At 44.5% G+C, this 72,089-nt stretch overlaps 1 protein-coding gene across 1 annotated transcript; it reads right to left on the reverse strand.

Annotated features, from left to right (window-relative positions):
* Window positions 1-919: 919 nt before the first annotated feature.
* SPACA1 (sperm acrosome associated 1) lies at window positions 920-25,134 on the reverse strand. The gene is made up of 7 exons (XM_056344725.1): window positions 24,982-25,134; window positions 21,286-21,342; window positions 15,223-15,324; window positions 14,734-14,840; window positions 14,081-14,216; window positions 6,596-6,737; window positions 920-4,791 (listed from the first exon to the last, which is right to left on the reverse strand). Exons 1-7 carry the CDS (start codon window positions 25,121-25,123, stop codon window positions 4,701-4,703), a joined length of 777 nt encoding a protein of 258 aa, XP_056200700.1. The 5' UTR covers window positions 25,124-25,134; the 3' UTR covers window positions 920-4,700.
* Between the last annotated feature and the right edge of the window lie 46,955 nt (window positions 25,135-72,089).

The following is a 72,089-nucleotide window of genomic DNA, read 5'->3' on the forward strand; positions in this document are numbered from 1 at the left end:
ATTTCATACTATTATTTAATTCTTACATAGTGAAAACATGCGATACTCTCAGTAGGGATCAGGACATCATATTATATGACACTGTATGTATACTACAAAACCACCTCTCTGGGAAAAGGCTGATTTAATCGGCTCATCTTCCCATTTTGCCCAGTAGCTTTCTGATTATAAGAACATGAGGATAGAGTACAAAACACATGTAGGTTAAGTAATTTTAAATAGCCAATTATCCATATCCAGCCATGCTGGATTTGGGGTTTAATTGCTTCAGACATCCAAGCTTTTTCTCCAGTTATCTCTTCACAGCCCACAAACACAATTTCATGTTAAAGTAGCACTGTCCTGAAAATTCCCCATAATGAATTTTCCAGTCTCAGCACTCTGTCTCAGTTCTAAGTCAAAAGTTTTTCTACACAGAAAAGTAAAAAACTTAGTAAATCTTAAGTGAACAATATTGACCTAATATAACAAAAAAATCTACCTCTACACATTACAGATAAACAACTGGAAACTGCAGAGAGTTCTATTTCCAAACCCCATATAAAATGCTCTACATTTGACTTAACATTTATCTGTAGCTTTCTGATTCATAAAACCATAAATCGAATTATTTGCTTATTTTCTCCCTGTAATGGCTGCACAATGCTGAAATTTTGCCATCAATCATGGAGCACCGAATCAGTTTTCAACTAGCATTTCTTTATTTTATTTTATAGAGCATCAGGTTAAAAAATGACCCATACTTCTGTGGCAAACTCTCTCTTTTGCATAGCAGCAAAGAAAGAAAAATCATGAGTACTTATTATTTTTTTAAGTGTGTTTGACTAAACGAAGTTATAAAAAAATAATGAAAATCTCTGCAATTCACCATAAAATTTTTATTTCCAAAAAGAGCCAGTAAACCTGTCAAAGAAAAAAAAATTCATTTCTATGGTATATACTATTAGACCATACATAAATGAAACTGCACACACATCAAGACTTAAATAACTATATAAATGCATCCTAAATTTCCTGAGATAGATAGTGGATCATATACAGGCAAGATATGCATTCCAAAAAGATTTTTCTTTAAGAAGAAGAAGAAAGGGAAGATGAAAGAATACTGGGGAAACAATTAAAATACTATTAAATTGAAACCCACAAGATCGTGTTGCAACATTAGACAATGCAAAGCAAATGAAAGCAAGGAATGACACGGTCATTTTGGCCCCGATTCTGGAAATCACTTAAACACATGTACGAGGACATCTTAGTTCAGGAAAGAATGTAAGCACAAGCTTAAATTTAAGCATGATGAGATTTTCACCTTCACTCCGGCCCCTGTATCCCAGATTCAGCAGCTGGAGTAGTGGGAGGAGATAGTGGAAGGCTCTGTACAGCAAAGGCAGGTGAAAAGGTCTCCTGGCAGATGAACTGAGCTTGATGGCCATCCAAGGTGTGGTGTAGGAGGGTATCCGGCTCCCACAGTGCTAGGATTTCTGTACAGATCACACTTGCCAGAGCGGGCTAGAGAGGCTGCCTAACCTGCATTAGCCAAAAGCTCTTGTAGGCTCCCGTGATCATGAAAACATTTTTATGTGACCTTTGTCCCTTCTTATAGTTCTTCCGTGTTTCTCCCCTTAGAAATGCAGCAGATTCTCACTTCAAGAATTTAAATACCACTGGCTTAAACAGGAGTTGGGCACATGCCTAAGGTCTCAGAATAAGAATACTTCTGTACCTTGGGGTGATCAGTAGAGATAATGTTTCCACTGCAGTCAGCAAGCAGAAGGAGATAAAAACATTGTAGTTAAATCTACAGAAAAGGAGAAACTCCTGTTGATTCTTTTAATTAACCCACTACCAGAAAGTAACAATGAAAATTCTTTACATTTCTCAGGCACTGCAGATAAAAGGAGTTACACCAAGTACAGTTATATATTCTAGATGGTGAACACTTCTTGCTAGAAGTGTTCAAGAAGATTGCAACATATTCTTTCTCTCTTTAAAAATACTTAAGCTAACTGAAACACTTATTTCTGGATGCCCTTTACCTGACTGTCATGGCTGTCCACCCTCTTACCAAACTAACAGGTATATTATTCAGATTATGGCATCAAAAGTCAGGGACAGTTGTGCTAAGATAATAATTTTGCACTTCCTATGTGTGTTATACTGCATCTAGTACAAAGAGCAACTCATTCAAGTTTATATTTAGAATGAGAAGATGATAATACAGTGGTTGTGTGATGGCTGCTTGGACAGAGTAACTACCAACTTCAGGAATTTCCTCACTTCTTGGAGTTTCTGATTGCAGCTTCAGCAACAGAACAGCCTGTTTGCCCTATCTGTTGAGCAGTAAGGCACTCTTCTGTGTTTTATGCTACAGTTTTTGCATCAAATTTTCTAGCAATTTTTTTTCCTGTTTTGTACATAGCTTTAAGGAGCTGTAAGAGAACAAAAAAAGCAGCAGATAATCATATTTTGCAAAATATAAGCCAAAAGAACAAAGCCTCCTTGACCTACCCTAAGAACCCCCACACTTACCAGTACGGATTAGTTCAGCTGTTCCTGAATTTCATTTTCTGAACTACTCTGCTTATGTTACCTATCACTTTTTGCTGGGTTTTCCAGCAGACCATGGAAATTTAAAACCTTCAAAATATCAACCCAAACAAGTCTGGAGGTTCTTTGCAAATGTTATTAAAATACAAAATGGTTGTGTATTAGTACACCTTTGCATCATTATGGAAAAGAATATCCTAGTTCCCTCTCTTTCTCTTTCAGTTACACTACACCCTAATCACAACACGAAAGCAGGAGTTCAGAAGTCAATCATAGAGCCGATGGCAGTGCTTCATATTTACCATACTTTCAGTGGAAACATTTTCCTGAGTAATAACAACTGGTTTGGGTCTGTTTTTAAGAGCAGCATTCCAGACCTAATCCCAGACTCACCACAATATGCTGTCTTTGATTGTTGCACAGAATCAAAAACTCACCTTGAATGTGTAAGCTAGTTTTGTGAACTGCAGAATTTATTGTCTGCTTTTTCCTGCTCTATGCATTTTCTTCTTAATGTTGCAAGACTTTTAAGTTTGTCCACCAAATGCTATAAGATGACATAGTTAATGATAGTGTTACCAAAAATATCATTTCCTTTTTTAAAAAAGATATTTTTATAGAATTAAGTGCATGTCATTTTTTAGTATGATGTTTTATTTGCAAAAATGTAAATGATCTTTTCACTAAACAGCAAACAAAATGATGTATCTCTGAAAAATATGATAATGCTTTTTTAAGGATGTGCAGATGGTGCAGTTAGAACATCTGCAGCAACAGAGGATCTGAAGAGAACAGGAATTCTTTGAGAGGATGAGTTACTACCTCCAATCTATTTTTTTGCCATTTTTTCACAATGTTCTTTACTGAGAAGCATTCTCTACCCTGGAGTGCTCAATATTTGGCCTCTTTTCAGAGCTTTTACAATACTCAAGAGAAAATCTTAATTATAAAATCTATTAAACATTTTAATCAGTCCACAGTCCATTTTTCAACATGTCATCCACTCAGGTTTTTTATCTGCATCAAACAATGTTTATGTACACCAACAGAAAGCACCTTCATAAACAAGACTGTCATGTAATGGAGGAGGGTTAGAGAAGCTCAGAAAGGATGATCAGAGGTATGATATGGTTTCACGATGAAGAATCACTATGTACTCTTGCACTTTTCATTCCAAAAAGAATATGATCCCTGAAGGGGAGAGGACAGTGTGGCCTGGCAGCTCACTGCCTTTTCAAGAAGTAAGGTGGACAAATGAAGCTAGAAGGAGGTGGGTTCAAGCTGCACAAAAGATGTGGTTGTGCTATGGATCTCCTTGCCCTAGGATGTTTTATGGGACAGAAGCTTACACAGGTACAAGGGGACATTGAACAAAGCCATGGAAAAGAAATCCATGCAAGATTGCTAACTGCTTAGAAGTTGCATCTGTTTTAGAAAATCTGCAAATGCCTGGAAGCTGGAGGAATACATGTGGAACATCATACAGCCTTGTCTTGTTTTTGTACTCTCCCCTAGACATCCTTTTTTTTCATCCACTGATGTGATTACAGAGGTAGATGAATCCTTGGTCTGACCCTACTCTTCTGTTCACATAGTTTGGTCCCCTTGATGGCAGAAATGGTTACAAGCACAAATGTGCAGGTAAAAAATTAATTAAACTTATGAAGCAACTTTTAATGACCTTCCCTGCCATTATGTATCCCTCCACGTGTCAAGAAGAAACTGGATTATAGTGATTACATAGTAGGTGCTATGCTTGAAGATCACCAGGGAGATGAGGAGCACTTTACAAAAAATGGTCTCTGCCTAAACTATATGTCTGGTTTCATCTAGTCTAGATTAATATCGTCACAAAATTAAGACTTCTTAAATGTCAGACTTACTGGAAATCAAAGACAGTGAATGAACTATAAAACGTACTTCTTAAAACCAGTATATCAAACATATTTTAATCTTCTTTGTATCACATTTCTTTGTAATCCAATTTTTTTTCTATTTATTATGCAAGTCCTGGAAGGACTTTTGCACTTCATACTTGGTGAGTGAGGGCTTTGACACTTCTATTATAGCTAATGCAGATGGTGAGAACACTGTAGCTACAGGTGGAGACTCCAGTTCCTTGAAAGGCCAATGCAGACCCTTAGGGGGGCTGTTTAGTCCATGTTACACAGTGATCTTTTGTGGGCCAACTTCTCTTGGTTGTCTTGTCCAAATTTTGATTTCCAAATATATTTTATAAGACCCCTGAAATGGAAAAAAGAATTAAACAAAAACATACCTTCAAGTAAGTTTCCATAAATTGCTTTGAATCACAGAATCACAGAATGGTCAGGGTTGGAAGGGAGGTCATCTAGCCCAACCCCCTGCTAAAGCAGCTTCACACAGAGCAGGTTGCACAGTCACATCCAGGCAGGTTTTGAATGTCTCCAAAGGAGACTCCACAGCCTCTCTGGGCAGCCTGTCCCAGTGCTCTGTCACCATCAGGGTAAAGAAGTTCTTCCTCATATTCAGGTGGAACCTCTTGTGTTGCCGTTTGTGCCCGTTGCCCCTTGTCCTGTCCTGGGCACCACTGCAAGGAGCCTGGCCCCGTCCTCTGGACACTCGCCCTTAAGGTATCTGTAGACATTGACCAGATCCCCTCCCAGTCTTCTCCAGGATACACAGCCCCAGCTCTCTCAGCCTTCCCTCGTACAGGAGATGCTCCAGTCCCCTCATCACCTTCATATCCCTCTGCTGGGCCCTCTCCAGCAGTTCCCTGTCTTTCTTGAACTGGGGGGCCCAGGACTGGACACAGCACTCCAGGTGTGGCCTCACCAGGGCAGAGCAGAGGGGGGAGGATCAGCTCCCCTGACCTGCTGGCCACGCTGCTCCCAACGCCCCCCAGGGTCCCATGGGCCTTCTTGGCCACCAGGACACACAGCTGGCTCGTGGGCAGCTTGCTGTCCCCCAGAACCCCCAGGCCCTTCTCTGCAGAGCTGCCTTCCAGCAGGTCACCCCTGGGCTGTGCTGGTGCATGGGGTTGTCCCTCCCCAGGTGCAGGACCTTACACTTGCCTTTATTGAACTTCATCAGGTTCCTCTCCACCCAGCTCTCCAGCCTGTGCAGGTTTCTCTGGCAGCCCAACCTCCTGGTGTATCAGCCACTTCTCCCAGCTTTGTACCATCAGCAAACTTGCTGAGGGCACACTTTGTCCCTCCATCCAGGTCATTGATGACTAAGTTGAACAGGACTGGAGTCAGTACTGACCCCTGAGGAACACCACTAGCTACAGGCCTCCAGCTAGACTCTATACCACTGACCACAATCCTCTGAGCTCTGCCCTTCAGCCAGTTCTCTGTCCACCTCACTGCCCACTCATCCAGTCCACGCTTCCTGAGTTTACGTGTGAGGATGTTACCGTAGACAGTGTCAAAAGCCTTGCTGAGGTCAAGGGAGACAACATCCACCGCTCCCCCCTCGTCTACCCAGACAGTCATTCTATCGCAGAAGGCTATCAGGTTGGTCAGGCATGATTTCCCCTTGATGAATCCATGTTGACTACTCCTGATAACCTTATTTTCCAGCATATGCTTAGACATGACCTCCATGATGAGCTGTTCCATCACCTATCCAGGGATGAAGGTGAGGCTGAACAGCCTGTAGTTTTCTGTGTCCTCCTTTTTGCCCCTTTTGAAGACTGGAGTGACATTGGCTTTCCTCCAGTCCTCGGGCGTCTCTCCTGTTCTCCATGACCCTTCAAAAAGTGACAGTGGCTTAGCAATAACATCTGCCAGCTCCCTCAGCACTTAGGGGTGCACCTCATCAGGGCCCATGGATTTGTGGGTGTCTAGTTTGCTTAAGTGATCTCTAACATGAGTCGTTCCCTTCCCACCCACCATCACTGTAACTGCTTTGCAAAGCACTTCTTTCCAGTCTCCAGAAGCTTGTTCCTGTTTTCTTTACTGACAATACAAATATTAAACTACAGAGAAACTTGTCATGTTTGTCATCAGTAATACCATATTTTGATCAAATAAAATGTAAAACATATTGTATACTGTCCACCTACCAGTGAAGAATCATAAAGATCACGGCAAAGATCACACCAACAGTCACAATGGTTCCAGTTACCAGGCAAAAGACCAGAATGGCATCTCTTGTTCTCCTTGATTGCTCTGTTTCTATTGTCCTAGATTTTTTTGCTTGTATCTCTGAAGAAAAGAAATACATGGTCACTGTTATGTTCAAATTGTCAAATGAATCAGGCATTTAATCTGATGGACAGGATGAAAAGGAGCAGGGCTTGATTATTTACTATCTGACATCTTTCACAGCCTTCAGGCTTTTACTGTATCAGCAAAAGTTAGAATAGTGACATTTTATACCTTCTTTGCAAAGGCCTATCTAACCAAGGAAGATGCAAAGAAACAGAGATCAAGGTGTGGAGTGGGGGATACATGTCACTTAACAGCTGTGAAACACAAAGAACTGCAGTTCCTAAAGACAAGGCAAAAATAAAAATGGGAAAGTATCTATTTGGTACATGTTAAGAATGACTAATATAACAATATTTTTGCTTTAAGAAATGCCTTAATGTTAAGATTTCAAGACATGTTCGTGTAAGACACATGAACGATAAAGACAGAAGAAATACCACAGCCTGTCTGCCACTCGAGGCAGGCTGACTTCTTTGTTTTGTGCCTGGTACCAGGTGCTCCATCACCCAGGGGTGAGACATCAAGGTACCACCGTGCTACAGAAGAATTCTAACAATGGTAATTGCTGCAGTCATAATGATAATAATGAAGCCAAAAGAGAGTATGCTAACAAAAGACCAGATTCAAGGACTTAAGTGCCGCTTTTCAGTTCCCTGTCTCTATCTAGGTCTGCAAAGCCTTTATTTAAAGCAAATAACCACTAAGCGTGGAAAGGAGCTGTTCTGCATGGCCCAGAAATATAGAGAGAGGAGCAGCTGCATGAAGCTGAGAAATGAAAATGTAGCAAGGACATCAAGTAAAAATGCATTTTGTAATACTGCAGCCTGTTCAACCATTCACCTAAGGAAACTGAGGGCCTTGCCATTACTCAGGCTGTCTCTCTAAGACCAGACGTGACGGTTAGGAGGTGACTCTAACAACCAACCCAGGAAGAGTGAAAAATGCTGAAGATGGTAACCAACTTCCTCCATCTGTTTTTTGACAGTGGATAAAGAAATGCCTGGAAATCAAACCCAGTCACCTTGTTCTGAAATTTACTTGACCTTATTTGTTCAGCCACATTCAACCAAAATCAATGAACCATTAGGCATCTTGCCAGATCCCTCCAACTTTGGCAATTTTACATGAGCCAACTCTAATTTTTCATTTTCCCTCATGCAGTTTCTAAAACTATAAGGTGCAATCTCATTGCTGACTGGTATGCAAGATTCATGTTCACACTGGTAGGAATTCTGTGTAGCAGAATGACTGCAGGAAACCCATTTCTATTTCTACTTCATTTCTACTTCTATATAAAGACCTGTGCCACTGTCATCACTGTAGTATCTAAGCAACTCTTCCATCACATCATTTGGGTTTCACCCTTCTGCATCACAGAATTTTCATTCTGATATTCTTACACCACAGCTCATCTATATGATTCTCCTGATCTTTCTGCAAGATATAGGACAGGTAAGAATGGTGAACTGGCTGAGAGTATCATACATAATAAGTCTGAATGCTGGGGTTTTTATACAATGTAAAGCCATTCACTTTTAAGCTAACTGACATCACTGGACTGTGTCTTTTTAGAATTACATGAAGGTGTGGGGAAGAGAGGTTAATGAAAATTATAATTGATTTTGTAATTTCATTAATGTAATATATTAGATGTAAACTTAGAACTCTAAGAATATCTCTGTTTACGGGCTGTAACAGGAGCCTGCTGAAGAGAAAAGCAAGTTTTATGTCATCCACAGCTAGTCTACTCAAGTTTTCTTCCTAGGCAAGAAATTCTTCCAGTAGCCAAGAACCAGAACTGCCCAAGAGACAACCTGATAATACAGAGGGTATGCATTCCAAGTAAACACACGTGTTTAAAATGCAAGCAGGAAGCAGACAGGAAAGCAGCTTCCCAGTAAGCTGGTTCACAATAAGCAAAGATTGATTCACATCAGGTGCACTTCTAAGTGCTGACTGCACTCTTAAAGTCCAGGCAACACTCCCAATTAGTAAGTGAAAATTTTGCCACAGTCAGAATGTGCCTTAAAAACATCCTCAGCTTACAGTTAAGGTTACAAAGAGGTATTTAGTAAAAATAGGAAGAACAAATCTTTTCTGAAACATGTGAAGTCTAGTTCAATTGCTTTCAACTTGAAGTCCACAGCCCACTCTGGGTCTGTGGACTACTTCACTACAAAGAATGACCAAAAAAACCACTATCATATATATTCCCAAATTACATTGTAAAACGATCCCTAAAACTGTGCATTCCACTATTAAAAAAAAAAAAAAAAAAAAAAAAAGAGATTGATAACATATCTCACAGTTTCAAGCAGATTGCCTCCAACCCTTACTGAAAGCATGGCATTCTTACCTTACCTGTTAATTATTTATATTCATGTTTATTAAAAAAGGAATGCACTTCAATGAAATGCAAGGCTGGGATACTGCAGATAGATTGTAGGCACTGTTGGATCTAACCTATGAAGATCCATTTACTTATGTAAGTCTGAACAAGACAGGAAGGAAGGAAAAGAAAGAACGCTCAAATTTGAAATTAAAAAAAAAAAATTAACTTCCACCAGGGCTTGCTGATTTGAGGCCAGCCCTGTGGCAGAAACCCCAGAGTTTGTGTGGTCCCAGTGCTGGTCATGACTTATGGAAGCCTTTCCAACAGCTCAAATGGTCCAAGCAGTGCACACTCCTACCCCAGTCTCTATCTGCTATGCCAATGCAGGGACAACAGGCTGGATTAAAGGAAACAAAAGCATCACCTGTATGGCCACTACCTGCTGCTAAGAAGCTTGGCAGCTTTTTAACCTTCTTTGTGCCATCAGAACAACAGGACCTTAGAAAGTTACTGCTTTCTTATTTGGGCTGAAAGAGATACATCACATACCTCCTTCCCACCAAGCACCAGAGCAGGTTAGCAACACATACTTTGCTGTGGTGTGGCCCAGCAACTGTATTTGCATTGTACACCACAGTTCAACAAAGCTGTTTTGATTTCTGTGCAGTGCAGTGCATCTCTGGACTGTCCTCTGCCTTTATGGAACCCTCTCCCCCTTAATTTCTTAAATCCAAATACATTCAGAAGCATCTGTTGCCACTGCTAGCATTTCCCTCCAGAAAATATCAGCAATACAAATTCTGTCTCTGCATTCCATTCAGTAATTTCTTTAATAAGAAACAGATTCATAATAATGTAAATCATGTACATCAAGAAGTGGAACACCTGCTTTTTCAGCACCATTTCTGTCCAAAGGAAACCCAGTTCTTCTGCCAGTAGCACTGTTCCTCTTTATCCTCCTCTACCCCTGGGTTTTTCACTGAGCTGGAGTTCCTCCTAGACCATGATGTTGACTGTACAGCAGTGCTCCATTTACAAGCCAGCGCTCAACCAATTGTTTATATGGTCCAGCAGCCAACAGCAGTTCTTTCCACCACTTTGCAGATCCAGAAAGTATGTATCAGTTTGGCAGAAAGGAATGAGATTTTGCCTCTGCAGACTGTTTTATTTCCCCTTAATATAATGGTGATGCATAGCTTTTTTGTTTTCCTTCTAGATTATCTATAAGCCTTTTTCTGTGTATCAAAAATGGATGGATATATGCTAATGAGACAGTAGGGTTGCAACACATGGAGGAGATCCAGGCTGTTAATCTTGAGTACGGGGGTTCCCCATTTCATTTCTGTGCAAATGCAAGGACAACATGGCCATGCTGATTGCATGTTTGTACAGTAGCCAGTTACAGAGATGTGACTTTTCTGTCTCAGGGAGGCTCTGGCACTGAAGTCATCAGCAGGAAATGAAGAGAGATGTGGGCTAGAATGGCCTCTGAAACACAGAAACGCTATTGCCTCCATCTTCTCCACAGAAGTGCCACTAGACACACACCCCAACTCTCTCTCTCACTCATGAGAAGCGTGGAGCTTGGAGCACAGCTGGGATCTCAGTAGGCTGACACCCTTCAAATAGCATCCTAATGAGGATCGTTCTCTGTTCTTGCATTCCTCCCTTGCAGAGTCCTCCCTCCTCACAGAACTATTATTAGTACATATGAATAAACCACCTTCCAGTTCCAAAGTCTTTACAAAACGCCGAACAACACAACAGGTGGGAGTGCGAAACAAACATTCTTCAGTGTTTCAGGGTAGTGATTTAGTAAAAAGGAAATATAGAAAAGTCAGTTATTAGAAGATGGGATTTTCCTTGCATAGGTTCCAGTAATTTTGGATGAGAATAAAATACTTTTTTCCCCCCTGTTCTCTTGCTATAAAAGACAAAGAGAACCCATAGGTCTGAACAGTTCTGAAAACCAAAGAAAGAGCCAAATTATGAAAAAAAACTCACTTATGCAAAAATACCATTATGACTGCTCGTCAAAAGGTCACTGAGAAGCACAGTGATCACTGGTAAAGGACACATGGAAGTTCTGTGTGCATAGATTTAAAATTAACTCATACGAAGTTTTGCCACATGGCAAATACACACAAAGTCCTGTGAGGTTTTATCTGCCCTTTTGCAACACGTCTTCCCTCCTCCCACCTCGCATGCCTCAAAATCTGAAGCAGAAAGTGTCACACTATGTATTTTCAAGTAGTGTCTTTGGGGCCAGGCTTGTAGGTGGTGTTGCTGAATCTGGTTGCTGCTGTTCACATGGGTGAAACATCAGAGCACTAGAAAAAGAAGGAAGGATGAGACAAAAGCAAACATATTTGCCCTTTGTCAGCTACCTTGATAATTTTTAGCTCTGTTGACAACTTCAAGGCTTTCTCTCTAGGAAAGTGCCAACAAGAAAGGCCAACCATGGAGCAAACACGTTTTCGCTTCCCCTGCCATGTCCTGTAGTCCCGGCATGAAGAAATGTATCTCTGTGGAATAGTGAAAGGAGTGATCTAGGTGATCAGAAAGATGAAATACATAAGCTTATTGACTTGACTGAGGCACAGAGATCGTCTGAATCCCCTCAGTTGGATTAAAAAAAAAAAAAAAAAAGTAATTTAGGAGGCAATAGAAAGGACCTACTCTTTTCCTGACTAAAACCGATTTGTCCATGCATCTGGTTCAAAGACACCTCCCAAAACATACACAAGACCCTCTCCCCACAGACAGTTTGGACTGCAGTACTAGGTGCCAGTGCCCAGGCAGTGAAGGGCTGCAAGGTGGCCTCTGTGAGACTCATCACTTAAGGACGTGGTTTAGTGGTGGACTTGGCAGTGCTAGGTTAAGGGTTGGACCTGATGATCTTAAAGGTCTTCTCCAACCTAAGCAATTTTATGATTCTCTGACCCACCTGTGTGGGGCTGGCAGCCAGCCAGGGTCAGCCCACCACACCTGTCCAGCTTCGGCTGACTAGGAATCTCTGTAGCCAATTTTGGATGCTCAAAAAAAATCTAGTTCAGTCCTGTAGATTACCTGAAAGGGGAAATTTTTGTCCTATTTCTGATACTGATTTTGATTCTGCTCTTTACATTTCAGCTTGGAGACCGGATAGATAAACGGCAAAGAAAAAGATGTTCACTCAAAGGAAAGACTTAGATTTTCTGGAGTAGATAGAGAAGCCATCTTACTTGACGGGGGTGATAAACTTGTCTCAAATTCCCCAACCCTCATTTCAAAATGTCTTTTAATAAGGAACTGGGACAGGCATCGTTGTACCATGGGCAGAAATGTTACCCCTTTCCAGAGTCTGAACAACACAGATGAACAGAGCAGCTCTGCAAAATATAAGGCAGCAGCTAAGAAAATCGACATCCAAACACAAGGAGTCTCGCCGCATCCACTGATGCTGTCAGAAGGATCTTTCTCATTTCCTCCCAATCCTGTTGCAAATCCTGATCTGGCTAGACTTCTGATCATCCACAGTGAGCAAAACTAGATCTGGTACATTCTCAACCAAAACTTAAACTAATTAACTTCTTCTATGTATCTAATTCAGAGTTAGTAATTTCTCAAGTCCAAACAATGCCACTCCTGGGTAAGCAAAACCCAGAAACTCTTTTGGGCATCTGCACACCTCTGTACAAAGCCAAAGGATGCTGATCTGGCACTAAGCAGAACAATCCATTCCTTTTAGGCTACTTAGTAAACCTTACAGCTTGTCTTCCTCAGATTTTTGTACAGTCCTAAATATTTTCTAACTCAATAAATCTCAGTCCTTGTAAGAGGTTCTCTGTGGCTAGGTCTGTTGGACGTGTTTCATCTGACCACTTTTCACCAACACTACTCAGTCACAGCTTAAACACAAGTGTGTGAGTCGTCCTATTGATGACTCACCTACTCAAGTCAATGGAACCACTTGCATGCTTAAACCTAAAACAGATTATGTGCTACGCTAATTCAGGTCTCAAAAAGGAAGTTTGCTCTGTACAAAAAGGCATGTAGAGACTGAATAGTGGGAGAAGGAAAAAAGAAAACAGCTTTCGGTGTTTTGTGACTGCCAGATGGATTTAGAAAGTGAATAAACAAATTCCATGTTAGTGTACAATAGCAGAAAGGACCTCAATAGATATACAGGAAATAGCCTATCTTACTGAAGAGAAAGGAAAAAAAGCAGGATTCCCAGGCCACACAGTTTTACCTGGGTAAACAACATGAAAGGGAGAAACCTGGGGAGGAGTATCTCCAAGGATTTCTTTCTAGTCTGCCATATTTTTGCCTAAGACCTAAATCTACATTATTTCAGGAAAAACTTTACATTTTGATGAGCAAGGCAATTTCACACTTTCTCTGATTGGGAAAGATTGAGCTTCCGTGTGCTGTTCTCATGGTTTGAGAAAATCAGCACACTGCTACCTTTCCTGACGAAGTCAGCAAAAATCCCATTAGCAGAGGGGGTAAGTAGATAGTACTGGGGAAATGGTTTATGATGCATTCTTCTTCATGTTAAAATTTGCTAAATCCATTGTGTATAAGCAAATTCCAGATGACTACTAAAAGACAAACCCAAAAGATTGTTTTCCTGCTTCAGTGTAGAAGTGGAAAGGAAACTTAAGTGCACAGCCCGTGCTGCTGGTGCTATGTGGTTTAGTGAGGCAAAAAGTACCCTATGTTAACCAACCTGGGTGCAGTAAAAAATAAGCAGGTAATAGGAAAACCTAATTTTAGCTTGAAGTTTTACAAAGGATAAAGAAAATACTCATTCCTACCACAAGGAACCTTTTCATTCTCATTCTGTCATTTCCTTTTATATGTCTCTTTTATTGGCCTGCATTTCATGACAGTCATTACCACAGTGCACAAGCTGCTACCTATATACTGCCAGTGACATGCAATCTTACGAAGACTGAGTACTACATAAAAAACACAAGGCCAAATCACTACAAGACTGTAAGCATCTCTGTGAACTTACCAGTTGTTGCGTAGACTGTGTATTTTACAGAGGCAATTATAATTCCATTTTCTTGAGTTTCACACTGGAAAGTAACTGAATGGGTACCTCTGCAAACTTCCATAATAGCTGAATCATTGGGAAGAATGTGTGGTGTCTAGCCAAATATAAAAGAGAAGAAAAAAAAAAAGGGGGGGGGGGGTGTTTGCAATTTTTCACATAGATCTGCAAAGATGACTTGCATTGTGTCAGACGCACAGAAAAGTCTTATTATACTCCAACAGCTTTCAACCTGTCAGGATCTCTTGGCCCCTGGGAAAATTCCACCACCTCTTCAGCATCTCCTACGCAAACAACTGGGAAGGGCAACGTGGTTGTGACTTGCTGAGATATGTATATGCTCACCAGCCACTATGCCCCATTTTCCTGAAGTAACAGTAAACATTACTCTTTAAAATTATTTCCCTCACATGAAGAGGAAAGTGAAGCTGCATAAAGAAGCAAAGCTTTGTGAGTCCTTCTATTACCAACTTTCCAGTCAGAAATCAGGGCTTATTTGCATTATGACAACAAAGGAAATAATCTGCCCAGAAGTCTGAACAATTCAGCTGGAGCATGTGGTAAATGCATGCAGTACGCAATTTTTGTGCACAAAGTGGGATTCAGTTACTCACCTTGCTTGGAATTAACATCTTCCAAACATATGTAAATCGATTTTCAGGAGGTATAGAAATACAAGGCATCTTCACACAGGCAAGGCCCTCAGAAATTGGTATTCCCCCTATAGGAGGAATTTTAAATTAGGTACATCATTACTTAATTAAATACATCTCTGTATAGATCATAAAGTTCATAATTCTGTAAACCACTGAATGTTACTTGGAAATTATGCTTTCCCTTAAAATTGCTTAAAATACTTTTTGCTTGGTCTAATGTCTGGAACCAAGTACACAGCAGAAAAACAGTATTTTACAGGAACTTGAAATCCAGCACACATCAGTACAGAAATGAACCCTGAAACATTACCGGATTTTTTAACAGGGTGATTAGAGGGTGGAATGCAATCATTTTATTCCACTTCCACCATGCTAACAGAGAATAAGGATGTTTCCTTTGAATCAACATATTTACTCTAGATTACCGTATCACAGTGTTCCACTTACATCCACAGTCTACTGGCCCCCGACATTCCTCCACACGGACAAGACATTTTGCTTCAGTCCCAGGGCATCCACGGGTTAACAGAACTTCCCGAATGCCAATACCTATGAGGGGCAAAAAAAAATCTTTCACTCTGAATTTCTTCATTTCCTTCATACTCTGTTTTTCTTTCTCTTTCTTTATCCTGGATGTTAATATGTATCTACCAAATACCAGGCAAAACAGATGTTCTCAGAGTGCCTGCTAAAGCTATCCCATGTTGGTATCTAAGATTTCATGACAACATCTACTTCTGTCAGACACTGCACACCAGGAACTGAGATTCTTAGAGTCATCATGTGTCATCAAAAGAATTGAATATTAATTCAAAACTTTTCTTACAGAAAAAGCATTTGAAAAGAAACTAATCTATGTTCTGAAAAACCATTAATTCACTTTAACTACCAAAGCACTCAGGCTCCTGGCCTTTAAATGCTCGAATCAGATGGCACAGAGAACACTGTACAGACTGCCGACTCAGCCTGCCTCCAGTCTCGTGACTGAGTGTCTTCAACTCCCACCAAGGGCAACAGAAACTGAAGGCACGAAAAACCTCCTGGCACTAGGACTGGGGAGTCTGAAGCTACCTAACAGGGACCAACAGTGAGGGATACAGGAATACCACCAACAGCCTCCGGAATGAAGCCTCTCAGAGAACAGAGGCTGGTGGACGGTAACATGGGGCTTCTCACGACAAACGCGTGAAATCAAGTGTTGTCCACCTGGACTCCACCTGCAACATGGAGGGTCGCACTGAAGACAAAGAACGGGAGGGAACCTATTTCAAACATGTAAAGTTAAGGAGAATTCCTACACAATGTTCAAGGAAGCAAAAAGCTGTTCACTCTCACTATCAGGATTTCAATGGGAACATCCTCGTTTTAACAATTACGAACAAATTCAAAACAAGTGCTATAACTGTTTTTGCCAAACAGTGTGTACACAGTTCATTGGAATGACATAGCTTGTGGGGGAGGCAGGAATAATGTGTTTAGGCCCAGTAAACACTGAAGGTTTTGCCATTTTTCCAGAAGCATTTTGTTTACTAATAGGCATAGAAAGAGAAAGTTAACCCTCCCTTGCAGGAGAATAATAAATAGGAAATTGGTTTGAGCATTGCATTTATGATGCATCTGCCTTCCTTAAATGCGTATTATATAAACCAATGGATTTCAGAATGTCTCAGAGATATCATGTAGCTTGTGAAACAGAACTTCAAGTGACAGAGGGAGACAACACCACTTACTGAAAATGACACAAAACAAGGATTGTTCTCCTCTCCAGAGAATGTCTCATCTCATGATGCAGAGAGACAGAGGTGTAAATGGCAGTGAACTGACATTTTTATTAAAGGCATTCCTCTTTCTTCAGTGACATCTAGTTTTTTTAGCTAACAAAAAAGACAGGAAGCCTATGAAAAGCCAAAAGACTGGGTACTGGGCTAACTGTAGTCACATTCATCAGGAAACATCTCACCATGTCTTATCTATGGGAATAATAAAATGTGAAAAGTATATCGTACTCAAAAGGGTTCATGAAAAAAACCCTTTTAATTACACCTACAAGTTCTTTTGGTACTCCTCTGCCTCTTCCTTTTGGACAGCTTTTCCTTTCATTCCCATGTTTCCTTTCCCCACCTCTTCTTAGTAGCTGCCAAAGCTGATGAAATTAATCTCCTGAGATGCTTAACAAATGAAGTCTTAACTTCAACAAGTCATACAAGTTAACCTAACAGAAAACTGGCCACAATGCAGTAAAATAAATTACCTAAATTAAATTCACCATAGAGAAATGTAAATTAATAGACTGGGGCAGAAGTGGTAAAGAAAGATGATCCACAAAGAACTGGATACTTAGCAATACAAGAGAAATCGAGAGGTAAGAGTGGCCAAAACAATTAGACCACAAAGAGAGTATGGCAAAACTGAGGCAAGTATGACAAGGTATCATTAAATATGTTTTAATTACGCTTTAATGCCTCTGTAAACGTGGACTATGACTACAGGAGCAATGGATCTGAGCCACAGCATTACTGGGAAAAAATTAAGAAAACTGAGTCATTTCAGAAAGCAAGAAATAATAAAAGACTTGATAGATGGATCTAGAGGATAAGGACTGTGAAGGAGACAAAGAGCTTACAGCTTTACCGGAACAACAAATGTAAAATCACAGAATCATAGAATGGTTTGGGTTGGAAGGGATCTTAAAGATCACCCAGTTCCAACTCCCTTGCCACGCGCAGGGACACCTTCCACCAGACCAGGTTGCTCCAAGCCCCGTCCAGCCTGGCCCTGAGCACTCCCAGGGATGGGGCAGCCACAGCTGCTCTGGGCAGCCTGTGCCAGTGCCTCACCACCATCACAGTAAAGAATTTCTTCCTAGTATCTAATCTAAATCTACCCTCTTTCAGTTTAAAACCATTACTCCTTGTCCTATCACTACATGCCCTTGTAAAAAGTCCCCCCCAAGCTTTCCTGTAGGCCCCCTTTAGGTACTGGAAGGTTGCTACAAAGCTTCCCTGAAGCCTTCTTTTCTCCAGGCTGAGCAACCTCACCTCTCTCGGCCTGTCTTCATAGGCATTCCAGCCCTATGATCACCTTCATGGCCCTCCTCTGGACTGAGTCCAAGAGGTCTATGTCCTTCTCCTGGGGACCCCAGAGCTGGATGCAGGACTCCAGGTGGGGTCTCATGAGAGCGGCGCAGAGGGGGATAATCAGCTCCCTCGACCTGGTGGTCACACTTCTTTTGATGCAGCCCAGGACACAGTTGGCTTTCTGGGCTGCAAACACACATTTTCAGGCCGTGTTGAGCTCCTTGTTAACCAACAACCCCAAATCCTTCTTCTCAGGGCTGCTCCAAATCCATTCTCCACCCAGCCTGTATTTGTGCTTGGGATTGGCCCAATCAATGTGTAGGCCTTTGCATTTGGCCTTGTTGAACTTCATGAGGTTCACACAGGCCTCCCTCTCAAGCCTGTCAAGGTCCCTCTGGATGGCATCCCTTCCTTCTAGCATGTTGACTGCTCCACACAGCTTGGTGTCACTGGCAAACTTGCTGAGGGTGTACTCAATCCCAGTGTCCATGTCACTGACAAAAATGTTAAACAACACTGCTCACAATCCCAACCCCTGAGGAATGCCACTCATCACCAGTCTCCACTTGGACATCAAGCCATTGACCGCAGCTTTTTGAGTGTGATCATACAGCCGATTCCTTATCTACCATGTTGTCCATCCATCAAATCCATGTCTCTCCAATTTAGAGACAAGGATGTTGTGCAGGACAGTGTCAAAAGCTTTGCACAAGTCCAGTAGATGATGTCAGTGGCTCTTCACTTATCCGCTGTAACCCCATCATAGGCGGCCACCAAACTGTCAGGCATGATTTGCCCTTAGTGAAGCCATGCTGGCTGTCACTAATGGCATCCTTATTTTCCATGTGCCTTAGCATAGTTTCCAGGAAGATCTGCTCCATGATCTTGCTGGGTACAGAGGTGAGACTCACTAGCCTGTAGTTCCCCAGGTCTTTCTTTTCTCCCTTTTTAAAAATGGGGATTATGATTCCCCTTTTCCAGTCAGTGGGAACTTCACTGGACTGCCATGACTTCTCAATTCGATGGATAGTGGCTTAGCCACTTCATCTGCCAGTTCCCTCAGGACCCACAGATGCATCTCATCAGGTTCCATGGACTTGTGCACCTTGAGGTTCCTTAGATGGTCTTGAACCTGACCTTCTACAGTGGGGAGTTCATTCTCCCAGTCCCTGCCTTTGCCTTCTGTGACTTGGGTGGTGTGGCCAGAGCACTTGCCAGTGAAGACTGAGGCAAAAAAGTGACTGAGTACCTCAGCCTTCTCCATGTCCTGGGTAACCATGTCTCCCGTTTCCTCCCAGAAAGGGCCCACTCTTTCCCTAGTCTTCCTTTCATCACCAAGGTATCTATAGAAGTTTTTCTTGTCACCCTTCATGTCCCTGGTAAGATTTAATTCTATCAGGACTTCAGCTTTTCTAACCTGATCCCTGGCTACTCAATTTCTCTGTATTCCTCCCAGGCTACCTGTCCTTGCTTCCACCCCCTGTAAGCTTCCTTTTTTGTGTTGAGTTTGTCCAGGAGCTCCTTCTTCATCCATGCAGGCCTCCTGGTGCTTTTGCCTGACTTCTTGCTGGGATGCACCGCTCCTGAGATGGAGGAGATGATCCTTGAACATTAACCAGCTTCCTTGGGCCCCTCTTCCCTCCAGGGCTTAACCCCATGGTACTCTACTAAGTAGATCCCTGAAGAGGCAAAAGTCTGCTCTCCTGAAGTCTAGGGTAAACATGCCATGCACTGAATAGCTCAGACTAGAATGAAGGCTATGAACATGATCTGAACTCCAGATATGAGATGATGCCTTTGTCTTTTTTGTTAGAGCTTTCCTTTCCTGATTCTTCAGCAAGATCATATAATTTTCAGAATTAAAGTGGTTAAACATATTGTATTGGGTCTGGCTGGGATGGAATTAATGTTCCCTATAGCATCTCTTATAGTGCTGTGCTTTGTATTTGTAGCTGGAATAGCGTTGATAACACACTGATGTTTTGGCTACTGCCGAACAGTGTTCCCACAGCATCGAGGCTGTCTCTTCGCACCCCCTCCAAAGACCAGTAGGCTGGGAGTGGGCAAGAGGCTGGAAGGGGACACAGCCAAGACATCCGACCCAAACTGATGAACGTGATATTCCATACCATACGATATCTTGGTCTTCATATTAGCCACTACAAATACTGAGGCCCTACGTCATAGCAAGTGGCTGGACATCACCTGCTGATGGGAAGCAGAGAATAATTTTGTTTGTTTGTTTCCTTTGCTTCTGTGCACAGGCTTTGCTTTTCTTTATTAAAATGCCTTTATCTCGACCCACAACTTTTTCATCTTATTTTTCCCCATGTCCCACTGAGGAGGGGAGTGATCGAGTGGCTTGGTAGACACCTGGCATCCAGCCATAGTTAACCCACCAGAACATTAACTCTGAGGGACCAAAGATAAAACCAAGACAAAATTTAGTGAAACTCCCTGGAAATACAGAACATTTAAGACATCTGCTAGAGGGATGGGACATCAAGAGCAGTTTCTTATATCCAAAAGATGTGTGCATCAGAGCAAGTGAGGTTACTAAGAGTATGGGGATACATATACAGTATCAATATACAGAACATATAAGCAGATTTGACATTATGAAGTGAAGAAAGAGAAATATTAAAGTATGTAGAAGGAAAAAATCTTTTAGACCCATATTGTCCTAAGATGTGAAACAGGAGGGGATTAAGGAAGTTCTAGCATATGAAAAAGTGACTGAGGGAAAAAAAGGCATACTCTAGAAAACATCAGATTGATGGGGGCAAAACCTCACTTTTCTCTGTGGTCTTATGAGAAGCTGAATTTGTTCAGAAAAAAATTAATAGCATTTCTGATTCAAGGCTGCTTCCTAAGCAATAAAATTACCACCTCAGAGCAGTTTCTATCATCACCCCAAACACAGAGATGTCTTCTTAAAGCTCATCTCATCTTTCCTCTCTCCCTTCCTACTCCAAAATGATACCTCTTCTTGCCATCACACAATTTATAAATTGTATAAATGTGGAATACAGAACAGGCTACTGCAGGCAAGCAATTTTTTGGCAATATTGTATGTGGGAAGACATCTGTGAGAAGCATCAGAAGATCTTTCATCTTCTGAACATCTCACAGATGTTCACAAATAGCGAAAATTGTTACTTTGGGGAAGGCAGCTCATGTGCCAATAAACGTAGGGAACTGGTTTAAAATAGGAGCTTGCAGGCTGTGAAATTAATAAAACAACAGATCTGACCTAAACTCCTAATGACAATCAGCCTGATTGTTTTTGTTAATTATAGTTATTGGCAATTGAAACCAATGAGAGGTGAACAAGGGCAAGCAAATTACAACTGCTAAATTGCTACAGTTAGCACTTTTTTTTTCCCCAAAAAACAAATGACAATATGTTTTATTCATCTGCTTTGCTACTTACCACATGTAACTGTGCATGCTCCATATTCTACTTCTGCGGACACAGTGGCATCCAGACCTGAACACAAAGTCTAAAGTTACATCTCTAATACAATGACAGGGGTGGAAATTCCCAATTAATGGGAAACCCACTCCTTGAAATCTCTGCTACTTTTTAGTTGAAATGTGAAATTTGCCAACATTTTTTCTTTCACTAACCAGATGAGAAAAACAAGACATTTATGAAAAATTTATCATAAAATCCAGTCTGAATAGCATTCATGTTTAAACCTTAAGATGATTCTTTAAAAGGAAAAAAGCCGTAATTTTCTTCTAAAGCAGACTATGATGCTAAATTAGCCTACTGAATGCTCTGGGAAGTGCAGTGTCTAGGTTCTACACAAATAATAGGTCCTCCCTGAAAAGAGTTAAGAAAAATTTTCATGAAACAATATTCAGTTAACTCATTTCCTTGTTCTTTCTGGCTAATGTATGCCTTCCCACATGATTTTTTTTCCCCATCACACTTCAAGGTCAAGTTTAGACAGCCAGCACAAAGATGAGTCAACCAGGTACAGTATTTTAATTAGATACTAGGGTTTTAATCACTGTGATTGGGTTCCTTCCATTTTTTAATGGTACTTTGAGGTTACAAAATGGGTTTCACAGAATGTACAAAAGCAAAAGGTTCTCATCTCCATCTGGGATTCAAATCTGGATTATATATTTTATTCCTAATAGCATGCAATTTGAATGTTTGTTTATAAGGATGCTGAGATACAGTAACTGTTTTATAGAGAAACTAACTTAGTGAAACTCCTTTGGAAATTATTCATTAAATAAGCAATAGGTCTTTTCAATTCTTCCAAATGCAAAGAGAAAGTCACTATGACTGCTTTTGCAAGTCTGCACTGCCAGTCCCTCCTACTCAGATTATTTTTTTCTGATAACAAATACTCACCAATGTAAAGTTTGCTTTCACTGTCTCTCAGTTTTTTATATTCAAGATTTATGTTTACAAAATGTTATTTCTGTGCAGCAATGCAAGTTTATATATCACTTCTTGCTACTAAATCTCTGAGTAACATTTACATTTTTCACACACTATCCAAAACTTTAAATTTCTCAGGTTGAAAGGAACGGATCCATTTTTCTTGCAGTCAGTGATACACAAATATAAAACCTTTATTTCTCCATTGTAAAGGATTTAGACTACAGCAGCATGGTGCATTCTCCACAATAATACGCTGATACTGAACTCTTTTCCCCAACATTATAAATAAGCCATCAAAATCTTACTCTCCTGTTATCTCTAACTGTCTCTATGGTTTTGACATTTACTTCAGCATATAAGCTGTGCTTGTCAGAACAGTCTTCTAGCGTATGCACAACAATCCTTAAACAGTAGCTATCCAGTTGAATGATAAAACCCCCAACTTTAGCCAAAACATAAGGAAAAAAATGATAAGATTAAAATCCTATGAAAACAGAGACAACCTTTAAAACAGCTAGTGTATCCTCAAACTATCTCTAATGAGCCATAAAAATAACAACTTCTTTAGAAGATGGTACCCACCATGGACATCCTATCACATTTCCCTTAGCTTCTTTTATATCGGACAGTCATTCAACTGTCTTGTCTAACATCAACTACCACAGCACAGCAGAGAGGAGGAGGAGAACTTAAAGATCCTGTCTACAGTCTAAATACAGTCCTGTTTAAAAATACCTGTTTTCAACTTGGTACAACACGAGTCGCACTTGTTCACCTATGCAGAATAAACAAATATGCAAAAATGAATGGGAGGGGGGACTAAAACAGCTTCAGATTATGTTAATTCTCAACTCAATAGATTTCTGATGATTCATATCAGCTTATGGTAAGCCCCAAACCTCTACCCTGAAAGTAGGCATTATTGTAATTCAATTTTGAGGTGACAAGCTGAGTGTAGCCACAGCAGGATGCCATCAGGTCTGAAAGGAGAACCTGCTATTTCCCATCCAGACACAAATTTAAAAAAAAAAAAAAAGCTTTAGAAACAAGCAGAGACACAAAATACAAAATTTCAGATATTACTAATAAAAGGCGAGGGACTTTGCTAACCAGTGAAAGCAAACTTCTAATTATAGGTGAAGATATGAACTTTCAGGATGCTTCTGGCTTCAGGAGCACCACAATGCACAACATGGCTCTTTTGTCAGAGATGCATAATGATGAACTGACTATAGCTCTAAATAGAAAAGATACTGTAAGTAATACTCCAAATAAAACTTTAAACACACCTAAACATTAAAAGCTGACTTGTTCTAAATGAACAAGTTGATCAGGAATCACCAATCCTGGTTTCTGATTTAATGAATTTTTTTTAAAAAGCAACAAAAAGAAACTGAGGGAAACTGAATCAGACTCAATTATAAACCTCTGGATTGCGTAACACTTTTTATATGAACCTTCCGTGCCAATGTCACAATACAAAGTTTTGGGTTGCTTACTTTACTTGCATTTCCTCTGTACATTTTAAATGAACCAAAATGTTAAAGACAGCTCCTGGCAAGAAACTACAGATCTTTCTACTTACATGAGAAGGCTGGTTCTAGTTGCATGGGGTTCAGATAAAAAAAATAGTGTCAGCCCTATGCAAAACGAATTATGTATATAACTTCCATTAGCATTAATAGGAGTTATATATGTAAATCCCACACATGCTGAGATAAGAATGTGCTAAGGAACTGCATTTACATTCCTGTCAGGGGGCTGCAATTAGTACCAGCGCAGCAAAGCAGTCTGTATTCCTCTCTACATTTGGAAGCCTTGTAAAACCTATGTAGAACAGAAATCTTTGCCATTGTACACCATTTTAATTACAAGCCGCATCACAGCATATATGCAGAACATTTTGATAAACACTTTAAAAGCCCGCAGAAGTGCTACCAAAAATGTCAAAGAGAGAGGACACGAAGCCACGGTTGTGAACCCTGGGGGAACCTGCTCACTCCTGAGCTAGGCATCTCATTCCTGCCAGGGACTGTGGCTTTAGTACTTGCGGGGTCCTAAAGGTCAAAGTGGAGTGGGGAGGGAGAGCAGCACTGCTCCGTCCCCGAAGTGTCACCCCAAGGGGCAGCTCAGGGGACGAAGGCTTCCCCGGACGGAAATCTTTCCATGGGGAATTGGCTTTGCCCTTGACTACGCGTGAGCCGTGACCCCGTGCGGTTCGTTGCGCGAGCAGAGGCGGAGGGGGCTGCAGGGGCTCCCGGCGGCCCGGAGCCCACCCCCGCGGCTACCAGAGCAACAGGCAGATCCGGCGCCTCCCCCGCCTCCCCAGCACGTCCCCAGACCCCCGGCCGGAGGGGTCCCTGTGCTGCTGCCTGGCTCCGCACAGCATGGAACCGGCCCCGGCCCCTCCCGCTGCCCGCCTGTGGCACCCGGGAGGGGTCGCTCCGCCCCGGCGGCGGCGAAGGCGGCTGCCCGCACCCGGAGCGCCCGCTCTCCGCACGAAACCTGGTCTCCCCGCGGCGCGGCCGGGCACCCCTGCCTCCGGAGAGGGAAGCCGGGCGGCGAAGGGGAACTCCCCTCGGCGGGAGCGGACATAGCCCCATCTGCGGGAGAAGCCATGCGGGGAGAGAGCGGGCAGGCGGGCCGGGCTGAGGAGAGCCCACCGCCCGCCCCGCTCCGGGAAGGGCCCGCCAAGGGCGCCCACACCGCCCGGGGACGCCTCACCCGGCTCGGCGAGCCCGCCCAGGGGCTTCGCCACCTCCGCTCTGCTGCCGTTCACGGCGCCCGCCGCCGGCGAGGGCAGGAGCAGAGACATGAGCAGGAGCAGCGCCGGGCGCCCCGCCGCGCCGCCCGCCCTCAGCGCCATGCCCCGCGCTCGCAGCCCGCCGCCCGGCAGCTCCGGCGCCTCACAGTGCGCCCGGCCCGGCGGGGCTGTGACGGGGCGCCCGGCGCGGCCCCGGCCTCCGGGCTGCTGCGCGGGGTGCTCGGCGGGCCCGGGGCCGCAGGCTGAGGCTGGCAGCCGCAGCGCGAGCAGTTCGTGGCCGCTCCTTGGCCTGACTTCGTCATAAAACTGGCGGCAAACTTCGCGGCACCGGAGGGATCAGCCTGCCGGTTAAAGGTGGGCCTGAACAGTAACGTTCGCTTTTGCAACTGAGGCATGCAGTTCTTCTCCAAAGTCCAGAAAAAGCAGATTTAGATTCAAATTCTTCTGGCTGACTCCAATGGCTTAAAATACTACCCGACAGCACCTTTCAAGGCCCGGTATGCCGGAGCCCTGTGCAAGCCAGGGAAATGCACCTGCATGCAGCACACCAGCAGTGGTGTGCGGTGGGCACACTGGACAACAGCTCTGAGCGAGGTGCTGGGCCGGCAGGCAGAGAATACAAGAACCTGCTTGCAGTAAGCATCCCCGCAACCCAAACCCAGTGTTTGTAAGCAGTGCTCCCACATTTTCACACAGAATCCACAATGCAATCTCTGCTTTAATGTTGAGAAAACCTCTGCAGATGTCCCAAGCTATCTGGGCAAGAACTTCCCCCTCAGGGACCACGATTTCCACCAGCAATTGCATTTCCTCGGAATGCAGACAGGCAGGCAACAGGGCATTGCTTCTGATCGCAGAGCTGGACCTGGGCTGCTTCCATGTGAAATCTGCTTCCGTGAGAGCTGCAAACGAACAGAGCTTTCCACACATCCGAGACTACCTGTGTATCTTACCTGTTTGACTTAGCCTTTCTTTCATTATTTCTTCCCAGGGCACCTGCTCTCACCTGTGCAAACATGGAAGAAAATTCCTGGAACTGATTAAGCTACTTCCCCAAAGGCTAGAAAAGAGATTATTACTTGGGAGGCTCTCAGGTGTTGAAGGCAGAGAAAGCTGGGGAAGTGGGAAAATACTGTTTTGATGGGTAGTAAACCATCATTTATTCAATAAAGTTCATGAAGCTGTCAAAGTTAATGTTGTCAAAAAAAAAAATTATGTCTTTAGTAACAGCTCCTATTTCTGTGTCTTCAGGACCCAAAGTCATCTAGTACTAGAAAAAAAGTCAGTGTTGAATAAAACCAGCTGTGTCTAGGGAAGGGAAAAAAGACTGACCAAGTAGATTAAATCCAAGTGTCTATTCTAGTTTTTCTTTCATCGAGTCATTTTCAACACTCTTTCCTACCTATGTTTGTGTATGTGTAAAATATACCTGTATATACACACAGATGCACATATATTCTGTGCCACTGTGGCTGCTTGTGATGGAGTGCAGGAGACAGTTAACATGAAGGAAAGACAAATAATTTCTGGGAATAGCAGGGCTACCTACTTCTCTGGAAGAAATAGACCTTTACCATTTCTACAGAATAAGCAGGAACTTTTTAGGCTGGGACCTAGTAAACACCTGGATGGCATTTGGTGTATATACTCAACATTATTAATTAGTAGCAATGTATTTTCCATTCCTTCCTTGTACTTCACAGACTTGGTGTTGATCTTGATATCTTTCTACAGTCTATCTTCTGCCCAGGCTCTCTCTCTTTTTTTTTTTTCTGGCCCTTATTTTTCTGTTGTTATAAAAAAGGGGGATAACAATACTAATGGCAATGGGCTATATCGGTTTGGCTCATGCTGTTAAAAGGCTCTGTGGAGCAGTAGCAAGCTCCCAAGCGGGCAGAGCTGTTCCACCTACTTGTGTTGCTCTCACAGCTGGCTGTACCACAGGCTGCCCAGAGAAGACTGGCAAACAAACAGCTTGGAAAGAGCTTGCAGCTGCCTGTTCTTCTCCCCAGCCTCAGGACAGCCATAAAGTGTTTCTGCAGTGGGAGTGTGTATTTGGAAGCTTTCTTCCAGGCTGCTCCTTTCCTCTCCTGGCTTGGCACCATCTCCCACACAATCGTTTTCCTCAGCCATTTACAGGAAGAACAGTCTGCCTGGACTTGTAGCCAGTATCACTCCCCTCCCCAGGGTTAGGAGCGGTGGGCAGGGTCACAGTACTGCTTAAAATTATGTGGAGCTGGAGGTGCAGCTAGGAGCAGCAGAGGGCTTCTTCACTGCTACAAACACCTGGAATATGATTAGCTCTCAGTTCTGCCCTCGGGCTATGGAATGTGGACTGTCAATGTAGCCACATAATGCAAAAAGGTTTCTTGCTGACTTTATTAGTCTAGTTGCTAATTAATAGACCAAATTATACCTTTACCACAATACCAACAGATCTGTACTTTAGTCTGAAATTCTCAGTAATAACGGGCCAGATTAGATGCTCAGCAGTTTTCTGATTTGATAGCTGTACTTGCGAAAGGTTGAAGTGGTGTATAGCCAAATGACATAGGCAACATTTAGAGTGAGCCAGAGCAGACGTGTCTCTTTTATTCACACGGATAACCCAGGTTGTTAACAAGATAAGGAAGATGTTTGATACTCTTAGAAAACAGGAGTTCCATGCAGTGCTGGTTTCTGCAACAGGACTCTGTTGGTCAATAGAATGTCTTTGTTCTCTGTGCATGGGCCAATAAATAATTCTGCAAGTTGTACCTCATTGAAAGCTTCTGCAGCAGGAGCTCATGCCAGAAGGTCAGCACATCTGTAGTGGTCAAGGGGAGGTGGGCAACAGTTCTGAAAAACGCCTCCTCTTGTTTTGTTCCTATGCACAGATAATGGCATGCTTCTTCCACTGGGTAAGAATTGTTGCCATAGTAATGTTTCCAGCACTCCTTTGGATCAATAGCACAACAGAGGGTTTTTCAGGTATTTCTGTTGTTTGCAAGCCTGCTGTCATGCCCCATATATATATTTCTGTTCCCTTCTATAAAGCTTCCCATAAATTGTTAAGGGCTGAATCTACCAAAGTGTGGATTTAGTCACTGCACCACCACTTTCAGCAGCCACCTTCAACATGTAGATCGTCAGAATCTGCCCATCTGCTCTACACATGTCAGAAGACTCTATACGTGCTGTATGGAGGCCCCTACATAACCTAGCAGTTAGGGCATATCTCAGCATTTGCAGTGAGCTAATTTAGATGTTTACTGGAAACAGTCCCATTCCCAGTAAACAATTTGCAACAGCCATGCTGTGCAGGAGATTTAAGAGTCAATATGAACCATTCATGCTAGTTGACCTCAGTGTTGGAGAATGGCTGCAAGCATGATCAATGTGTGAAGACAGGCTTTGGTTAAAGATGAAGCATTGCCACATCTAAATGTTTTTGTGAATTTAACATGGAGAGCTGAGGACAAACTATTCTGAGGTAGAAGTATTCTACTTGCCATATCGATATGCAAGCAATAAAGGAGAGCACAACTTGCTAACAATATATTTTGCATCTTTTTAGGAAAAACAGCTCAAACTCGACTTAGATTTCTCCATGGAATAGTGATTCTTTTACTTCAGTAGTTTATATCTAAACCTTACTATTCACAAGCCTATTATGCATTTTTCTATGCCTAGATTCCTTTACAAAGGGTGTTTACCTACAGATGCTGCACAAGGCTCCTTCAGGTATTACAGTTATTCACTTGTAATTGGAATGGGAACATGCTATCTTCTGCAATTATGTGGTACATTTTTTAAATAGCGACTAATATTTCATTGCCTGCTGAAAACATCTCCAAATCACAAATACAAGTGGCTTCTGCGGGAACAGCGGTAATCAGCACCATAGACACAACTCAGAGAGATTCATTAGAGTTCCCCAGCAATTCCTAGGCTGGTGTCTGCATGCATGTATCACCACTGAGCAGAAGAAAAATGTGCACTACTTCTTTTCCTCTTACCTGACATTTCTCAAGAGATCTGGTATTTCATATCTACTTACTCTCCCCCTTCCTTGCTTCCACCAAAACTGGAGGAGCTATCCTTTATCTTCTGCAACTCCTTCTTCCTTACTGGCAACGAGGCCCTCTTGCCTACATGACTACCTGGCCTTCCAGAAAGGAAGACAAGAGGAGAAGTGAGTAGGGGAGGAGAGTATACATGCCTTGGTTTTGTCATGAGATGGAGTCAGGATGCATCTAGGCTACTGGACACTGGAAAACACTCTCGAGTCCTGTGGTTTGTATGTACTTCCTTGTCTTCGTGGCCTTGTGAAGAGAAAGACAGGGGAATTCAGCTGAGATTTCTTGCTGTGGATGACAGCATGCTGTGATGTTATGATTTTGCCCATGTTATTTAGGAGGTACACACACGTTCCTGACACCCAGCCTTTTCAACAACAATACTTATTGAATATTTTATGCCAGAAATATTAGAGAATTCAGATATATTGTTGGCCTTTCTGATATAGTCCCATCCATCTTCCTGTTAAACTGAAGAGAAGATAAGATTGAGAGTGTGAGGAGAGAGAGACTGAGAAATGGGGAGAATCCCTGCTGAAACAGTACAAACCAGAGGTCATATTTTGCTCCCGCTGTTACAGCCATTTTTGGTCAGAGGGGTTGTTCAGATATAAGCTGGGACTGAATAAAAGTAGTATTAGTTAAAAGCCTGCTCACGTGAAGTTTTCTTAATAATATCATGAGGATCAAGATCCAAGCCCTGAACATGAACAGTCCTGAAAAGGTGCAGTTTTATCTGTTTCCAGCTTGCACTCAGCACCACCAAAAATAAAGTCTGCACCATCCAGGAGATTCCAGGTTTCACAAGTAAATGGATAAATTCATGGGCTGGCTTTTCAGGACCAGAAATGTTGCTTTCAAATACAGCAACTGTAGGCATGCACATCACCTGGTCAACCAGGTCTTTCTGTTAAAAGTCTAGCTGATACCTTAGATCATTTCAGGAAGCTAATTGCTGTAGTGTGGCCTTACTTTTTAGCTCAGTTGCTGTTTGTTCCCTAAGGGAATGCCCCCAAGGCTACCCCCTGGCACTTCAGCCTTTCTGTTTACCCACTCTCTCATCCAGAATTCACCCGCCTCCACATGGTGTTCCTTGGCATCCTCACTAGCACAGAGCTCACAGTAACTCTAGCTTTGCTTTTCTCTGCACACAAGCAAGAAAAATGCCTGCGTATAATTCAACATGCGAGTGCCCTGCCACCTGGCCAGAGGCAGACTGTAAGGCACTGCTAAATAGATTCCAGAGCTTCCACACTGCCCTACCAGCTTTCCTCGTTCAGGCAGCTCATTGCATTCAGGAATCATGCTGGTTTTTTCTGCTGTCCCCTGCAGTTTGGCAGAAGCATCCTCTGAGGAGTCCTAGCAAGAGCTAATGCTTATTAACTCCTCCTCAGATATCCATGGGTCTGGATGCACTGAGATACCATGGTAATGAGAGCATTAAGAGCATCTAGGCAGACAAACAGACAGACAGCAGTGCCACAGTTAAGGGAGAAATTTTGCCAGTAGATATTTCATCAAATTAACTGTTGTGTATTCTGAACAGAGAAGCATGACTATGCAACCTGAGTGTATGGTGAACTTAGTGGTTGCCTGCTATGACAGCTTTTATATGATATCACAGAGCCTCTGGCAAATACGCAGTTAACAAGACACTTAAAAAATTAAAACATCGAGCATTTGACAAGCTGTGTTATTAAAAGGGCTTCTTCAATAGTACAGGGTTTCCCTGGCAGTGATGGGGAGCCAAACCAATCTCCCAGATTACAGTTCTTGAAAGGATGGAATTAAATCACTTTAAAAGACTGCCTCTTGCATAGCCTACCCTTAAAAGTCACTACAACCATTTCTGATAAGGATTTCAAAGTACAAGATCCATTTCTCTCTTAGATGCTGATCAGCTATGCACCATTCCCTTATGTGCATTTGCCTTGATAAAAATAAACCTTGATTGACTCAGGTGTGGAAATTAGGAATTGCCTTGAATATGTTTGCTTGTTTGTTTGTTCTCAAGCATAAATTATGTTTGGACAATAAGGGTGCGGCTCTCCGAAAGGCTGAGCACCTGCAGCTCACGTTCCATTCAGCTGGAGCTATAAATGCCAAGCAGCTCTGAAAAGCCAGGGTTGTAACTGTTCTGCTGGGTGAGATTTATCCAAACAGTATTGATCGACAACTAAATCTCAGTATAGGGCTGCCTTTCCCTTTCCAACCCACCGTGTTTACTCAGAGGCCTAGATTCTGTGTAGAACATTCAGAATAATTTTGTTTAATTAAAAGACTGCAGTGAAAAGAAAGAAAGGCAAAGATATGCCTTGTTCTGCAGTACAATAAAAAATAAGTAAATACAGTTCCAGTTAATTATCCATCACTCAATACAGAGACTTCTACTTAATCTAATCGCTGGTTAATTAGATTGTCTGTTTTATTTGATCAAATCTACTGTAACCAAATCATCTGCATTTGCATTGTGCTTTGTATTTTGATGATTCTCTATTATTAAAAAGGTCACTCTTAGGTCAACTTAGGCCTGTATTTGTTGTTTAATATAACAGGATTTCACATTACATAAACCTCTTTCTGCAGAACCCAGTTTGAGGCTCAGACTTTTAGAGCTATGCAAGTACTGAAGGATCTAAACCCTAAGATTTTCAAAGCAATTAGATGTCCCACTCTGATTAAAAAGCAGTATCTTTGACAATCCAGGCAACATTCAGTGAGGTATTTCCCAGAATCAGCAAGGTATTTCAATGAGGAGTGAAGGACCTAAACGAAAAATACACGCAAGAAAGGGTTTAGGCTCACCATTTCTAACTGAGAGTCCATTCCATTTCCTTGTGGTGAACCCAAGACAGACCAGGGTAGCGCAGTGCCCCTGTGCCTGCAGTTTTGCTGCTCGGATGATGGATGGTAGTGTGTTAAGTGGTGTTGGTTTGGTTGCATGCCTTAGTCTCTAGAGAGTAAGTCCTGTTTTGGCTCTCAATGAGACTTAGAGCATTCTTAGAGATGTTTTACCTTCCTGCAAACTAACAAGTATGCTTACCTGATGCAGGTGTCTGTCCCAGCTGCCAAAAGCGAAGTGGTGCAGAAGCTAAAGCCAGACTAAGAAACATGCTATCCCTGGGTGTTTTAGAAGAATCAGGAGGAAGATGCTTTTAACAAATGGAAAAGATTATGGTCTACAGTTGAGGGGATTATGATGCCTTGGTCCCATATTGACATTAGCCTAGTGCAGAGAGGACACCCTCAAGCCACTCAAGCTGGGATGGCTGATAAGCAACCAGACCAGAACTGGGACACTGAAAGGTTCATAGGACCTGAAAACAAGAATAGTAATGGCTCCCTAAATTTTCCCATGTAAATGTGAATAAAGTGGCGTTCACCGCTTCTTTCTAAAGTGCTGTTCAAGACCATGGTAAGTACATGAGGGAAATTTCCTTATCTTGAATTTGTGAGAGCTGGTGTTGGTGATAAGAGCAGGGATAGTATAATAAAGCGTGCTAATCTCATCATAGCAATTCTGCTGTGTATATTGCTCAGGGCCAGCTCTAGGTATAGGCAAAATAGGCAGTTGCCTATGGCAACAGACTGCTGGTGAAACCAGGGTGAGTTCAGGCTCCTGCAGCCGCCTTTGTCAGTACCAGTGCCCTAAAGAGCCAGCCTGGTGGCTGTTGCTGGAGGAATCAGGACACTGTCAGGCTCTTCTCCCCAGTAACAATCAATACAAGAGGAAATGTCCTCAAGTTGCTCCAGGGGAGGTTTAGTTTGGGTATTAGGAAAAATTTCTTCCCCAAAAAGGTTGTCAAGCATTGGACCAGGCTGCCCAGGGAAGTGGTTGAGTCACCATCCCTGGAGGTAATTAAAAGACGTGCAGATGTGGTGCTTAGCGACATGATTTAGTGGTGGACTTGGCAGTGCTGGGTTAACAGTTGGACTCAACGGCCTTAAAGGTCTTTTCCAACCTAAACAGTTCTGTGTGGGGCCATGGCTTTTGACAGCAGAAGTGAAGACCTAAGGGCTTCTCTGCAATTGTTGTCATCCACCGTTGCTCCCCTGACACCTCTGCCATAGCAGAGGTGGAAAGCATGACTCCACAGGACTCTCCCCTGGCTCTGCTGCTGCTCTTTTGCAGCAAAATTCAATATTGCCAGCACTTTTGAGATATCTGGAGCTGACTTGCATTATGAGAGTCCTGCAGGCTTACAGCTGTTTGAGGCAGCTTGAGGTTACCCAGATGTATCTTTATCAGCTCCTCAGAGTGATGGCAACACCTGCACTGACAGAAGTCAGGAAAGTGTCTTGCTGCAGCAGGAGAAACAAGCCAGGCCTTGCAGAAATGGGCAGGCAAAGATCAAACAATTTTTCATGAAATCATGCCAGAAAACTAGGGATATTTCTGTACCAAAACAACACAGACATGGTAAATGAAGAAGAATGGTTGCTGGGTCATTCTAGGAGCTGAGTGAAAGCCAAGACCCACCAGCTAGCAGCCTCACATTTCTAGCCTTCCCTGTTGCATCTTTGGCCCAAGCAGAGATTGAACATCATTTGTGTTTATTTTTTTGCCAGTGTTTTTGCATTATAGAGCAATTTCTGAAAAGTCATGATTTCTCATTGGCAGGTACTCCATCACCGGCAAGCATCTGAAGAAGTGCTTTTTCAAAGAATTTTATTCCAAGGCTCATGTATTGGTCTGTGTGCATTTGTGTTTACAGAGCACTGAACTGTATTTGCTTTGTTGCTTCATTACTAGAAATATTATCTGCTTCCAAAACAATACATGTTTGGGAAGGGATTTGGTGGGAGGGTGAGGTTGCTCAAAGTTTATTTTTTGCTCTCGTTGCCAATTACTGCTGATGCCTGCTGCTTAAGTAAGTAGGCTGGTTGAAAAACACAGCTCCTTTTTTCCATGTCCATAAATGATCCACTGCCTTTTGACAGTAATCTGTGAAGATGTAGCAAGGGCATAAAGTTAACAGCTGGGCACATACTGACTCCCACCTCTTCTCCACAGGGAATCTCCTGGGCTCAAACAAGGTGAGGTTCAGCTCTGCCTCAACAACCTGCTGCTGGATGTCTGGGAATATTGCATATTCCCTGCCTTGTTTAGCAAGTTTTCCATAGCTGTGCCATCTGGGATTCCTAGTCCTTGTCTTGCCTGAACCACACCTCAAATAATGTCCTGATTTTTTTTTTTAATTTTGCTGAAGCTTTTTTTAAGTTACAGGGTAAACCCAGAGCCAGCAGAAATGAGCAACATCAAAGCTGGTGGGAATTTAGCAGAGGGTCAACAGCCAGTCAGTGAACAATTCCAAATTCGTCCGTGCTGCTCGCCATTCCTGGTTGCTCACTCCTAAAGATTATGCGTGGAGAATTTGATTCCTTTATTTGTGGCATCACTTTGGAACGAGCAGTAGAGTCGTCATACCTTAGTTAAGATGATGTTGTTCTAGAGACGTCTTTTTCCATCACCCTAGGCAGATGTTTTCTCCCCTTGAAGTGGTACCCGTTCATTGAAAGCAGACTTGCTCCACAGCCTCACTCCTGAAGAAATCTTCCAGCAAAACTCCTCACAGTGTCTCTGAAAACCTTTTCAGAGAGCCAGTTTTTGATTGCTGTTGTCTGTATTCATAGATTCGTGGATCAAAGGCTGGGAGGGACCACTGGATCATCTCTTTTGACCTCCACAAGCCCTTAAATGTCATCACTTACCACTGCACTGAACTCATGTTTAGCTGTAGCCTGTATTCCAGCGGGGTTGCAAAGTTACCGAGGGACAGAGAATTCGGCACTTCTGGTGGTTCATCTCCTCTGCTTTTAGAAATATACGCTGCATTGTAGCAGTGCCTGAGGGAGCCATCTCAAGGCCTGAGGCCCCATTATGCTGGCCCCACTATACATAATTTAAAAAGACAGCTATTGCCCCAGAGAACTTGGAGACTGTAAAGTATATGTGAGGCTAAATATCAAGCAGAATATTATGCAGTTGGTTTCAGGCTGCTTGGCCAAGTGAGGAAAAAATTAAACAATACAGTGGCCTAAAGTAGTTTGAGACCAAGCAGTGAAATGCACAAGGCAGGCATGAGGTTTGCACAAATGTCACAGGCTCAAGAGGAATGATTCAGAGAGGACAGTCGCCCTTAGCATGGTGGTATAATTTATAAATCAAAATAAATAAATAGAACGTGGAGAAGAAATATAAAATAATAATAAACAGAGAAAAATTCAATCAGGTCCCTGAGGATTAAAGAGGAAAAATAGCCTTGAGGAGAGCTAGAGACTGATCTTTTTCTGAGCGCTGGGTGGCTGTGTTCTCTTTGCAAAATGATAAATATTCAAAATAAACTCCAGGCTTAAGGATTTTCAAAATGCCGAATAAAGTCAGCTCCCACATATACAAAATATTAACGTTTCCTGGTGTGTATATTTATTAATCTGATTAGAAAGAAAGAATAATAGACTGAGCAAAATAACGTAATTATGTTCCTGAATGCATGGCTGGAGGTAATTTAGGGGTTTATTTCATTCTTTTTGTCCTCTGGAACATCATCTCAGTTTTCTGAGCAATACGTTTTCCTTCTGGTGGGCCTTCAATACTGGTTGGGATGCTTACATTTTTTTCTCTTATCTCCTCTGGAATATCTATTGGTATTTTCAAGGCAGCCTTTTTCCTTCAGACTAAGAGAAGAGTTAAAACCTTAAAATTGTGTGGGCCAAATTCTTCATTTGCACTACATTGGTACCTTTCAGGTCAACTGAGTTTGGTGGACTATCTCCTGCATGATTCCAGTCTGAGAGGAGAATGAGGGCTGTTGTTTTCCTGCTTAGCTCACCAGTGCATGTTGGTAGTCTCTGGCTCTTGGGAACAGTCAAACATCTACTGCTTAGGGTAAAAAATATTCAGCCTCATGTGTTTTCCCTGTGAAGTAGTACATGTTTTGCTGAATTTTAAGTTGACATTGCCTAAGCTAATCAGGGTCCTAGAGCTATTGCAGTAAGGCGTGAGCCATTTAAAATGCACTCAGATCTTCCCAGTGGCTGAGTTAAGGTAAAGTGCTGGTAAAGACAGCAGCCATCTACCCCCCATCCCCCACTTGCACCCTTCATCACTACAAGACATAACACAAAGATTCAAACTGAGGAGACACTGGATTAGCTCCTGAAAAGCACCACTAGAAAGCTCAGTTGGGTGAAACTAGTTGCAAATTAATTCACATGGTACTAACACGGGCACATACAAAGGATTTCAGCTTCTTGCGCTGTTTCTGCTTGGATTCAGCCTTCCAGATCGAGCTGTCTATTGCTTGATGCAGATCCCCTTGCTCACATTGCTTGCTCTAAGTTTAAACAGCTCAGCAAAGGGTCTGTGTGGTCCTGTAGCAGCTCCAGTCAGGCTGACACATGTACCCTTACTTCCTCTGAGGCAGGCAACAGCAGTACTATTAAAGAAGGATCACAGCACAAGAGCAGGCAGATGCAGGGAAATGGGGAACATCCATGCTAAGAGTAGTGTAGGCTGAGGCAGGAGCTTCAGTAGAAAACCTCTGGCCAACTGCTATGCAGGGCAAGAAGCTGTGCTGTAATATTTCTTGCTGAGATGTGATGGATGTTCAAATGCTTTTAAATACGTCCCACTTATCTTTGAAGTCAGAAACAATATTTAAGATAATCCGTAAACTGGCAGGCACAAAAGGCTCTGTGAGCAACTGAAGGAAACAACCGATAGACCTGCACTATCTACAGTTCAGGAGACTCATTGGTGTGGCGGGTGTACATGAATGGTGCCTCTGATTAAATGCCGCCAGCTGTCTGTTAATGTAAGATCAAGATTAGTGGGTTGGCAGAGACACCCCAGCTAGGTCTGGAAGGAGCCTGTCAGTCCAGGCTCAGCTCCGGCCCACCCTATGCACCATCCCCAGCCACGTGCACCCTGCTCAGCCCTATGCACGCTACCCAACGCTACGCGTCCTTTCCAAGGCTGTGAGTGTGGAAGCGCAAGGCATACCAGCTTTGCAGAACAGCAGCTTGGCTCCGGAAGCGATAGCTGGTTGCAGTCATGGTCTCTCCACTTCTTCATGCTTTTTCTTAGCATGTTGCAGGCTCGCTGCCCTGTGCAGTGGATGGGGGAAGGTCTGTGCTGAGTTCTCTCTGTGCCTGGGACAGACGAGTTGAAGCAAGGGCCTGAGGGACAGGAATGAGGGACAGGAATGTGGTCTCTGAAGGGATGTTCTGCCAGACTGCCTGTGTGAGCCAAGGAGCTTCATGCAAAATTCAGCTGACAGGCAAGCAATTTCCTCCTGAAGTTTACCACTGTCTGAGAAGAGGAGAGAGTGCTTAGGCAGCAAGGTGAAGATCATTCTGGTTGCTTTACACGACATACAAGTGACCTGAACAAGTCACTCGGAGCCATTTTCCTCCTTCCAGATGCCTTTACCCTAGGGTAACTCTGAAGGACTTGGTGGAGCTGCAGCTTTATCAACAAGAAGCAGCTGTCTGGATCCCTTGAGCAACATAATGTGGGAACATTAAAAAGGCAGAATTATGGGTGCCAAAGAAGAAGGCAGGTCAGTAGTGGCCTCTGACAGTAACGAGAGAGTAAGAAGCTCTGATGGGAGTTCCTCTCAGCCCTTCCTCATCCAAAGGGCAGGAGCTGTATTGTGGAGCTTTTGAATACACAAAGGAATGAGAGTGAAATTGTGGACTCTTAGCAACCTGCCATGGTTTAAGAGGAACTCTTGGACAAAAAAGTAGGAAAAAACCCCTCCTTTTTTTCCCTATAAAATTGAAATAAAGAAAGTAATGGTATATATCAGTCCCTCTAGAAGTCTTCACATGTCCCTTCACTCTCAGAATTCAACTTAATAGGCTCCAAACATAGACTGCTTTAACAGCCAGTATTCTGACATCTTTTGGTGTTATCTAGAAAATGTCAGCAGCTCAAATGCAGAAGAGAAATCTGGCTTCAGGTTTTTTTCAAGCAATTTATTTTTCTTTTTGTCCTTTGACATCCAGTAGCTGCAGGGTGATGCCTCAGTTTGAGAAGTAGCTGTATTAAATGAAATGTGATAAAAAGAGACATCCAAATTCCAAACAGGTTTCAGATTAAGTTTTTGAATATGTAAATTTAGAAACATAAATTTAAATTTAAACTACAGGGGGGAAAAAATGAAGAGCATTTTGGCTGCTTAGAAAATTTAATACAAGATGTTTTCTTCTTTTTAAGGGCTTGCACGTCTAAAATTCCAGGCAGATGGAGACATTGTGAATCTTATATAGGCACATCTTGGTCAATTTGATTTAAAAAAAAAAAGTAAAAATTATTGAGGTGCAGAGTTTCTATACATATAATGCAAGAACAAACTGACTAGCTAGATGTGGACCAGTACAATGCCTCACTATATCTTCTGCCCCTTTGCTTTTCAAACTTTGCTGCCATTTTGTTCTTAAAGGCCTGTTTACTTTGAGGGTTTTGTGACATAGTTCTTTACTGATTCTCAGCTTTCCTTCACTTTGTCATGGTTCCCTTGTACATCTAGACCTGACCTTCTGGCCCATCTCCTACAGTCTCAAATCTCATATCCCTTATGCTACTTTGGGCTGAGAAATTTCAGCTGTGCTTTGCAAATCCAGACCTCTGATGAAAACCACACCTTTAATTTTCTTTCTGACTTTATTTATTGCATAGCTGTAATCTTAAACTCAGGATGGCTAAACTGATACTTGTTTTTCCTTTATGTGAAATGCTGCCTTCTTCCCATCTTTCTCTGGTATCACAGACATGTTACCTTTGACTACGTCCTCCCACATCACCTCTAGATTTTGGCCTTTTCATCCTTAGAGTACTTGCCCGGAAGCTCCATTTCTTTTGCCATCAACACTTCCTTTCTCATTGCCTTTAATTTCAGCAATTTTAGGTCCCCGAAGTTCATTTAAAATTTAACTGTTCAGGTCATCGTTCAGGCTTATCTCGGGCCTATTGCTCTTCCAAATGTATTCCATTGTTTAGTCAAAATTTCTCACCTCTGTGTTTAAGGCCTTTCATTTCTTAGCTTCACCATTTCTATTTAGATGAAAGAATTATGACATGATGATGCAATTTCTTGCAGAATGGTTCCAGCCTATTCTGCCCATCAGTCTACCTTTCTGTCTAAAAGATGCATCTTCTTTCCATGATGCATTTTAGATTTTGGGAGAATCTCCATATTCACAAAGGTACTGATATTCACCTCTGCATAATACCTTAAAAAAAAAACCAAAATGCTTCTGCTCTTAGTTGGCTCAGTGATAATTTTGCTTTTCTATGCTTTCCATTCTGCCTTTCTTTCAGATTCATGACATTTTGGTTCATATCTTCTTTGCCACGAGTCAATAACAGTAATATCAGCAACAAAACCTGCCATCAAAGGAACCTCCAAATCCTGCACCAGCTACATCATCATCAAACAGCAGGTTATCCTCTAAATCGTATCACAGATGCCTCTGCATCTGTGTTTCTACCATACAGCCCCAAATCATATGACTGGCTCTGCATCTGTGTTTCTACCATACAGCCCCAAATCTGAAAGAAACTGCCATCACAGAGTGGTATCACCGGCTGCTACCATAATATAGATTCATTAGTGACAAATATCATTATTCTGCTCAAACCTGCCTTTAAAGAAAGACAGAATTTGTCTGAATTTTAATTTCATTTAGACCTATTAGAGAAAAAGAAAGCTGAAAATCCAGAAAATTTAGTTCCGGTTTTGTACATCCAGAAAATCTCAGTGTTAGGCATAATGTTAAAAAGCTTTATTACCAAGAAATATGCAAGACTTCCATAAAAATCCTTCCAGTGAATGCTTAAGTCTGGGTTTTTTTCTTATTCTAACAAGGTTTAAGGTCATTCAGTCTTCCTCTCTCTGTTAAAATATTGTGTGGATTACCAAAATGTAATTGGCGCTTAAATACCATGCTGCAATTGCCTTAAGTCAAACAGATATGCAAAAGGCAGCAGGAATGTGTGATAAAGCACATTGTGGAATGGAAACTAATGCTTTCTTTAGCACTAGTCTAGCTCAGAGGGCATCTTGGATTCAAATTAATGGACTGTTGGCAGCTGCTTATAAAATTAGGTTCCAAAAGGATAGTGCAAATGTAAAACTTTAATTCCTTGCAAGCAGCTGCAAGGAATCTCTTTCAGCTCCAGTGCTACATGGAAGTGGAAGAAGGTCTGATTTTTTCTCCATGAATGTTTACCTATTCTACCAGGTTTGTCAGTATATTGTACTTTGGATTAAAAGACTTTGATAGCGGAAAGTAATTGCCAAAGAATAACTTGGCATTCTTGTGTGCCCATCAGAGATGTGGATTGGCTCAGTAACATAGAAAATTGTCTGGAGAACAGAGACTTGGCTACTAGCATCCTAGTTGGAGAGATCCAGAACAGGTTTTATTATGTGTCTGTCTTTGCAGAATTATTGTATTTGTGCGTGTGTGCATGCATGTAAAAGACTTGGCAATGATACAGTCTTGGAAGGCTTTTAATCAGCTCAAGGAGCTTAACTTAATATGAGAAAATGTATCAAAGCAAATGTTAAAGAAGTTGCCCTGTCAGTCAGCGAGCAGCTGAAGAGCTGAAGGACAGCATGCAACACCCATTAGGCAGCAAGTGCCAGACTAACAATTGCCAAGGTAGGGGCTGCAAAAAGCCCACAGGCTAATAATTCACAAAAAGTAACGAACAGCTGAGGATGTCTCTACGTTATGTGTCCTGCCCACCACATTCATGTGCTCAGAGAGCGGGTAAGTTAGCTCGTGAGCCAGGATCCAGCAACTAAGCTGCATTCACACATGACTAAAGGGAACCTTAGCGGTAAGAATGTGACATGTGTAGCTTAAATTTATGACGGTTCATCTGCTGTGTGAGTGGTATCTTGAATGGAGTCCAACAGCTCTTCCGTCAGCTGCATCCATATGCTATGCATGTGTTCCCTGCTAAGCACATCTTTTAAATTTAGTCTTTGTGGGTGCATGTTCTACACTTTCTCCATGTTTGTGGCTCTTTCGTGTGCATTCTTTAGAAAAATACTCCTGTTCATTTCAAAGGCTGTCGTGAGCTCTTCAGATGCTCTCCAGCCGTTCAGCTGTGACCTCCACCAGACGCCCCGGTGCCCTCCCTCCCCGTTTCACCCCGGCTGTGCAGCAGCCACCGCCACTCTTTGGGCTGCACTGCAAGTCGTGAGCTCCTCGGGGAACCGTTAGCGCTTCCCCGCTCCTTTGTTCGGAGGTGGTGAACATCCTGCTGGTGCTTGCAGTGATGTTTGCCCCCGTTTAAAATTTATAGACTCTCAGGCAGAATGATCTGGATATGGTGACAAGCCTCACCACACAGCATCTTTTCTGGTGGATTTTAAGCCTCATCTGTTGATTTTTTTAATCAACGTTTACCACTAACAAGAAATCCCTTGTCACATTTTTGCCATATGTGGTAAGGAGTGAGTGTTTGTATCTTTGAAAGCAATAGTTGCCTTCCATGGTTCTCTCCCAAGTCTCCAAATTGAAAGAACCTTTCCTAGAAGAAAATGTGAGCCAAGCAGAAATAGGTGTCAAACTACCCAGTAGCACAGTGGTATAGACACAATAGATTAAAAGCCTGTTCTCTGGCAGGCATTTGTTCCTAAGTCTTTTTCTGGAACAGAACATACTGCCCTACACATCAGCAAAGAACTGAAGACACAAGGCAAATAAGAAAAATAGAAGACAGAGGAAATATGAAAGACTCTTCTCACAACAAGCAAACATGGAGGAATACTGCCCTGATATTAAAGACTAGTGCCGTTCTTCAGGCTTGAGAGTTCAGATTTATGAAAGAAATGCATAGCAGTTCCCAGAGGAGGGGGGCAGAAGCCAGAACACTCAAAATGTAATGAATCTGGACACAAAATTATATGTTCACATAAAAATGTTATGAGGAAAAACCAGAACAGTGAAGTGCTAAAAAGCATTGTCTGCACATTCAGGAATTAAACTGTAAGCTAACGTTTGAAAATTGAATAGTGGTAAAGCTTAAAAAGCAGAGGGATTAAGGAATCTGCTGTAGCTCACATGGCAATCTGTGCCAGAAAAAAGTACAGAATTTGGATGTCTTCTGGTTTTAATGACACACAGTTTCCTCTTCCCACAGATAACCCTACTGATGTGGTCGTCTTGCAAGGAGAGGGTGAATTAAAAAATAGCATCTATTCAAATATTTAGCACATGCCCACAGTAGAATTCATGTTACCTAACTTCAGCAGTCTGAAAGTTGGAAATGGGATTCATCTGCCCAAATTTAGATTCCTACAGTGCACACGTCAACAGCTGAGCTAGTCATACTGACTCCTTTATAGGCAATGAAGAGAAACAGGCACTTCTGATGCGTAAGCACATCTCATCCCAAAAAATATGTCTAAAAGAGATCCAGCGAATCACATGTAGAAGTGGCTTCTTCTCCATCAACTATAAAGAGAGCCCAGACTGTTATCATTATGATACAGGTTTTTAAAGTTTGGCAAGATGAATCTCTCTCTGGGTGTCTAAACTAGTTGTTCTCGTTCCCTCATCATGTTGACAAACAGTCACTTCCAGCGGTCTTGGTCATCTTGGTCACCTTCCTCAGCCACAAACGCCTAAGACAGCTGGCACTCTGCCCTCCGGAGGTATTTGCTGCTGGGAGGTGGAAGCCTCTGGGATTGTTGAGCAGTGTGAGCTGAGAGGAACTGAAATTATTTGAGCCATTCCTCATTCCCACACGTCTATTTTTGTGGTTTTATAATGTTGCCTCTGGAGATACGGAAGGGTCAGGAGGACAGTGCCAGGATAGGAGGAGGGGGCTCCAAGGGCAAGTAAAATCTGAATGTCTCCTTTTTATTTACGTCTTGTTTAAGCCACTGCCTTCCCTGAAGTTTTCCCTTTGTCTGTCAGTAGCTACTGCTGTTGGTGCCGGTGAAGAAGGGTATTTTTTTTCAGAGATGCCATGCTGTGCACACATGGCTTGGAGGCCTCCCAAAGCCATCTTGCCTTTCTCCCCCAAAGTCAGAGCGTTGCTTGTCCGCTAACACACCCTGTACTGGGGAGAAAATGCAAAATAAAAAGGCAGGGAGGTATAGGCAGGCACAATGGTGAATGGGATATTACAGGTAATGAAACTGGAAATGGCTTCTCTTTTTTACCTCCCTTTGTCCTGTATAGTGAGATATCCCTCAATTCACAGTTATTTCACCCCTGTCTGATTCACCAAGGGATCCCTGGAGTATGCAAATGGTGGGCTGCAGGTTTTTCTGGTCACTGCTCTGCCTTTCTTTGCTCTGTGCCAAGTGAGGCGTGAGGTCTCCTGCAGAGCTCGGGTGTAGCTCTCCGATGTGGCCGCACACATGTATGTGTGCACACACACACAGAGATCATCGTCCTGGGGAAGGTGCAGTGGTGTGGGATGTGGAGGGGCTCATTTTTCATCCTTGAAGGTACTGATAAAAACACTCAACAAAAAATACACCTTTGTTTCACAGTGTGCCTCCAGAAAGCCGTGTTCAGAATCTCACACCTCTTTTTCCTGTTTAAGCATCCCTTAACTACCTGATAGATGCAAAATGGATCTTCATTAAATAGAATTTATCCTGAAACAGTCCTGATTAAGCAATCGTAATTATTGCTGCCTGCCATTAGGCTTAGTCAGTCCTCAGGGAAGCTTCCTGAGAGCAGGAAGACGATGGGGATCTCTGCTTTCCAGTTCAGGGACTCTGGTTGGGCTCTGTGCATGTACAGCCCCGAGCCTGGGGGCTTGGAAGCACAGCACTTCGGAATTACGGATTGGGGGGTGGGGCGGTGTGTGGTGTGCTTTGTTCTGTGCTCCTACAGCAGCTCTTTGGGGTACCCCCTGACCCCAACTTGAGGAGGTGGCGAGGCCAGGCTCCTTGCCGTCAACACTGGCCAGGCGGCCAGCAGCGCTCTCAGGCTGGCAGGCGAGCTCGTAAGCCACAGGGCAGCCTCGCAGCTCTGCCTCCCTGTCCAGTCCTCACGTGCAAGCCGCGGCAGCACTGCGCGCTGGACTCCGCACTCCCGGGCCATGCTGGCTCTCCTCGCAGCTAGGGACAGGGACAGCCTCCCCTCCCTCTTCCCATCTCCCACAGGCATCTGCTGCCTGCTGTCTGGGCAGCAGCTGAGCAGGCAGCAGCAGCTGTAAGGCTCGCTGGGGGGGAGGGGATTGTTTCTTTAATTTCTCCAGGTCCTGTTGGGCTATCCCCACTGGCCACACACCCGCCAAGCTGTGCTCCTCCAGGACCAAATTGTACTTCTGGATTAACCAGTGGCTCACCCAGGAGCTATGTTCTCTGCCGGTCAACTCCAGAGGCAAGGGTGAGGGTCTAGAGGATATCTAGAGAGCACTCAGGACCAAACTGAAGTCCAAAGTCACAATCAAACTCAGAATTGAGCTTGCTGCTGCAGGGGAGAGCAGACATTAGGCAGAAGACATCTGGAACCTTCACTTGGTCTTGTATTTCCCAAGATCTCTTCCATTAACTTTGCTCAGTCTCACCCCAAATCATCCAGCCAGAGGCCAGTGAGACATGCAGACTAAGGATGGATGGGCAGCATGGTTGGAGCTGGCCTTGGGTTAGGTTCCCCTCTGCCAACCTCTCAGTGAGCGCAGAGCACCAGAGGAGCCACTTTGAAGCACGTGGGAATGGCAGTCTCCAAAGGCCCAGCAGAACTGCTCGCTCCATCTTACCACCCTTCCCCTGTTCTCACTCTGATGCACTCGGGGGTGAACACCAGGGTTCATCCAGCAACAGGTCTGCTACAAATGCAAAACAAGGCACACAGAGAGGGTTCCCTCCATGGACAAAGCTTTCCGGGATCCAGGGAGCTGTGCTTCCTCCACTTCCACAGCAGATTGTGCCCGGATCACCACATATTAAACGTGATGACTATTAAAGACTATTCAGTGAGTTAGCGATGTGCTGGGTAATAAAACACACACGCACAGTGAGCATTAGATCCACCGCCTGCTTGTTTCAGGGAAACACCGGTCCTGTGTTCCGAGAAACAGCGAGTAAGAACTCCCTGTTCACTGCTTCCCATGCACCTTTTCTGATTTCCTAGGTGTGACTCTTTCCCCAGGTGGAAAAGAGCCAGCTTTATGGCATCCCAAGGCATTTCTTTTTCTTCAAGGCAGCTCTCTGCAGATCCAAAAGTCAGACCCTTGAGCTGAAGCTCAGACCTTGCTGTTACCCTGCATCTCTGCCCACTCTATATGCCCATCTTTGTGAGGGGAGCTTCTGTGTCTACAGAAAGAGCATCTCCTTTTCCCAGTCCTCATTTCTGTCCTTCCTGACTTTTCAGATTCAGTATCCATAGGTTACAAAGCTGTCTGCTTGCTTGTTCTGCTCCTCTGCTTGCAGGACACCTAATAATAGCACTTACCTGGAACATTTAGTTCTCCAGAAACTGCACAAACCCTGATCACCACACTGGGCTTGTGAAGGAGTTGAATATTTGGCACCGATTTATCAGGACTGGGAAGGCTGAGAGCTCCCCCTTCTGCTCTGCCCCCCAGACCCTGCCTTATGTTCCCACATGGGGAGTCGCACTTGTCCCTAGCTCCTTCACCCCATGCTTTTGGGACTGTAGGTGTTATGCAGGAGCAGGAACTTTTCTGGCTAAAAGAACAATGCTGTCATACTGGTCTAATCCTAACTATGGTATACAGACCCATGGCACACCCAGGAGTAATTTTTGTCATATGATCACAGCATATATTCCCAATAGCATCAAACAGCCCCGCAGCACAGCTGTGATGTTCAAAATGTTATTAAGAATAATTCTGTGGAAAAGTAAAAGGAAAGCTAGGTGACTGGGTAATGGCCATGCAGGGTCAGAGGCAGGGGTAAAGCTGTCCTCAGGACCTCCAGGGGATTTCCAAATGATGCATATTCTTCTGGGACAGGATGCAGGCACATCAAACGAAGCAGCAGATGCTAGTCCCACCTGGGACTGGGACTCACACAGGACATCACAATGAGGCATATCTTACGCAGAATGTCTGTACACAGGCAGATTCCTCCCCCTTCGCTTCCTAGATCATCCTGCCTCACATCTCAGCCTTAGCAAGTGGGATTCACGCAATTTGGAAACAGATTGAGTAGTGAAAAATAAATAAAACTGTAGTGTGTGTCAGCAATGTTTCCTATTATTCCCGGAAGGTAGGTACCAAGCACTACCTAATACTGCTGGCATTAATAATTTCTGCATTCTCCTCTATTCCGTCAGTGCCATGAGTCTTGCTAAGTCTAACATGAAAAGATGTGAATGTGATGGACTGTGCTGAGTTTGCCCAGAATTCTCAATATTCAGCTGAAAATAAACTAGAGCCCTGATGCCAAATCTTCAGTGCTGATGACTTTGCTTCCATCTCAAACAGAAAAAAAAAGACAGATTTCTCTTTTTCTGCTGGAAGTTAGTCATATAATCCTGTAATCAGTAGAGTGCTGGCCTATCATTTTCAAATCAGAATAGATGTCAGGAGGGAAAATATAAAAACTGAACATTCATTGCTCATCCACCATAATCACCATAAATATGTCCTTGCATCTGAGAGCAGAACTGCCAGGTTAGTTTTATTTGCAGAAGTCTCTTCACATTATTTCTTTTAAACCAGGTTAATGTGGCCCAGCCATTTCATCTGCTACCAGACTATTAGCCTGTGGGTAGATCTGACTCTTCCCTCCCCCATCATGCATCCAACATATTTATTTTTCTGCAATTGGTCAGATTTTGAATCTTCCTGTCCAAAGTCAACTGACAGACACCTCCAGCCACCACCGGCTCTATAGCATCTCAGGCTAACCATCCCAGGCTCCACACAGTTGTCTTTTGTATTCTCCAGACTCTACCATATACTGTGCCATCCAACATTCTTCCGACAAAATGCAATTCCTAGACCTTCACCTTGATCTGCACCCTTCTCTCATTCTTTCTGCTAGTTTCTCTCACTCTGTTTAAGTCTTCCTGCCATTGTCCAAGTACAAAATCTTTCCAAACACAGCAGTAATCACATCACTTTCTCCAACTTTCCTTCAGTTCTTACAGACTCCTTGAAGTGCTTCTTGCCCCTTTCATTTCCTTTCCTTTTACCTCTCTTGGGGCAGTGTGTGGTACAGGGAACAACTTCCCACACACACACTTCTTCCATCACCAGCGAGATCTTCCCACAGATTTCATCTCCTCCCTTGCTACCTGCCACAGGTGAAAGACAAATAAATGAAAGAAGTGGCAATGTACAAGCCTTTTCCGAGTTCCTCTGTCTGCTCTGTCTTTACCTCTTCTGTCTCCTGGAGTATCTAAGAAGGACCATGACTGTCTCCAGATCTTGGTCTGCACCCAGCATATTGGTCCCCATATAACAAAGAATGGGGAAGACCCTGAATCTGAGACACCAGGTGCACTTTCACAAGGTCTTTGGACCCCTGTCTGTGGAGTATTCCATAAATATCACTTTGTCCTAACCTTGGAGGTACAACCATGTCCTGTTGTTGTCAGAGGAATGAGGGAGCAGGGGCAGGCAGAGTAATAGGGCAAGCACATGATAACTGATCATTAGCACTAGGTCCCCTCCAGTGACCATGTGTAACCAGACAGCAGAGCCTCTCCAGACAGACAGCCCCCGAGGGATCCAGGCAAGAGAAGAGGTGGCAAAGCCGATGCCCCAAACACCTACCCCCGCTCTCTTTCTTCCCTTTGCCTTCCCTTCCCTGCAAGGGACTCGCTATCTGCCATAGACCTCTGGCTCCTCTTCGACTCACCCCTCCAGATAATACGAAATTACAACGCTGGCAGGCTTGGGGTTATCGACAAGTATTCACGCTAGTGCTGCCTGTGCAGTAACAAGGGCAGCAGATTTCGCACGTCTCCGAGCCATTGTTTCAGGCTGCCAGGAAGCCTGCACAGCATCAGTGATGCTCTGCTCACATTTGGGGGTTAATTTTTAATCAAAAAGGCTGGAAACTTTTTTCTTTTCTTTTCTTTTTTTTAATGATGGTTCAGATTATGCTGAAGCAGAGGATTTGCAAAGAAGAGGAAGGTATGCTGCTTGGTTACATCAGCCACTCTATCTAGTACTGCTGAGGTAAAACCCTAGTGAAGCCAAGACAATTTGTAGCTTTCATGCCTACATGAAAAACTACGTGCTTTTCATGTAGTTTACATGTCAACATTAACAGAATGGGGAAGGAGAACAACATGTCTTGCCCTAGTGGCTTGTTTTAATTCTACAAACTGTCTTGATGGCCTTCGCCACAGCCGATACATAGCAGGAGTACAGTCTTTTTCCTTGATGAAGATAAGGCCAATTTATAAAGGCACATAAACCATCCTGACACAGTGAGCCAGCAGGGCAGGTGTTTGGCACCTCTGTCTTGGGAGGACGGAGATTGTAGGGAACGGGATTCTCTCAGCTTCCTTTATTCAGGGGCTTTTGGCTGTCCCAGCTCCTGTTTCTCAGAAGTCCTACCCAGTGGCCTCCAGCTGAAACAGCTGCTGGGGTTCCCCCATTCCCACAGCCAAGTCAGGAATGGGAGCAGGAAGAAATGAAATGCAGCTGTTCCATGCAGGAAAGGCACTTCACAGAGACAGATGGAGGAGCAGGGTTGCATGAGCCTTAGCAAGCCTATGGGAGTAGGACATGGATGAAGAATGGCTTTGGTTTAAGGCACTAGGAGCAAAAGACTATGCTATTTGGAGAGGCCCTGCTGGATTCCACCGCTGTGGGATGGCCATACCTCCTTTAAGGATTGCTGCAGGTTCCTGCGCGTCCAGCATTACAGTTACTAGCACTAGACAGACACAGCTGAGACCAGCAAATGAGATCCAATTCCAGCCTAGAGGCCTCAAATGGATTTTAAAGTAGGCTTTGCCTAAGGATGAAGAAAGAAACAAGGTGACTTTTTAATTTGGGTATAGTCCCATTCTTGCAAGACTATATTTCAAACAAACAGCCTCTGGAAGAACCTAGGCAGGGGCTGGAATCGAAAATGTCTGGCAACACAGCATGGGCTGATTTCTGTCAAACCTGACTTAATGCTGATTGTAACCACCTAGTGCTGTTGCAAAAAGACAGTCAAAGCAATTCAGAAGCCAGGTACTCTGCATGAGAGAAGGGGAAAGATCCATGCTGGTGCAGAAGGCACCAGTAAAACCTCAATCCACCCATGCCAACCTGGTATCCCACATCCACAAAAGACAAAATCAACTGGAACAGACCCAGGGATGTGCTACAGGGGAGAGGCAGCCTCACTCTAGGAGGAGGAGGAGCTTGCCTTGTTAAAGCTGGCAAAACAAAGGATCTGATTGCTGCCTATAAACATACTGGGGGAAGACACCAGGGATGGAAAACAGCTGCTATGCTGAAGGACAGCACTTGCACAAGAACAAAAGGGTATGAACAGGCCACGGATACGTTTGTGAATATGATTACAGGACACGGTGTCTACAATAGCAAAGGACTTGCCTCGGTGACCAGGGACACCCCATTGGTTTTAAGTTGTGCAGCAAATCCCCTGGCTGTTGATCCTGATTAATTTTTCTGCCGCTAGCTTTATGCTGTTTGCCAGGTCCTCATTTTTAATGCTTCAGGGTATGACATCCCAGTGTATTTGTCATAGGAAAGACATATTTAGAGCAAGTGCACTTAATGCACCCTCCAGCCCACATCCCAAGTCATGCAGGAGGTTGGAAAATCTGTTCCTGATGTCGGTGAGAGAAAGCCTGGGAGAGAAAAGAGAAGTGACTGCCTAAATCTCACCTCATGGTAAAGGCTACATTAAGAACCGGGGCAGTTGTTGAAACTTGCTTACCTGTAGGGGCAGATGTAGAGATGAATGAGATGCCTAAAGATGAGAGCCAAGAACTCCTAGGTGAGGATACTTGGAAAGTTTTTGCACTTGGGATAGCTGTGACCAAGGTTTTTAGGTTTTAATATTGTGCTAGACAGGCTGAGGACCATTTAGGCCCCATTGGGTTAGGAGGCATCTTCCTGACTTGCATCCTGGAGGCCAGGGCAGTGGAAGCAGAGGGAGTCTGTTGGCTGCTTCATTGGAGAGGATTCTGTGATTCCCCACACTGCTGCATTTATGAGGAATGGTTGACTTTTATGCCCAGGGCTCTGGGGAGGCAATGTGCTACTTACTGTGGTTCTGGACTCATTTTCTGGGCAGAGAATCCTCCATCAGTGACACATCATCTTTAGTTATTTTGAGAAGAAAAGAATGTGCTTTTTTATGTGGGTTTCTTTGGGCTCCAGAAGCTATAAACGTCTTAATTTTTAAGTGTCAGCCTTGACACGCACAGTTGATTTAGACCTCAGTGATAAATATATCTGCTCTGCTGTGTATCATTTTTGGGGAGTTATAATTGAATTAAAATTGTATACTACGTGGGCAGGCTGTGATAGGTAATTAAGTTTATTGATTATGCCACAGCTCAGTTTGTCAGATGTACAGCGCACTGCGCACTGTAATTGCTATTATATATACCGGACAGAGCTCATCTCAGATGGTACAAACTGGCATAAGGCCACTCCTTCAGCAACAGCTTTCAGCAGTTCAGGACTTTGTGTTACTGCTGAAGCTGTGTGAGAGGTTCGTAGGCAAAACTGATTAACCTTGTCTTGCTTGGAAATGTTGTAAAATTATACATTTGTCTATCTTTGCAGCCAGGTGGATTGAATGGTCTGTAAAGCTCCTCTCTCAGCCTGTGGCAGTTCGTAGGTTCACATGGAGGCTATACTGAATTTTCACTTTCCAGTCAGGAGCAGAAATTGCCTTTGAGGACCACACTGAACACTGACAGATTTTTATTCCAAGCCCTAAACTCAACACAGAATTGGTTGGGTTGCAAATCAGGAGAAACAAAACATTTGCAAAGCATTTCTTCTCAGGCAGCACAAATAATGGATTTTACCTAAACCAGACACAGCTCTCCACAGAGTAAGGAAAATGTGGTTTGATGCCAGTGCTGAAATGAAACAGGGAAGACTGGGAATAGTGGGAAAGGGAGTGGGAGACCGAGGGGAGAGTCAATGGGTTCTGAATGGTGATGCCTGGGCCAAAGAGGGGTGAGAGAGATTGCAGGAAAGGGAAAGACGCATGTTTGCACAGCCTTGCAAGGTGTTGCTGGGGGGACCACTGTGGTGAAGAGAAGCTGAAAGGAATTTAAGGTGCTACGGGAACTGGGAATGGAGAAAGGCACTGCTTTTCCCATCTCCAACAACCTTTGATGTCATCAACGCCATCTCCCTCTAGGGACTAGCAGGCTAGGCCTCTGGGCAGAGGACGGAGGAAGGGTCAGGCTGGAACGGGCTGGAAGGGAGCCCAAGTAGCTGGGCTCCCTGCTCGCGCTCCAAGGGGTGCAGACTGCCAGCGGGTATTGCTGCATGGGCTGCTGCCTCCTCCGCTCAGCCCGCCCAGCTCTGCCCATAGCAGCAGAAGCCTGTGGGGCAGGCAACAAGCTGGGTGCCCAGCCCGGGGCAGCCCATTCCCCTATTTCCAAGAAGAGACAAACTAGATTGCCATGCTCTCCATGCCACACCCTCCCTCCAGCTCTGGTCACACCACCCAGGGAACACGCAGCAGAGCCACAGGGTATACCTACCACAGTCCGGCACCCCACCCACCTTGCAGGCCTAGACAAACTCCCCAAAACCCTGAGATCTCATTTTTTCATAAGTACATTGTCTTTTGGGGGCTAAAAGTTTATTCATTATTGCACATGTGCAGAACAGCCCGTGGCTGGAAAAGTCTGATGAGTCTGTGTAGCACCACTGAGTTTGAGAACATAGTGTTCGTCCGTAACGGCTCTGGCCAGATACTGATTCCCCATGACTCCGCTTGAGAAAAGAGCAATTCCTAATTTTCAGGAGCATGTAGTGGCATCGAACTCTATTAAGGCACGTGAAGGCTTTAATCCAACAAATACAGAAGTCACTGATGAAGCCTGTGGGAGTTCTGCTGAAGTCAATGGGACCGCGCACATCTTTAAATCCAGGCTTTGCTGGAGGAAGTCTTTCGAGCTGAGCTTTTGAGTGACTTGAGAAGCTTTTGAAAATCAGATACTGGGCATCCAGATTTGGTAGGAAATACTGCTTACGCTCCCATTTAACACACCTGAGCCTCAGGAACCAGAGAAGAAGACAAATCAACTTGTATCTCCTGCAGCATGAGACACATATTTCCTCCAAGACTTTACCTTGAGATTGAGGCATATTTCTTATCCAGCAGACTGAAAAATACCTTGAGAAATGGGTCTGAAAATGTTATTTCTGAAATGTGATAATCCAGTTTCAAGGAGAAGAAAGTGGTGAACCTATTTTCAATTACACTAAAAGATCTGGTTTTTTCCTTTTGGTCTCTTTCTCTATCCAAATCCTTGAGCCTGTTTATTGCTTTCTCCTTATGATTGAAATGCTCCATTGCAGAACGTCTGCTTCTGCTGGTCTCTGACTCCTGCTAAGCACTTCAGTTTTAAAATGTGAACAAAGAGAATGTGCCATTAGGGAGGGAAGTGCAGCTGGATAGAAAGTCAAGGTTGAGGGCATCTCCTCTGAATATGAGACAAGATGCTAAAGATGTATATTTATTTTCACATATAATAAAATGCTTTTAAACCTCTGCTAAACTCCAAAGCTATTTTCATGGACTATGTTCAAAACACATTGGGAAAATAAATGACAATTCACAGTTTCATGCTACCTCACATATTTCTGGACAGAGTAATTGAAGTATATCACGTTTTTTAAAATAGAAACTGCATCCCTAACCTCTTGCTCACTGTATGCAACTGCTGCTACTATGCAACAACACGAACCAGCCAGTGCCTTACGTGCTCTGGAGGCCTGAAGTGTCCTGAGCTGATCCATTGCACTTTCAGACTATCAAGGCTGACAAGTTATTCCCTGCCAGCTGTGCCCTTAATGGGACCTAAGTGATGCTCATAGTCCTCTATTCCTGAGCAGCTGAGACAAGAAGAGTGGGAACTGCATTTACTGGGTGTTTGATTGGCAGGTTTTTGACTGCTCTGCCCCTGTAGTGAGCTTTTGATGATTTTAAAAATCTCAGAGGTAGGAACGGGAAATCCCTCCCCAGTCCCTATAGGAAAGTCCTTTGGTGGTAACTGTGAAGGCAGCGCTTTCCTGTGATGGTCCCATTGGGTTGCTTCTCCCATGCTCTTCCCTCCAGAGGTGGAACCTGCTCCTCACCTCCCATGTAGAGCAGAGGTGACCAGCCATCTTGGCCCTGGGAGTAATTTCCCCCATCCTGTCCAAGACCCATAACCAGAGAGCCGAGGAGGGACAGGTCTTCAGGGAAGACTATTGCCAAGGGACAAAAATGGAATCCCTGATGTCTTGCTTATCCCCAGGGCACTGGAGGTACCAGGCAGCCCTTTCCATGGCTGGTGGAGATGGAGAACAACTCAGGCAGCCCTTTCCATGGCTGGTGGAGATGGAGAACAACTCCTTCACTTCAGTTTTGTCATGGTTTAACCCCAGATGGTAACTAATTACCATGCAGCCTCTTGCTCACTCCCCCTTCACCCAGATAGATGGGGAGGAGAATTGGAAAGGAATGTAAAACTCACGGGTTGAGATAAGATTTACTTAATAAGTAAAGCAAAAGCCACACACACAAGCAAAGGAAAAAAAGGAATTTGTTCACTGTGTTCCATCGGCAGGCAGGTGTTCAGCCATCTCCGGGAAAGCAGGGCTCCATCAGGCGCAACAGTTACTCGGGAAGACATAATGCCAGATATCCCCTCTTCCTTCTTCTTCCCTCCGCTCATATATGCTCACCATGACACCACATGGTGTGGAATATCCCTTTGGCCAGTTCAGGTCACCTGTCCTGGCTGTGTCCCCTCCCTGTTTCCCTTGCCCCTCCAGCCCTCTCGCTGACAGGGCCCAAGGAACTGAAAGGTCCTTGACTTAGTATAAATATTACCTAGCAACAACTAAAACCATCAGGTCCTCCTATCAACATTGTTCTCACACCAAATCCAAAACACAGCACTGCACCAGCTACTAAGAAGAAAATTAGCTCTATCCCAGCTGAAACCAGGACAAGCTCCAACTCCAGGACCTCCTCAGGCGCTGACCCTCACCCCCCATCAGCTCTGCTAAAACCACACTGCTGAGGTTTTGGCCAGACACCGTCTGCCCTCAACAGCATAAGGAGATGTCTCACTGCAGCAAAGGGCACAGTCTCAGGCAGCCATCCCTTGCCCCATGCATCTCCCCCCACCCTCAGATTTATCTGAGGACTTTGCAAGTAAGTCTTAGGGCTGGAGCTGGATGAGCTGGAGACACCCGCATGTGTGCAGAAATGGGTCTCGGGGTAGGAAAGGACCGTTAAGGCTTTCTGGTCTCTTGACGGGCAGGTAGGAGATGCACAGAAAGCTCTGTCATAAGGGGACTCCCCATTTTTTTATTTAATAGTGCTCAGTAGATATTTTTCTTTTGTGAATTTCTGCAGTTGTGCTTTAACTTGGTCGCTAAGCGAAGGGAACATGCACCAACTCTGCAGCAGTGACTGATACAGCTGCCACAAAATTATCATTTTCTTCCTTGGGTAAGCTTTCAAAGTTCCTCTGCCACCTGCAGGTTAAGCACAGCGTCTCAGGAGAGTGGCAGGTAGGTCCTGGTACACTGCATTGGCCCGGGCACCATGGGCAGATGCAGGGAATGGAAATGGGTATTCTTACCTTTGCACCAGGCTGCATGGCATGATCCTCCTCTCCTGCAGGCCATAGGTGTCTTTTGGTAGCCTGCAAATTGGGGATCACCTTGGTCATGTCAGACACGTGCCTACAGTTGGGCACATCCACAGCACAGCGCTTGGCCTGATTTACTGAAAAACACACAGTTCTCCATATGGGCTTTTATGGAGTCATTTGTAGTGCTAAATTAAGTCTATCTGTGTAAAGAGTAAGAAGCATACATTAAAAAAAAAAAATTGAAGGGCCAGATCTGAGAAGCTTCATGGAGTCATAGAATTGTTTAGGTTGGAAAGGACCTTTAAGATCATTGAGTCCAACTGTTAACCCAGCACTGCCAAGTCCACGACTAAAGCATGTCCCCAAGCACCACATCTACACATCTTTTAAATGCCTCCAAGGATGGTTACTCAACCACACATCCCTGGGCATCCTGTTCCAATGCTTGACCACCCTTTTGGGGAAGAATTTTTTCCTAATATCCAATCTAAATCTCTCCTGATGCAACTGGAGGCCATTTCCTCTTGTCGTATCACTTGTTACTGGGGAGAAGAGACCAACCCCACCTGCCTACAGCCTCCTTTCAGGCAGCTGTAGAGAGCGATAAGGTCTCCCCTCAGCCTCCTTCCCTCCAGGCTAAACACCCCCAGTTCCCTCAGCTGCTGCTCATCAGACTTGTGCTCCAGCCCCTTCCCCAGCTCCGCTGCCCTGCTCTGGACACGCTCCAGCACCTCAGTGTCTGTCTGGCAGTGAGGGGCCCAAACCTGAACCCAGGGTTCGAGGGGCGGCCTCACCAGTGCCCAGTACAGGGGGACAGTCACTGCCCTGGTCCCACTGGCCACACTGTGTCTGACACAAGCCAGGATGCTGTCGGCCCCCTCGGCCACCCGGGCACACTGCTGGCTCATGTTCAGCCGGCTGTTGACCAGCACCCCCAGGTCCTTTCCCCCAGGCAGTTCCCAGCCACCCTTCCCCAGGCCTGTGGCGCTGCCTGGGGCTGGTGTGACCCAAGGGCAGCACCTGGCACTTCGCTTCATTGAATTTCATACAGCTGGCCTTGGCTCTTTGATCCAGCCTGTCCAGAGCCCCCTGCAGAGCCCCCCTGCCCGCAAGCAGATCAACACTCCCCCCCAACCAGGTGTCGTCTGCAAACTTACTGAGGGTGCACTCGGTCCCCTCATCCAGATCATCGATAAAGACATGAAACAGGACTGGCCCCAGTGCTGAGCCCTGGGGAACACCACTTGTGACCAGTCACCAACCGGAGTTAACTCCATTCACCACCACTCTTTGGCCTCGGCCATCAGCCAGTTTTTTACCGGGTGTAGAGTGCACCATCCAAGCCATGGGCAGCCAGTTTCCCCAGGAGAATGCTGTGGGAAACGGTGTCAAAGGCTTTGCTAAGGCCCAGGTAGAGAAAACATCCACAGCCTTTCCCTCCTCCGCTAGGCCGGTCACCTTGTCATAGGAGATCAGGTCAGTCAGGCAGGACCTGCCTTTCATAACCCCTGCTGGCGGGGCCCGATCCCCAGTTGTCCTGCACATGCTGTGTGATGGCCTCAGGGTGACCTGCTCCACAACCTTCCCCGGCGCTGAGGTCAGGCTGACAGGCCTGTCGTTCCCTGGATCCTCCTTCCGGCTCTTCTTGTAGATGGGTGTCACATTTGTTAACTTCCAGTCAGCTGGGACCTCCCCAGTTAGCCAGGGCTGCTGGTCAGTGATTGAAAGTGGCTCGGTGAGCACTTCTGCCAGCTCCCTCAGTGCCTGGCCAGGTTACCAGAGGAGTCTCTCCTGTGGTAAGCACTAGGAAATCTGCAGTTTCTATTTCCCTGACAAGTGCCAATGTTAAGAAGAAACTGCTACGCTGACACAGCTGAGCTTACAGACTGGATCTGCTTGTAATGGTAAGAGAACTGGAAAGTGAACTTAGGCAAGAAGGGGTGAATTGTGCATCAGTCTGTTTTAGCAGTTTCAGCAGTGACGGAGAGGATATTCCTGGGGTGTACTCTGCTTCTGCTTAGGGTGATGAGATTTTTAAAGTGAATGAATGGAGACACGAGAGGCAGCGAGAGCCAGGGCACAGTCTAGAAGCAGTCTGCTGGCAGGGAGCAGGATGATGGGATCTCTTCTCTGGTGCTGTATAGATGGTTTGTCAGGTCTCTTGGGAGCAGAGAGAGGTGCTCCTCCATCTTCCTTTCCACAGCAAAACAACCCTCTTGCCTTTTTCTTCCCTGTCAGCTTGAAGGTCAGGTTAAATTATAAAAGCAATGGTGGAAAGGAAAAAGAACCAACTTATATCTCCATTGCTTTGACTTGTTGTCCTTTCTCTCCTTTTTTTTTAACCTGCAGACCAGACCTTTCTTTCTTTTCTTTATTTCTTGTTGCACTAATTGGTCTTGGAGGTGCAGTCATATTTGAGATGCTTAGCAGCCATGTGATGGGAGAGGGAATAGCTGACTGTAGAAAGAGCCCCCATTCTTCCAGGTTGTACGCAGCATTGTGAAAACCCATTTCAGGCATAAAAAGCAATCGCTGCAGTTTGAGAATGGACATGTTACAGATTTGCTAATAAGTTAGAATTAATTGACTGTATTTGATTTTATAAAATCATTTTTAATAGAAATATGGAGGGATAAGATATATTTTAATGAAACTTATAGTTGCACAGTAAAAGCTGCTATGAAATCCTTTGTACAGTCCTGTACCAAGGCCAGAAGAATGGGCTAGAATCATTGTTTAAAACTCAGGTAACAAATTTGGGGTTTTACAGATTTCTTTGTATTTCTTTTCATACATACTTTGTATGTAGAAAGTGTATTGAAATGTCAGAATATAGAATTAATGGGAACTGGGGAGAGTCGACTGGAACAGCTTGTAGTTACCTGCCAAGAAACCGTGAACTTTAGTAAAAGGTAATTCTGGCAGGGGGAGATCGCGACCACCGACTCATATACCACCTACCCAAATCGTACCCTAGACCCATTTCTAGACTTTTCCAACCTTTACTGTGCAGAATCGGATAGGGGAGGGGGGTATGTTAATGATTTTCGGGAGATATTATGATTATGCATGAATACTTAATGAATATGCATGACTAAGTTCTATATATGGTGTATGATTTTGAAACTTGGTGTGCGTTGATCGTGAGAGGACTCACTCAGGCACCCAGCCGTTAATAAAGAAGTGTCTGCTTATCTGCATCACATTGGTGTCGGTAAGTTCTTCATTCCGAGGTTTCGGTAACAGACAGGCATAGGGAAATTGGAGCCTGATGAATATTCACCTGAGCAGAGGTAACGTCTCAGCAAAGCCACCACAGCATGTATCTGTGTGGATGGCATCGAAAGATACACTAGTTTTTTAGGGAGAAAAATTCTGCTACGGAAATGTAGTCTTCAGCCTGCTGATAAAGCTATGGCTGAGCGCCTGGGGCAGTCATATTTTCTTTTGCAATGTCAAGGATAGATTTAGAAATTCTTGAAAGTCATATGACAGCAAATGGCCTCTGAGATCAGGGCAGAACTCTCTGCAGGTCGGGAAAATGACTTTGCTTTCAACTGTTCCTCAGTCTGTTGGGTACCTCACCAGCAAATCAATTGTGTTTAAAAATGGGGCCTTTACTACAGAAACTGGAATTTTCAATTATTTTATAATAGACCATGTTTCCAGAACACAGCTGCCACAAACTGATTTTTCTAGAAGCATAGGCTCAGTTCTGCATTCTTTCTGCAGGTTTTTATGCAATTTATTTAAATGAATTTCTTGGAGAAAAATAACATCTGCTACCATTTCACGCAATTCGATCTATTTTTCTCTCTTAAAGGGAGACTTCATGCCCTTTGTATTTACAGATAATAGCGTTAATATGGAAATCAAATTAAGCTTGCATATGAAGCATACATGAATTTCAGGAAGGTAAACGGGTCAGTAAAAGTATTTTAAAGGTTCATTGAGTTGGTAATCCCATTCAGCACACTTACAATAGAGAGATAAAGGTTCTTTTATGTAACTTCCTATTTTTAATAGCACTTTAATAAAGGATTGAAAGAGAGAAATACATAAACAGAGCACTGAGAGCTGACAGCTTTTTAAAATTTTTTCATAAAGTACAGTGAGCTTCATGCTGTACTATAGAAAATGTAAGCCTTAAACTAAAACAAACACCACAGCTTGTTAACATAAAAAACGTAACAGCTTTAATATCTTGTTATTGGAATACCAAAGCAAGTTGGAGTCAAACCTCCAGGTATACCAGCTCCTGCAAATAAAAAGAAAATAGTCTTCCCACACATTGGCTAGCTGGCTGCACAGAAAACGTGAAAAAAAGCACCCATCAGTGGGAAATAATAGTTCCCAGGGCAAGATGCTTTGCAGCAGGTTGCAAACAGCTAGCCCCCATGCAGCCTTGCTCCTGGCAAGGAGCCGAGATGCTCCTCTTCCTCGACCTGCTGTCTGAAAGCAGGGTGCCATGCCGCCGTGAGCCAGCAAGCATGGCATGGGGCCCGCATGCAGTCCCCAGGATGTGGCCATTACCCCTCCTTAACACTTACCCTGTGCCCTCTCACTGTGCCTACCAACCAGCCTTTTCTTTTGATGCCGATGTCATGGGCTATCCTGCTAACTGCTAGCTCAGCTCAGGGGCCTGCAGGCTTCTTTTTTGCCACGTCAATAAATTCTTCCTTGCATGACTGGTTTTAAACCCCTCTTCAGCCACTGCTACACCACACCGTCTCCCACAGTCTTCCTCAGGCAGGATCTGGGAGCTTTACTCAGGTTATTAAGCAGTGAGAAATCTATTTGTATCTTCCAGCCCTTCAGAGCATCCTCATCACCTTTTAATCCTCCATCCGACTCTTCAAATAAGCCATGGGTTGGTTTCTCTGAATGTACTGCCAGGGACATCCTTCAGGTTAGATGGTCTTCTCCTGAGACCTGAAGAATCCCTGACTGCTGCTAAAAACCCTTGCATCAGCCTGTGCACATCTCACTCCTAGCCTCTGCAGGCAAGCCTGTACTAGGTTGTTTCTTAAAGTCTTTTCTACTGAGAGTCTCCTGAAAGACAAAAACAAACAAAAAAAAAGCATCATTTGCATTTGCAAGCTACCATTTTCCAGAAGTGGAAAGGCATCCTTGGGGCACCTTCCTCCTCTCCCTCCTCCAGGCGGGAAAAAGGAAACAAATAATTGCCTATTCACAAGCCAGCATTGGTTTTCCAGGGAATGCAGCGCTCTGAAGGAGGGTACACAGAGAATAGTGGTGATTAGGAAAATACTAGCTCCAATAATTCAGGCTCCTGGAATGAACACATGCATAAAAAGTTACATCTCCATTTTTACAATCTACTGGAGAAATGCATCTTATTTTCTCTTTTGAATTTTCTGTCATCATGCTCATATCTGTCTTACAGATAAATCCAATCAGCTGAAATATATCTGGAAAATGAGACCCTCCTAGCCTTCATCTGCTGAGGAAGGCGTATTTTCCTCATGACGTGCAGTAGTGACTCCTGAGACCCTACAACAGAGCAAGAGCAAAAGTGCTCTCTGTAGTCTGGCTGTTGAAGAGTCCCACAACTGAATCTAACTGTGGCGTTTCACTAAAATTAATGCCGTTTTCCCTGAGTACTCCAGAACAGCATTTGGCCCTCTGTTTGCAGGCCAGGCACAGCTTTGCATTTTAAACGCTACAGCCGTGCTGCCAGCCCTCACGAGACAGAGGAGACGGAAAGTAATTACACTTTGCAGGAAAGGCTGTCGAGCATCGGGGCTACTTTGAGCCGCTCTGAAGCAATGTACCGTGCACAGCACCTGGGGAAGCAGTGCTGCTAGCAGGCTTTGGGAAATGTGGGATTTTTGGTTCTACTTGAGCATCTGGGTTGCAGGTACAGAGCTTACCTGTGCTGTTGCATGTGAATATCATGGCATGTTTTGTGCAGGCCTTGCATGCAGCATTGCTGTTGCTGCTGCTGCTGTTGCAGCCCAGAGGAAGACAGAGCTGGCTCCGCTCCCAGCCCCACTCTCCGCCCCACAGAAACCCCCCATGCAGCCTGGAGCCACAAGCTTGGCCATGCTTGGAGGCTTTTGCTGCTCCTCACATCTTCTACATGGTATCTTTGAAGCACAAAATGTCAGAGCACCTCTTTCTCTGCTCGTGGAGATTTCCTGTCCCCACTGCCACCCTGGAGGATGGAAAACAGCCCTCCCAAGTCTGGATGTAATTTTTAGTCATTACTTTGGTAATCTTTGCCCAGAATACATTTGTCTTGGGGCAGAAATATGTGAGATGTTCTAGGCTCCCTTCCCAGTTATACTTTCTCCAGCAATATGCATAGATTTTAATGTGCTCCTGCCAGTTTACAATGCCTGAAAATGAACTGTTTGTGGATAGTCTTAAATCCTGCCTGTGCATTGCTGTTTATGTTTGTTTATCCAGTAACCGCCTAAACTGCGTTTACGGCATATATTAGGCCACGGGGATATTTTAAGAAACGTACAATAAAGACTATTGCGCAGGTAGTAAAGTGGTTTATTTCTTTCTCATTCCCTCCCTAGCCAGTGTTTGCTCTGATGCGTCCACCAAATGGAAGGGGAAGGCACTTGGAGACTGGCTCCGGCCATGGCACTGCTAGCAGCTGTCTGTTAGAGCTAACTGGAAGGGGCTGCGAAAGGCAGGAATTGTGCCTTCTGGCACTTTTTTAACGTGTCCCGAGGACCTAAAATATTTATTTTGCTTTATTAGGTGCTGTTCATTTTTAATGGAGGAATATAAGGAGGGCTGAGCCTCACCTCGTTTGTTGTGCTGGAGGCTTTTCTTCCACCGGGCAAGAGCCGTACCAGGGGCAAGAGCCCTTGAACAGCAGAGACTGCCTAGCAGCTGCATCTTCCAGCATTAACAAACGCAAAAAGTACTCTTAAACACACACACGCCTCAGACCTGAAGAATTTGGTCAAAATTACTTCCTGCTGAATTTAATGCCTCGTGTTTTGGCATGTGTAACACCATGAGCCTTGCAGGTCTCCACATGGCTGGGAGGCGGGGGGCTGGAGGAGGCAATACCCTCAGGTATGAGGAGGTTACAGATTTTTTTTTGGAGCAACATTTCTTGTGTGTGTCCTCACCTAGCCTGAAGGGAGTACCAGCATGAGAAACCTGGTGCCTATGAAGATCGGAACCACGCAGCACAGGGTGCAACTGGTCAGCAGCCCTCTTGATGGTTCATGTCAACACAAGTGGCCCTTACATCTGCAGGGAGGAGAAGCCGTGCTGGGTTTGGGCTCAGTTCCCCAGCTAACGCTCTGGGGAAACAAAGCATCTAAGGGACTTACCGGTTTTCATGTTCCAGAGAAGCAGCACGTTGCCTGATGGTATTCTAACTCACACTGCATCAGTTTGGGGAGGCATGTGGTGAAATGAGAGTGCTGAGAAGTAGCAAGGGCAAAACCAAACCTTTCTGCTAGAAACAGTAACATGAAACCAGGAAGAAATATTACTAAAATATAGCAATGTGTCCTTATGTCCCAGGCAATCTCTGATGGAAAACTTAAACCAGAAATTAGGTCATAAAATAAGTTCCACTGCACTGTTAACGCCTCCAGTTTGGCAGAGGACATTGGTGCTAATAACCTGCTATGTTTCCACCCATTTAGTTTTATGGGTCTCTCAAAAACACAGTTGCAGATCACATCTACTATTATGCTCAGACACCAAAACAAACCCTTTCTTACCTCCTCGTTCTAAATCCCACAGCAAGGATAACCCGCTCGGCAGCCTCTGACACGAGGAAGTCAACACTTGCAAATGTAGCAGAACAGCTCTTCCAGAATAATGATGTTGTTACCAAATGCTGTGTGGGCATTTTAATTCCAGAAGAAGAGTCGCTACCCCAAGATTTCTTCCAGAATAACTATTTTGGTAAATTTCCAACTGTAGGCAAGCCCTAAGCTTTTCAGTCACGACTGGAATCAATCATATATTGCTTTAGGAGAATGCAACAATCCTGCATGTAGAGCATCTAAATCTTTTTGGCTCAAAAAGCTACACAGTCCAGAGCCAAAATGTGAGAAATTGCTGAAAATTATAGGTAAACTCTTCTTCCCTTGAGTGCTTCTCACTTTTGCAAATGGTTTCACTGAAGCTAAGGCAACTACTCAAAGTGCCTCTGAAGCCTGTGAAATGGAGACTAGCGAATTAGTAGCATCAATGAGTAAAATATCTGTGATGGAGGACACGGGCAGGAAGGTGAGTTATCTGCTCCTCAACAGAGAGGCAGATAGCAAAACTGCAGTTAGAAAACTGAACGGTTGCAGATCTGCAAAGAAGCAGGTGACAGAGATTTTGCCCACTCCCTTCTTCCCACAGCATGGCCTTGACCCGGTATGGTGCATGCTTTGGGACATGTCTGGGGTGACACCTGGCCTCTGCATGCTGCCCATCAGCACGGCACCTCCCTCTGGCCCTGGTCCTCACACAAGAGCTTTGTTTCAGCATCTGACGTTCTCACTGTGTTTCTGTCCATGGCACCCTGTGCAGTGATACAGCTCTGTCAGCTCCGGCACCACCTCCATGTCGCAGGTGGGATCCCAGGAGTGGAGACAGTGTCCTCAGTGCCTGTGGCTGCTGTGGCAGAGTACGCACTGTGTTGCCCAGCCAGAGTGGTGCGGTGTATGCTGGTTGGGTCATTTTGTTGGGGTCTTGGATGCTTTGAGGATACAGCATGCAACCACAGGCATGTGCCACGTTGCAAGAGCTGTCGCATCATTTCTCAAACTGCAGCAGAACAGACCATGCTCCAGATCTGCTGCAGCACCTTTGGGGGACAAGGGTGGCTCCCATTTCTACTGTATTTGCAGGGAGAGAGTGGATCCCAACACAGATTATCCTGTCTTCCTCGCTGGGGTTTTCATTCCCATTGGGCACTGCTTTGTCAGCTCCAGTGCAAAGATGCTGTGCCAACTGACGTGGTGACTGGGAGACCAGGGGTCCAGTGCAAAGTACAAGACCCAGCCTGGTGGCATAGACATACCCAATGAGACTCAGGATCACACCTTAAAATGCAGTTTGTGGTCTACAAGCAAATCCCAGCAGGAACTGGAATGTTTCTTAGAGATTGCTGGAAGTTTATAACAGAGCAGGGAACACAACCTCCTTCTCCTAAGCCCTGTGCTGATACTGGAGCATCCCCTCACTCCATTCCTTTGTTATACAATGGGGTCCAGGACACAGACTTTTTTTTTTTTTTTTTTTTTTTTTTTACTTTTTAAGAAGCAAAAATCCCTTTGCTAATCTGGGTGCACAACTTGAAATACAGGCTGAGGAAAAGAGGCACCAAATTTGTTTAGGTGCTAGGAAGAAACACCCAGACTTGGCGCTTTACCAAACACCAGAGAACTGGGTGTTTCCACCTTATTGCACTCCTGCAACCACTCTAAACTCAGGAGGTCACAACCTGGCTTGTCCCTGCTGGCAGATCATGCTGTGGACTTATGTAGTTCATCAAAAAATGAGCTACAAAATTTACTGTCCCTGTGATAATGCTGGCAGTGGCTGGAGAGGTAATCAGCTTGCAGCATTCATTCAGCAAGAAGATTTGCTGGCTGCCACACAATGCAACATCAGCAGTGTCACCTACAGATGAGCCACCTCAGAGGTGTTGAGAGAGCCAGGTCCCAGATCAGGGGGCTGTTTCCCAAAATATCCCCATTGAAAGAGAACTTAAAGCGCTCATAGCCTGTCTTCCCTTCAGGCTCTAAAAGCTTTGCAGTGCCTCACCCAAAGGGTTAGTGCTACGGTGCGCTTGCCCATCTGGGTTCAAACCTGCAGTGGGGCTGAGCTCTTGCAGCAAAGGCTGCCCTGGGTATGGCTCCTCCAGGAAAGGTCCAGTGCTGCACCCCGGGCTGCAGCAGGACAAATGCTGCACCCTGGGCTGAAGTGATGCAGGACTGGGGTGGATGTCGTCGCATAGGTGAGATGGCAACTCAGAACCCCTGCACAAGAGGCTTCCTCGCTAAGCTCAGCAAGTGGGCCACATGGTCCCCCTAGCAAGAAGGCGCTGGCCACTGAATTCCCAAGGTGAGCTGTGTTTTTCAGCTTGGCTTTAACTTCTTTGAGTGCTCCCTCTTCCTGTATTTAGGCTTGAGGACAGCTAAATAAGAACTCTCCTGTGTCTCCTCTCTCTTCTTTTCTCTTGTCATTATCTCCCTGCTGCGCCAAGTACTTTTGATGTTTTCAGTCTCTTTAGAAATCTGCCCATGCCCCTTCCTTTCCATCAGCCTTCTTGAACTCTCTTCTGTTTGCTACTACATTATATCCCAAGTACGATGACCACACACATAGACAGCATCTAAAGGCTGATCGTAGCACGTATTTATATCATCATATCAGCATTACCCAATAACACTTTCCACCCACAGTTTAGCATCTCTCCAGCTACCTTTTGGACTACGACTGTCCAGCCGCTTTCGTTTTGCTTCCCTCGGTGATACTGATACATTCTTTCCTCTGAGTGACTACAGTCAATTATTTCTTCTATTCTGCATTGCCTCCTGGAGTTTTTACACTCCATTTCGTGTGCCATAATGTTGCCTGGTTATCTTGCTGTGTCAAGGCTCTTCTGACGTTCCTTGCAATTCTCTCTAGTTTTGACATGCTGTGGTAATTGTACATTAAAATATGGCATTTTCCACTATTCTGTTACACTTACTTCATCTACACGATATCAGAACATGATCAGGCCTAGATGCAAGGAGGACCAAAAAAGGGGAAGAAACACCTGCCACACAGAGCTGTAAGCCCCTTTGATGTGAGCTCTCGGGCTTTTTATTTTTGGAAAAATCTAGGAAATAATATTGCGAGGTCTGTGCGGTAGTGCCTTACGTTATCAGTGTTGAGTTCCTTCTTCCTCGGTGGGTGTCCTTTCACATCACTTCTGATCTAATCATCAGAGGTTCTGTCTGAGAGCCATTTCGGCTTTTATCTTGCTGCTATAATTAAATTGCTTATCTTTTACAGGGGTTGCTGGTTTAGAGCATTCTGTTTTAGGGAAAAAAAATATACCACACTAAAGGATCCTAAACAGGAGCTTACTCAGAGTAGCTTGTGGGCATCTTTTAATCTGTACAGCTTTGGTCTGTCCCAGTAATGCAGGGCAAATACAGAGGAAACTGTGAGTAAGACTTACGCGACTCATTTTCACACTCCTCTCAGTCGTCCCCTAGAAGGAAGCAGCATGGTCTTAGAGGATTAAAAAAATATGGGAGAGGAATGAAAGAAATTTGGAGGAGAGACTGGGTACAGGAAAAAGCAAAACTACAGGCAAAATGGCAGAGAGTATGGGGAAACGGTGTTCTGCAATAAATTGCTGAAAAAATTACAATGCCAACTTAATGTTATTAGGATGTGGGATATCTTTTTACACACTTTTCACTGTAAACAGCCAAAACATGTTTAGATGGATACCTAAATAAATAAAATCTTCCCATTCCTCCTTAATCTCAAATTGTCTTATTAAGAGCTCAGATTCACAAAGAAGAAAATCCTATTAAGCTACATGTACCCCTAGCAGTAATGTTTGCTTTTAAAGATATCTCTCTCTCCTACGCACTCCCAAATCACTTAAGAGGCTTTTATTAAATTTCAAAGTTAGATAGCTTTCCTTTGCAGACAGCCCAGTAATAGGAAATGCTGGCTAGTTAAGAGCAAGGGAAGGCAGGCAGTATTGAATCAGGAAATCAAAAGAAAAGTAAAAGAACATAAGAAAAACATGGTAGAGTTCTCCCTCCTGAATCAGCTGACAATATGATTCAAAATGATACAAGGTCCCTCTTTCATACAACCCTGTTACGAGACAGCAGCGTGTGAAAGACCAGAAGACAACACCACCGAAGCAAGCAGCACTGTAGGAAATTAGCTGGCTCTAATCACCCAGCGATTTATGGTGACACAGCCAAGAGGACCGAGCCATGAGAATGGTCGTGCCGCTCCGATGATACGTATTCACCCAGCAGAGGTGGGCAGGTTTTGCTGCTCTTATACGGAGGCTATAAGGACTGATACATGATCATCAGATTTTTATTTGGTTTTTTCTCGGGACAAATAAAGATTCTGCTTTGTTATATTGGGGTGAATCCCCCGTAACTCCATCGATCTTTTTAATTCATGGGTCGGCTCACTTAATTTGTTACATTATTTTCCTCATTAACGGCTTATTAAGGCAGGCTGCAAGAACAAATGGTGGCATATGGATTTCTCGTGGGCGGGCATCCCCTCCCAGACAGTGAGGTTGAAGCAGCGGCCACTGCGCTGCCCGGGCTGCACTCCAGCACACCTAGGGGCTTTGCACAGCGTCCTCCTTTCCTTACTGACTCAGATGGAGCTGGGCTGGAAAACAAGTCCCAGAGGAACTCGCTCCAATGTATCTCGTGGCGTATGAGGCATTGCGGCGAGGCAGATGATGTAATATCGATTGTTTCTTAGTGAGAGAGGAGGGGAACGTCAGCCAAAGAAATTACGCCTGTGAATAGCAGATGAGGAGGAAATAATGAGAGAATTGGTGGAGTAAATGAAGACATAAAAGCATGTAATACAAAGAAAGAAGCATTTGCTCTGACCCCCATGACCTGCTGTGGTATTAGTGTACAGTTTTAGTAGTGTAATGATCATTAAGGCTCTGATCCCCATTACTAGGAGCACGGACATTTCACTGCCTTGTACAAGACTCTGCGTTTCAGTCTGGTATTAATAAAAATTGGTTTCACCTATCATTACACTTTCCCAGCTTAATCATCTTCAAGCGTATCGTGTGTTCAAACGTTGCCATTTGTTGAGCAGTGAGCCAGTCATCTTAACAGGTTGTTTTTTCCAGCATCTCAGTACAACCCCTTTCAGCATACACAAGTGCCGTCACTTGGCCCATTTCGACAGACGAGGAGCGAGACGTATGGCTCCAACACAACCATGTGACAGTTTGCGTTGATGGGGTTTTTTTCCTCCCTTTGGATAAATAATACGATTTTTTTTAAAGTAGCAGCCATGGGAGTGACTGTGTAACATGCAAACCTATCAAGAAAGGCTAGTGACGAATTCTCCAGCAAAACAAACTTTCGCCCCAAAACCAGGAGGGATATAAAACCGACACCGGGCTGCGGAGGCAGGTCAGTTGAGGCAGGGTGGGTTCCCCGCCAGCCCGAGGTGATGCTGCTGAGAGGACAGTCTTTCTCCCGGCCCCAGCTGGGCTCAGCTCTGCTGCGGGAAGCCCAAAGCCACAGGAGCTCTAGCGCAGGCAGCGGCTCGCTGGGATTTGAGGCTGCTCGACTCGTGGATGAGGGGAACCTCAGGAGACAGAGGCAGCTGTTCCTCTGTTCTGCATTGCAGGGGGGGTGGGGGGGGTGGGGGGGGGGGAGGGGAAGGGGAAGGTAGGTAGACTAGGAATGGTTTGATTTTCCAAAGCAGTTCTTTTTTTCTTTTCTTCTCTCCCCACAGAATTTCCTTTTCGGGGGGAAAATGACTCATTTTTCTGCCAAACCAAACTTTTGCAAATGCCAGGATTTCTTGCGGAATAGAAGTCCTGCATTTCAACCAGCTCTCAGCAGAGATATTTCAAACCAGGGCATCTGCAGCATTTAGTTTCCTTAGTTACGTGCCATATGCATCCAGGTAGAAAGGGCAAGGGTCTGACACAGCTACTACAGCTTTTTCAAAGTATCTGAGCCCTTCCTTGGCTTTTAGAGAAGTGAGGAGTGTATGTCTACAGCCAGGAAGACAGCAACAAGAGTATGTCTGACCTTGCCTCGCTTCCACTCCCCTTATCATATCAGCACGTTTCCAGTTTCTGCTTTCCATTGTTTGGAGAAAAACGGTGCTTCAAGAAAGGGGATGATTTACGGTGTACTTAGTTCACTAATTCAGGCTGTACACACAAGGCTAAAAGCATATATCCTTTTTCCCAGATACAGATAGGGGCTACCTGAGTTCGGTTTCCTCACTCTGGTCAGTCTAACCTTCTGCTTAAGCTAGAAAGTTCTCCCCCCTCCATCTTTCAGGTCAGCAAAGCTCTGGACAATAGTCCAAATGCAATGAGGACCCTTCTTCCTAGGATATTGCCTTTTCTTAAGTTGGTTCTTCTCTGCCTTGCGACGTCTAGGACTAGGTCACTGAGGACTGAGTTGCCTTCTCTGGAGAGTGGCTGCACGTTCCCCTCAAAACTAGTGGTATCAGTAATTCATAAACCCATAGGACAGCACCGTATCAGTTCTAGCTGGGCTTGGAGCAAGCCAGTGATCCCAACATCTTCTCCAAAGATGCTTTTCTGCTCCTAGAGGCTAATTTTTCTAGACGCCTGCCACATATATGAGAGTGGGTAAAGCCATGAAGCGTGGAACTAATGATACAATGATGTTTGCCTGGATCTGCAGAGTCTGAAGGTTTTCAGCAATCTCCTTTTTCTGTAGCACATGGGCAAAGTTTCGTTTTGGTGCTGTAAGCAGATAGACACTGCCTGCAGCTGGTGACGTAGCTTTTGCAATGCATTTGTCCACATTTTGCTGTGCATGTTATACTCTGTGCTGAAAGGAGCAGCTGGGTGGCAGAGCAGAAGGCTGCTTGTTTTGTTCTTCTGGTGGTTGTGGTTGAGGTCGGTAGGGGAAAAAATGGGCTTTTCTGAGACTGGCTCAGCTGGGGAAACACCGGGAGTGAAAGGTGAGGCAAGGCATACGGCAGAAAGCTGGCAGTAGGGGCTGTCAGTGACACCAGGGACCAAGTCCTGTGGAGGGTGGAGAGCACGGGTAGGCTCCAGTGCGGATGGAGGTAGGTAGGCAAAGACTTCGTCTGTAGGTGACAGATGCAGAGGCTCCTGAAAGTCACTGACTCTGAGCTTCCCTAGTTTGGGAGTTGCCATATTCTTGCTTAGATTCCCACAAGACCCCACTTTGGAGATCCATCCCCCACTGCTGGCGTGCTTGGTGTTCGCTTCAGGCAAGGGGGAAGGAGATGACCCCAAAACTCACATGCCTGTCACCCCAGTGAGATATTTCTCCCTGGTGCCAGGCGGGATGCCAGGTGTCAGTGGGCAGGACCAGGCTGGCAGCCCAGCAGCACGTCCCAGCGTTCAGCCCACCAAGCCACCCTTTCCCTGGGTCCTGGGAAAAAGATATCCTCTCTCGGAACAGAAAGCAGCCCCTTTCCCTGGAGAGGGAATCCCTGCACAGATCCCTGCTTGCAAAGGCATCCTGGCCCTTCCTTGCCTCCACAGGGTGCAGCCCCCCAGCAACCTCTCTCCTCCTGCACAGGGGAGGAAGGGGGTCCACAGACCCTCCCTCCCTTCCTCCACTGGCACAGCCTTGTACCCCAAAGCCTCAAAAGCCATCCACGAAAATGTTTCTGTTTAGGAAAGAGAAAAAGCAACAGTAGTACTGAAGCTGGGACGTGGAGGGTGTCCTTAAAGGACTAGCAGGCTTTATTTATGTCTGCAGGTACAGATGATCCATCACTGGGAAGAGGGAGACACTGGGTGAAACAAATAGTGGAGAAAAACAAAGGGAAATAATTATGTACACAGTATGCCTGTGGAGTGCATCTTAAAAAGAGTTATTTGGGACAAGTTGTCCTGATGCTGGATTATAAAAAGGACTAGATCATTTTATAAGCAATATAATGCTTCTGTAGTGTGTGACTGTATCTCAGGCTTCAGCAAATAAGGTACTTGGCTTACAAAAGTAAAATCTCCCACTTGTATCGTATGATTATAAAACTTGCTAGATCAATTATAGTCCATAATTTTTTAATTTTGCATTTCCTCAGGCCTTGGGTACTACTCAGCACTGGCGGTTGAATGTGAACTAATAATGGAGCAGTGGTGAACTTCCTAATGGAAAAGATCACATTACCAAAAAAACCCCAGCAGCATTGATTTATTGTGTGTTCATTGATTTAGCCCCTTCCCTGACAGAAGTGAGGCATGCTGTAATCCCACTGCTTGTCCTTCATCCGTCCATCAGTCCTTCTCCCAGCCTCCCAGCTGCCACACACACCTCAGGCCACAGCAGCCACAAGAGCTGCCAGGGGCCACCTCCTCCGTGAGAGTTGGTGTTTGGGCTGAGGGGAAAGGCCATTAGCTAGCCACACTAGCCTCTGCTTTTCTCCTGCCAGTGACCAAGGACCTCAGGGCTGCTGGTGGCATTCAAGGGGGCTGCCAAGGGCTGAGGGGTCCTGTGGCAGAGGCAAAGAAAAGATGGGGACTGTGACAGGTTTAAGAGACATGAGCAGAAAGGGACATTTAGTTACGGGAGGCTTGCAGGGAGCTAAAATTGAGGTATAGAAGCACAAGGGAAAAACTGCAAGAAAGGAGGCAAGGGTGAACCTCTCAGGTATCCAACCATCCAAAAAAACAGATGTATTCTTTCATGAAATTGCCTCTTTTTTCTTGGCTGCAATGATTTCCAAGGTGTTCAGACAACCATATCCCATTTCTTCCCATAACCCAGTGGAAGAAGCACATTGCAGCTGCCCTGCTGAAGCTGTCAGCCCATCCTTGGCGGGGGGGGGGGGGGGGGTGGGGGGTGGGGGGGGTGGGACGGAGGGACGGAGGCAGAACTGCAACTACCTTCACTTCAAACTCAAAAAAAAGGGAAAGATGGGGGAAAATGGGGAAAAATCCTTAGCAAGGAAGAGAAATCCAGGGAGGACGTGACTAACAGCACAGAGCCAGCATGACAACTTCCTTCAAGCCCCTTGCAAATGGGACTGTGTTGGGGGCATGGCCGAGGAGAAGCAAATGTGACCAAAACATCACTGCCCCTGAGCACCACTGCCCTCCCAGTGATGAGGAGCTGCAAAGTCACCCAAGGTCATCTTCTTCCTGCGCTCAGCCAAAGCCACCGTGGAGTGCCAGGAGCATACCTGCAGTGGAGGGAAAGCTGCCTCCTGGGTTTTCAGGACTAATTTAATACGTGTTTTCGTGTTTGATGTGAAGCCATCATTGACTGAAAGTGGCAGTACTGCTGCAGCACTGGCAGCTAGGCACCTTTGTTAGCAGCTGCAATCACCGCACGAGTGTTGTCATCTGGGTGACTGCAAAGGGCTTTGGCACAAGTGGCACCTTTTGTGTATTTCTGCAAATAAACAGTGAGGACACTTGCAAAGCTGCTGCAGAGGGATGGGAAGGCAATGCGGGGTGAAAGAAAAGCAAAAGTTTTTATCTGTGAAGGGTGACTTGTCCAGCCTGTCTCCCTTACACACCT

Source organism: Falco biarmicus, chromosome 6, assembly GCF_023638135.1.
Source record: "Falco biarmicus isolate bFalBia1 chromosome 6, bFalBia1.pri, whole genome shotgun sequence".
Taxonomy (NCBI): domain Eukaryota; kingdom Metazoa; phylum Chordata; class Aves; order Falconiformes; family Falconidae; genus Falco; species Falco biarmicus.

Coding starts and splice junctions, on each gene's coding strand:
- SPACA1 (XM_056344725.1), bottom strand. CDS start 25,123: ATGGCGCTGAGGGCGGGCGGCGCGGCGGGGCGCCCGGCGCTGCTCCTG. Junction 14,217..14,733: donor AGATGTTAATTCCAAGCAAG/GTGAGTAACTGA, acceptor ATATTTGGCTAG/ACACCACACATTCTTCCCAA. Junction 4,792..6,595: donor ATCTTTATGATTCTTCACTG/GTAGGTGGACAG, acceptor TTTCCATTTCAG/GGGTCTTATAAAATATATTT.